This window comes from Perca flavescens, chromosome 18 (assembly GCF_004354835.1).
Source record: "Perca flavescens isolate YP-PL-M2 chromosome 18, PFLA_1.0, whole genome shotgun sequence".
Classification (NCBI taxonomy): Eukaryota; Metazoa; Chordata; class Actinopteri; order Perciformes; family Percidae; genus Perca; species Perca flavescens.
This window is the reverse complement of record NC_041348.1, coordinates 17950848-18022936: the sequence shown is the minus strand read 5'-3', so window position 1 is coordinate 18022936 and position 72089 is coordinate 17950848. Positions and strand designations below refer to the sequence as shown.

The window sequence follows — 72089 nt, the reverse complement described above, 5'->3', positions numbered from 1 at the left end:
GTTAGTCTAAAGTGTTCCTGCTTTTCCATTCAAGTTGTTACACTTGTTACGTCTAATGGCCATTGGACCCACATCTATAGGATATATATAGAGGTGGCCTTGGGTGTTTCTCTCAATCTTATCTGAATGGGTTGTGCTTTTTTAAAGAGAGATCTCTAGGGACACTTAGGACTGAAGTACAAACTCAGAGTCTCTGAACACTTCATACTAAATCTGACACTTTCCAAGTAGGTTTATAAGGGTTGTCCCCAGAGAGCTAATCACAAACACAACCATGCATGTGCGTTAAAGGAGCATTTACTCACGTGATTGGATCTCTTCTATGAGCAAGATCCTCTCAGAAGCACATCTTTCTTTCTGCATTTTCTGTGGAAAACAGACACTATTAACAGAAATGACCTCAGTGAACCGCAGTATGTGCCAGAAAACACTCCAAAAGGACGTGTTGTCTTTTATCAAATTCTTGCCAACCTTCTTGGCGAGGATCCGGGCCACCAGGCGGGACATCTCTGACGGGCACCAGTTCTCTCCGAATGCAGTCATTGCAGAGCACTCCAGCTTGTGCATGGCCCAGTCCCCTTTCTATACAACATACATCAATATTGTAACTGCACACAAAATAACAGCCCTGTAGTTTAAAGCCGATTCAATTGTAAACATATACGGTTGAGCCAACTATTTACAGTTTAGGTCGCACCATAACAAAAGGCCTAACAGTTGGCATTTATGGCCCCTGAGCTACACTGCCGGCTGAAACATTAAGCTGAAAGATGGGATGTGACTCCACACTGTTATTCTGAATGTTACACTCATCCCTTGGTATCCCCAGGGACTATTTTAGGTCATCTCTTACTCAGCTTTGCAGGCTCAGCTTTACATTATTAGAGTGACAGGAATTCAGCGATGACATTTGTGCATAAGCAAATATCATTCCTGAGTTAATCTGCTTGTGATTGTGCAACATACAGTAGATGTTGTGAAGGAAATACACAGTAATTGTTTGGAGCCCTGAACTACAATATATGGTCCATCATCTTACACAGGAATCATTACATTACAGAGTCATTCTGTCCCTCCCCCAACTGTTTACTACCTGGCATTTCACACCGCAGTAGAAGGCTTTCTTGCACTTTCCACATCTTGCCAAGCCCTCTTTCCTATAAATGACAAAAATACAGGGTCTATTATGGATAGCAAAGAGCATATGATTAAAACGTTCCTGAAAGATTCTCACACATCTGCGTATAATTTACTTTCCCAGACTTAACCAAACAACACTCAAACGTAAGACATCACAGCCCAGTGGATATCAACCTGCATCCAAAAGATTGGTGTGTAGATATCACACTTTAATGTTGTGAATGAATCTGTATGTGAGGATCGAGGTGCTTCAGTGTGTAAGTGTTTGTATGGACATTTAAACGTCCTGCTCCATGGTACTGAGACAAGAACCAGCAGTTGCTAGTGGCCTGTCGTAACTGATAGCAACAAAGAGGTTTAACTAACATTCTGTGGTATTAATAGAGCTGACCTTAAAACAGACCAGCTGTCTCTCTACCACTTTGAAAAATAAAGTGGTCCAAAAGTCCACCTATTTAATTGTTTAGACACTTTGGTGGGTAGTCAGACCAAGTCCAACAAACTGCTTGAACATGAACATGACAGGCTGGGAACACATTAGCTGATGTAAAGTGCAAGTGTAACCCAGAGTTTCACGCTGGTGATTGGTTCAACCATACAGAGACTGCAGTCTACACATAGTGGTCAATTAAAGTGAGCTTTATCAAACATCATTGATCCTCTATGATAAAACAATGGGTTGTCTATAACTGTATCTGCATAAGTCCTCTAGTCTCCTGGCTCCCTTTGCACTTTAGAAACACCGGCGTCTCCTGAAGCTGTGTTTTCTAACTTACAGTAAATTGAATTAAATGGCTGTCTCAGGATCTCAACTAGATTTGGATTGGGGCAAGGCTAAGGTCAGAGGTAGGGTTACATAGGTTTACAACAGAAAAAAGGAAATCATGCTTTTAAAAATTCTTCTTTTAGTCACCTGATAATTGAGGATCAGCACTGGTCAATATTAAAAATGTCACTGCACAAAATTTAAACTGTGCACATAATTAGACTTGTGAAACTTTTCAGTTAAAAGAAAGTTTAATAAAGCAGCACAGCAGCATAATTTATTGAAAGAGGACACATTACCTTCAGTGTAAATCATCAACAGTGAACCTTACAGAACCATTAGATTAGATTATATGAACACATGCAGCCAAGCACAATCAAGAGCTGAATGTACGAATAAACGTCATTTATGAGTAAACCACTGACATAGCTGTGTGTCATTTTGAAATTATCTCAGGAGAATACAGTATATGAATTTATGCATTTATGATTACCTGACTATGTGAGTACTACATCAACTGATTTAAATACATAATTAAATAGTATGTCTGCAAAATAGATGACCAGTGATATTGTAATATCTTGAGATATTGAAATACACTGTATGTAATCATGATGCTACTCAGGTCACAACATCTTTTGCACAGCTTCACAACTCAAATACTTTCACAGCTGGTCACAGAGGGTACATGTGGAACAGGAGATACATGAACCAGATAACCAAAATAGATTTTATTGAGCGGCATATTCATGACAAAGTGCCCAAAGTGCCTAAATGGGGTGTGTGTGTGTGTGTGTGCGTGTGTGTATGTGTGTGTGTGTGTGTGTGTGTGTGTGTGTGTGTGTGTGTGTGTGTGTGTGTGTGTGTGTGTGTGTGAATCATATGTAATGGTGTGTTGCAGGATATCCAGCCAAATGATGTCAAGTATCATCTCAAAGGTTGTGAAACAGAAAGATAAAACTCTTTATGAACTCTCAAGTACAGAAAATGAAATACGTTGTCTCAGCACACAGTGATAAAAATAACCCTTTACTTACCTGGTAAAGCAGAACTCGCAGTAGCAGCCTCTCTCTGATAATGACAGCACAAAAGAGTACGCCGGGCTGGAAAACAGCAACTCTCCAACTTTAAAGGGTCTGGTAACACGGAGACCTCTGCCTTTCCCAGGACTGTCAAACCTCTCAAGTCCCTCGATGCTGCCCATCATAGTGCCTCCTTCGGGTTGTCTTCCTCCAAAATGACCTTTTACTCACAACAAGGACCTGGGAGAAAAGTGGGATGTGACACCTCAGCTCCAAGAGTAGGGGCGTCACCCTTCTAATAATAGTTCATAGTAGCATCCAAAGGCAGAGAGCCCGGTTGTAGTTTTATACAAACTAAGAAAACATTGTAAAATTTTTTATTTTGACAGCCAAACTTTTTACTTTTGTTAAAGTACCCAATAATTGATTTAAGGAGCCATATACAGTTTCTCAATCTTTTCAGCCATGGACCCCCTTACAAGATAAATACCGGGGACCCCCTAATTCCCTTGGAATAATTAGACACAATACTAATTTATTACTTTTTTATGACATTGTTTATGACACACTAAACTATGACTTTTTATTCCATTTTTTATGACATACTTTACTATTACTTTTTATGATTTTTTATGACCTACTATACTATACCTTTTTATTACTTCTTTTGACATATTATAGGCTACTATGACTTTTTATGACTCTATGGCATACTATCAAGGTTATTAAAACCAAACGAAAATAAGCTGTCAAATTATTTTTAGTAAACAAACTAAATAAAAACTAAAACCTCCAAGAAAAACTGAAACTAAACTGAAACTATATTGCCAGGTTAAAAAACTGAACGTAAATCATTTCAGTTTTAGTTCTTTGAAACTTTTATGACATACGATACTATGACTTTTTATTACTTTTTAAGACATACTATACTATTACGTTTTTAATGACTTTTTATGACATACTATACTATGACTTTTTATGACATTTTTATAAGATATACTATGACGTTTTATGGTATACTGTACTATGATTTTTTTTTTTTTTTTTAAGTATGTTTATTAAGATTTTTATTAAGACAAAATACACTTAGAAGATGTATACAACTCAGTGAATAATAATATCAGCAGAAATAAAACAATGTGAACAATTATCAACATCATCCACCATTAATAATGACAATGTAAAAAAAAAAAAAAAAAAAAAAAGATAAATTAAAAAACCTAGAGCAACCTGGGCGTATGCAATTTCAGCAAAGAAGCACAAGCAAAAACTCAGCAGAGGGCAGAACAGACAGCACACAATGCCTTACATTACTGATCAGGGTCAGTGTTAAAGTGGGTAAGATGATCCAGAAATGGTTGCCATATATTATAAAACTTATCAAGGTTGCCTATAACACCATACCGCACTCTCTCCATGTGGAGTATTCCTGTGAGGTAAGTCAACCAGGTCTTGAATTGAGGAATAGTGTCTGATTTCCAGAGTCTTAGAATTATGCTTTTAGCAATATTCATTCCATAAATAACAGTACTTTGTACAGAGAGATTATGGTCTAACAAGGAAGCAGAATATCCAAATAAAGCAGATTCTGTACTATGATCTTTTTATGACTTTTTTTAGGGCATACGATACCATGAAATGTTTATAGTATGACACATTTATTTTTATCACTTTTTTCGACACACTATACTATGGCTTTTTTTGCATATCAATCCCAGGCTTCTCCACTATGTCTATACTATGTATTATTTGACATACTATACAATGGCTTTTTAATACTTTTTTTGACATACTATACTATGGATTTTAAACACTTTTTGGACTTACTATATTTTGACTGACAGCATAGTAGGTAAAAAAGCCATATTACAGTATATCAAAAAAGTAAAAAAAAAAAAAGCCTAAGTATAGTATGTCTAAAAAAGACATAGTATAGTATGTCTAAAAAAGTGATAAAAAAGTCATAGTAGAGTATGTCGAAAAACGTGATAAAAGTCATAGTATAGTATGTTGAAAAAAGTCATAAAAAAGTCATAGTATAATAAGTCGAAAACATTCATAAAAAAGCCAAAGTATAGTAAGTCGAAAAAAGTGATAAAAAGCAATAGTATAGTATGTCTAAAAAAGTCATAAAAAAAGTCATAGTATAGTATGTCGAAAAAAGTGATAAAAAGCTACAGTATAGTATGTCCAAAAAAGTCTTGGTGGTTGAATTGTAGTCCCATAACCACAAGGTTGGTTGATCAATATCAGGCTTCTCCCATCATATGTCAAAGTGTCTGTCGCTATAGCAAAGTATGACTTTTTCAAAATACCATAATGTTGCTGTTTTATCACTTTTTTCTACATACTATACTATGGCTTTTTTATGAATTTTTTCGACTTACTATACTATGACTTTTATCACGTTTTTCGACATACTCTATTACGACTTTTTTATGACTTTTTTTTACATACTATAATATGACTTTTTCGAGATACTATACTATGGATTTTTTATGACTTTTTTGGACATACTGTACTATGGCTTTTTTAACTTTTTGGACATACTATACTATGGATCTATATCACGTTTTTCAACATACTATACTATGAATTGTTTATCACTTATTTCGACATATAATATGGCTTTTTATGACTTTTTTGGACATACTAAACTATTGCTTTTTTGAATTCTTTTGACTTAGTGAACTACTATGAACTACTTTTTAATAATTTTTTTCAACATACTATACTATGGCTTTTTATGACTTTTTTGATATGCTGTAATATGGCTTTTTTACCTACTATGCTATTGCTTTTCATCTTTTTTTTACATACTATAATATGACTTTTTCGAGATACTATATTATGTTTTTTTATCACTTTTTTGACATACTATCCTTTTATTCTACTATGCTATAACTTTTCAACACGTTTTTGGTCATACTATACTATAACTAGCTATTACTTATTTCCACCTATCACACTGTTTGTGGCTTGGTGGTAGACTTGTAGTCCCATAACCACAAGGTTGGTCGATTAATCCCAGGCTTCTCCCATCATATGTCAAAGTTTCTGTCGCTATTAGCAAAGTATGACTTTTTCAAAATACCATAATGTTGATTTTTTATCACTTTTTTCTACATACTATACTATGACTTTTTTTTTTTTTTTTTTTTTTTTTGGACATAATATACTATGGCTTTTTATCATGTTTTTCGACATACAATACTATGAATTTTGTATGACTTTTTTCAACATACTATACTATGGCTTTTATATCACTTATTTCGACATACTATAATATGGCTTTTATCACGTTTTTCAACATACTATACTATGACTTTATTATGACTTTTTTAGACATACTATACTATGGCTTTTATCATGTTTTTCGACATGCTGTACTATGACTTTTTTTTCTTTTTAAGATTATTTTTTTTTGGGCTTTTTCCCTTTATTTGAAAGTGACAGTGGATATACAGGAAAGGTGGGAGAGAGATGGGGGATGACACTCAGCAAAGGGCCGCAGGTCGGACTCGAACCCGGACCGCTGCAGAAGACTCAGCCTACATGGGGCGCACATGCTTACTGGGTGTTTTTTGACATACTATACTATACATTTTTTATCACTTTTTCCGACATACTATACTATGGCTTTTATATCACTTATTTCTATATACCATAATATGGCTTTTTTATCACGTTTTTCGACCTACTATACTATGAACCTTTTATCACTTTTTTAGACATACTATACTATGACTTTTTTATCACTTCTTTAGACATGCTATACTATGGCTTATTTAGCACTTTTTTCGACACTTCACAGTGACTTTTTTAATCACTTCTTTCGACATACTATGCTATGGCTTTTATCATGTTTTTTTCGACATGCTATACTATGACTTTTTTATCACTTTTTTTTTCTTTTTAAGATTATTTTTTTGGGCTTTTTCCCTTTATTTGAAAGTGGCAGTGGATATACAGGAAAGGTGGGAGAGAGATGGGGGATGACACTCAGCAAAGGGCCGCAGGTCGGACTCGAACCCGGGCCGCTGCAGAAGACTCAGCCTACATGGGGCACATGCGCTTACTGGGTGTTTTTTGACATACTATACTATACATTTTTTATCACTTTTTTTCGACATACTATACTATGGATTTTATATTACTTATTTCAACATACTATAATATGGCTTTTTGTATGACTTTTTTGGACATACTATACTATGGCTTTTATATCACTTATTTCTATATACCATAATATGGCTTTTTAATCACGTTTTTTGACATACTATACTATGACTTTTTTTTATCACTTTTTTGGACATACTATACTATGGCTTTTATATCACTTCTTTAGACATGCTATGCTATGGCTTATTTATCACTTTTTTGACACACTTCACAGTGACTTTTTTAATCACTTCTTTCGACATACTATACTATGGCTTTTCATCACGTTTTTCAACATACTATAATATGACTTTATTATGACTTTTATAGACATACTATACTATGGCTTTTATCATGTTTTTCGACATGCTATACTATGACTTTTTTATCACTTTTTTTTCTTTTTAAGATTATTTTTTTGGGCTTTTTCCCTTTATTTGAAAGTGACAGTGGATATACAGGAAAGGTGGGAGAGAGATGGGGGATGACGCTCAGCAAAGGGCCGCAGGTTGGACTCGAACCCGGGCCGCTGCAGAAGACTCAGCTTACATGGTGCGCACATGCTTACTGTTTTTTAATTTAATGTGTTCCTCATGATTTTCATTGTTGTTTTTTTCAAAAAAACAAAATTCCTATTTTGGTTCTTGCAACACATTTCAAAAAAAGTTGGAACAGTAAAGCATTTACCACTTTGTAATGTTGCCATTCCTTTTCACAACACTTAAAAGACGTTTAGGGACTGAAGACACCAAGTGATGAAGTGTTTCAGGTGTAATTTTGTCCCATTCTTGCTGCAAACAAGTCTTAAGGTGGGCAACAGTACGGGTCTTCGTTGTCGCATTTTGCGCTTCAAAATGCGCCACACATTCTCTATTGGAGACAGGTCGGGACTGCAGGCAGGCCAGTCAAGTACCCGTATCCTCTTCCTCCGCAGCCAGGACTTTGTAATGTGTGCAGAATGTGGTTTTGCATTATCTTGTTGAAATATGCTTGGACGTCCCTGGAAAAGAGGTCTTCTTGAAGGCAGCATATTGTGCTCCAAAATCTCTTTGTGCTTTTCAGCATTAATGGTGCCATCACAGAAGTCCAAGTTACCTTTGCCAAGGGCACTGACACAACCCCATACAATGACAGACCCTGGCTTTTGGACTTGTTGCTGGTAACAGTCTGGGTGATCCTTTTCTTCTGTGGTCCGGAGCACACGGCGTCCATTTCTCCCAAAAAATACCTGAAATACTGATTCATCTGACCACAGTACACGTTTCCACTGTGTGATGGTCCATCCCAGATGCCTCCAAGCCCAGAGAAGTCGACGGCGCTTTTGGACACGGTTAACATAGGGGCTTCCTTTTGGCACAGTACAGTTTTAACTGGCATTTGTGGATGTAACTACGTATTGTGGTACTTGACAAAGGTTTGCCAAAGTTTTCCTTAGCCCATGTGGTGATATCACTTATAGATGAATGATGATTCTTGATGCCTAGCTGCCTGAGGGATCGGAGATCACGGTTGTTAAGCTTAGGCTTGCGCCCTTGTCCTTTACGCACTGAAATTCCTCCACATTCCTTGAATCTAAATGAATTATGTTATGCACTGTTGAAGGTGAAATAAGCAAATGTCTTCCTATCTTTCTTTGAGGAACATTGTTTTTAAACATTTCAATAATTTTCTCATGTATTTGTTGGAAAACTGGCGATCCTCAGCCCAGCTTTGCTCCTAAAGGACTAGACCTTTCTTGGATGCTGCTTTTGTACCAAATCATAATTACAATCACCTGTTGACATCACATGTTTCAAATGACATCATTATTTAACCAATTTACCTGATTACTAGCCCTAAATTGCTCCTGTCCCAACCTTTTTTGGAATGTGTTGCAGGTCTGAATGACAGGAAAGGATGTATATTTACAAATGAAATTAAGTTGACCAGACAAAACATGAAATATTTTGTGTTCACATTGTCTGCAATGAAATACAAGTCAAAGTACATTTAGAAATCACTACTTTCTTTTTTATTTGTGTTTTCCATACTGTCCCAACTTTTTCTGATTTGGGGTTGTAGAATGGTAGTCCCACAATCACAAGGTTGGTTGATCAATCCCAGGTTTCTCCAGTCACATGTCAAAGTGTCCTATAGTAAAGAATGATTTCTTCAACATACCATACTGTTAATTTTTTTCGACATACTATAATATGTCTTTTTTATCACTTTTTGTCGACATACTATACTATGGCTTTTTTATCACTTCTTTTGAAAAAACATACTTTGGTTCTACTATGCTATTGCTTTTCATCACTTTTTTTGGACATACTATACTATGACTTTTTATATATTTTTTCGACATACTGTACTATGGTTTTTTTATCACTTTTTTCGACACACTTCATGATGGCTTTTTTAATCACTTCTTTCAACATACTATACAATGGCTTTTCAGTCACGATTTTCGACATACTATACTATGATTTTTTCATCACTTTTTTTCCACATACTATAATATGACTTTTTCGACAAACTACACTATGGCTTATTTATCACTTTTTTCGACACACTGTACTGTGGCCTTTTATAAAAAATATTTGACATACTATACTATGACATTTTAATCACTTTTTTTTTACATACTATACTATGGCTTTTTTATCACTTCTTTCGACAAACCATACTTTGGTTTTACTGTACTATGACATTTTATCACTTTTTTCGACTATGGCTTTTTTATCACTTTTTTCTATTCTATACTAATTAGGGCTGTCAATCGATTAAAAAAAATTAACTAATTAATTGCACAATTTGCTGTAATTAATCGCGATTAATCGCTTTTTTAAATTGAGACTGAAGCTAATAATAATGGATATTTAAATGCTAAATCATTTAACTTTGCAAATATGAAGAAAAAACCAAACAAGGAAAGGTTCTGCTAAGTTCAGAATGTTTAATATCTTTCAGAACAACAGCAGCAACAATTTGGCTTAGTCCTGCTGAAGGCTGCTGGAAACGACTAGAAACTGTCTGACTTGAGAGCAGATTTTTGTCACCGTCCCCGGCTGCTGTCGCCTGCTCTCGTCTACTTTACAGGCGAGGCGCAGTTCATCTCCAACGAGCCGAGAGTTCAGTTGGCGGCAGGGCAGTCGGGACTCACCCGGAAATGGCGAGCGGAATGAGGTGACTAGTCTCTCAAAATCTGACAAAAATCTTCTAAACTGACCTTTGTTTAGCTGAAATGAAGACAGATTCAGCAACTGCACGGCCTATTTCTCCCTTAAAATGTTTTCAGAAACATGTTTCAGTGAACTATCTTAGTACAATATGAGATTGTATTCTGAACGGCCGCCATGACAGTCTGGCTCTCAATATCCAGAGAAAACAAACCCATGTGACGCGTTCGTCCAATCAACTGCCGGTTTTCATTACTTGGGCATACAGAGTAGCGCCGCCTGCTGTTATGGAGATGTATTACGTTTCTCAGCCGCCACATGAAGTAAACAAACACAGCTGCGTTAATTTCGTTAATTTTTTTTAACGAGTTAAATATTAAAAAATTAACGCATGACCGAAAGAACGAGATCCAGGGTACAAGCGGCTGAAATGGGTTTCCTCAGGAGGGTGGCTGGCGTCTCCCTTAGAGATAGGGTGAGAAGCTCAGTCATCCGTGAGGAGCTCGGAGTAGAGCCGCTGCTCCTTTGCGTCGAAAGGAGCCAGTTGAGGTGGTTCGGGCATCTGGTAAGGATGCCCCCTGGGCACCTCCCTAGGGAGGTGTTCCAGGCACGTCCAGCTGGGAGGAGGCCTCGGGGAAGACCCAGGACTAGGTGGAGGGATTATATCTCCAACCTGGCCTGGGAACGCCGATCCCCAGTCGGAGCTGGTTAATGTTGCTCGGGAAAGGGAAGTTTGGGGTCCCCTGCTGGAGCTGCTCCCCCCGCGACCCGACACCGGATAAGCGGACGAAGATGGATGGATGGATGGATGGATAACGCAAAAATTAACGCAAAAATTAACGCAAAAATTAACGCGTTAATTTTGACAATAATAATAAATGCAAACTTTTTTGGCATACTATACAATGCCTATGATTTTTCATGGCATGCTATACTATGACTTTTTATAACATTTTATGACATATACTATGAGTTTTTATGACTTTTATGACACACTATACTATGAGTTTTTTATGGCATACTTTACTATGACATTTTTATGACATACTATACTATGAATTTCTATGACTTTTTATGACATGATTTACTATGAATTTTTCATGACTTTATATAACATACTATACTATGACTTTTTATGACTTGTTATGGCTTACCATACTATGAGTTTGTTATGATTTTTTATGGCATACTATACTATGATTTTTTGTGACTTTTTATGACACACTCTACTATGGCTTTTTCATGACATTTTTATGGCATGCTTTACTATGACTTTTTATGGCATGCTTTACTATGACTTTTTATGACATTAATGACATACTATTCCATGAGTTTTTATGGCATACTATACTTTGACATTTTATGGCATACTTTACTATGACTTTTTTATTACATATTATGAATTTTTATGGCATACATCAAGGTTATTATAGTAAACTAAAACAACAATAAAATAAGTAGTAAAATGTTTAGTATACGGAAAATAATTGAAACTTATGATATACTATACTATTACATTTCATAACATTTTTATGACATATTATACTATGACTTTTTAATGGCATACTTTACTATGACATTTTTATTACATATTATGAATTTTTATGGCATACATCAAGGTTATTATAGTAAACTAAAACAACAATAAAATAAGTAGTAAAATGTTTAGTATACAGAAAATAATTGAAACTTATTATACTATGACTTTTTTCCGACTTTTTCTGACATTCTTATGACTTTTCATGGCATACTATACTATGATTTTGCACGAGACCGAATGATTTGTTTATTTTTGGACACATTTTTACACTTAAACGTCAGATATACACCTCAAACAAGTAATGTTTAGGTGGTTTTAACATACACATACACATTCACACACACATACACATACACATACACACACACACACACAGATACAGATACACATACACACACACACACACACACACACACACACACACACACACACACACACACACACAGATACAGACACACACACACACACACACACACATATACATATACACATACACATACACACACACACACACATACACATACACATACACATATACACACAAACATGGATATCCCACAGGTCATCTCCATAGTGTTGGTACTTTTTTTACTGCAGTTCAATAAGGCCATCTGGTGGTGAAGGCCAAGAATATCTTTGAAGTTGATGTCTATACTCTGTTGTATAATTTCATTCTCTGTGTTGTGAACACTGTGTTTGTAGATCAGTTCACTAAATACATTCATGAAGTTGAATGAAAAGTTCAACTGTAACGACACTGGCCTTGATTACATTATGTATTGTGTGTTGTTTATAATTGTCAGATACATAGAAAGCGGCTTCAAGTTCCTAGCTGGTGTCCACTTTCATTTTGTGCCATCATGTGGGTGATTATTGTAAGTGCACCCTTCAATGATTGAGAAGCCCATACATGATGCATCACAGTTCACTACACACCTTAGATACAGACCGATTATCTGACAACACTGAGTGACATCTAGTGGGACGACCAGCACTCCTGATTTTTTTACACAGAGGAAGAGAGGGAGAGCCCAGGTCAGGAACTTGATCTTGAGTAAATTGAAATATTTCATAAGCAACCATGCAAGTACACACACACACACACACACACACACACACACACACACACACACACACACACACACACACACACACACACACACACACACACACACACAGCACAATCCACTGTGAAGATTTGTCTGTGATCTGTATCTGAAGGCTTTATCCAACCTTGCCCTAGTTCCCCCCCGATTTATTATAATTTCATTTTTCCAGTCTTTCAATCTAAAGATTTGTTCCTCTTCATTTTTTAATAACGTGCAAGCAAGGGAGGCATGTCCCTGAGAGATTATGTCGTCGTCTTTGGCGTCTCGTCTTGATTACATCAGAGGAACCTGATTTGATTTAGAAGAAACCCCCATGTTCCAGTACGCGTTCTCGTTAGACCCCCCCCACTGTGCAGATTTCTTGTTTTGTCAGAGGGGATGATCTTGATGAATATGATCTGAAAGAGAGGGAGGAAGAGGGGGATTAGGTGAAAGGATTATAATTTCCAATGACGAGAAATAATAAGAAACAATAAATCCTAAGTAGATTTAGTTCTCAAGGAAACCCTGTTAGGGAAAATCAACAGAATAAGAGACAGAACAGAAAAGCGACGGGACAGATTTATTACTGTAAATAGATACAGTTGGCCTGGTCTGTTTGGTAAGAGAGACCTTAAGTCAAATTGAATGTATTTCACCGTAACATTTGTATTGGTTCAGAATAAGTTGTTTTAAACATTAGTTATTATAGAGTTAATCTAGAATTCATTCAACGCTCAAAGTTATTTTCTTGCAAAGTTTTACTGCTCTTTTTTACAGATTGCAGTAGAGCTGCAAAGATTAGTTGATTTATTTTTTTAACAAATACATTAATGGTTTCAGCTACTGTATCTTTCAAGCAAAAAAGCCTCTGTAGCTGCAGCTTTTCTCAAGTAAGGATTGGCTGCGTTTAAGACATTTTTTCAGGCTATAATAAACTGTAATTAGCATTTTCTTAAACATTGTAATAGACCAAACACACAACAAATAACAATATAACAATTAGATGCAAGCCTTGACTGTTGGTTGGACAAAAACACAATGTTTCACTATTTTCATAGACCAAATGATTAAGTAAGATTGTATGTTAGAATATGCTTTGTGTCTGCGCTCTCATCCAGGAAGCTTTCTCTGTTTTCTTCATAACATAAATGTGAAAATAAATGTGTAAATCTTCAAAAATGTTGAGTTGCTAAATAACACATTTGTGGAAAACTGCACCTGTGTACACCTTATGATGATTTGTAAAAAAAAAAGATAAAAGAATTGCTAGATAACTTGCAAATTAAATTTCATGTGTGAACAGTGAATGTACTCTAGTGGTGTTTCCCTGCTTTCTTCCCAGACCATGATGGGATAGGCTCCAGGCCCAAATTATCAGTCCTTGTAAACTCAACAGTGAAGAAATTCTTCAATTCAGTAAATGATGCTGTAAACCATAGCAGAGATGGCTAGCAGATGGAGGACCATCACATTCAACAGGGGGTGCCATACTGTACAGACTGGGCCATTAAAATATAAACAATAAAGTGCCATATTTCTAAGCTTTGTACTGATCAAGGTAGGTGGACTGTGTTATTGGTAATATTAGAAAATCAGTTTATCAATAAACTATTTGAAAGAAGACGCAGTGTTAAAAGGCTTACCAAGAATCTACACCTTTACTGTCTCATAATTTATCTACACTTTGTCAGAGCTCTCTTCACCCTGCACCTCTTCAAGGATTAAACTACATAAGCACTCTGGCTGTTTTTACACCCTTCGAAGACACTGAAGGTATAACTTATGTCCGTACTGTTGATGGATATATGCAGTACATTGTCACATTGGGAACCTCGTAAAACAGCAGCTGCTAATGCCTCAACTGCCACGAGGTCGTGGAGAGATTTGTGTGTGAAATCCAGTGCAGTTAAAGACCCTGTGCTACTTTCGGTCTTGCAGTAAAGGTGAACCACACTTCATCCCGTATACATATATATTATATCACATCATACCCATGACCTTGTCATCACAGGCCATTCCCAGGCTGCTGTGCTAACTGGGGGTCATCAGCAGGGCATTACTTGAGAGATGGACGGTGCTGTGTGTTTGCATACAGTGGAGAGAGTAGGCACAGAGTAATTGATCATTCTGGGCTGTGTTTTGGGAGAGGGGCTTGCCAAGACCCAATGTAATTGTTCCTTTATTCTCCTGTGGCCGAGCCCAAGCAATATACACATTCTTTCTGATGAACTCACTGACTGAGACAATGTCTGCCATCCGCCTTGTCCCTTGTCAGTCAGTCAGGCAGCCAAGCCTTAAGCCTTAACCCCTCTGTCTCCACTCCTGGCTGGGGGGGAATGCGACGCCTGCCTGCTCGCCTGCTCGGCCATCTTAGCCCCGTGGGCTTTACAGGCGCGGAGCCTCATCTCCCACTGTTTATCTATGTGTCTTTGCTTTGGCTCAGGCCCTACGCTGCAGACCACTCTGGGCTGAGTGGGGTCCACTGCCCTGTGTCACCCACCTAAGCTCTGCTTTCACTGGAGGGCTTAGCGCCTCACCCCTCGGCCGCTTTATGAGCAGACAGCTGGGCTAATCTATCTCCCTCTTTCTTTCTCCTTGGGTCTTGCCTCATCTCTTCTTTTGGCTCCTTTGCTCATCTGTTTGTAGTCTAGTTTGCTCTCATGCTTTTAGCACACTGCTGTTTCTGTTTCCGCAGTAAAGAAACACACACAAATACACACAAATACACACACACACACTTTTTTTAATTGTGTCTCTGTGCGACAGTTTTTACTGACGCAATAAGAAATTGAAAAGAGCTTGGTCCCTGGCTCATCAGGATACTGCAACTAAATCAACTTTACACAACTTGCAATTCATCTTGATCGAAGTGAGTTGGTTAAGACAAGATTAATAAGGCACAGTGACCATTTTCGCTGAAGCAAAGTTTTGTATGTGAGGTATGTTGTGTGTTCTGTATGTAACACATTATGCACCTGCGTGGCTGAAGCCCCAAGTACACATGAATCTTAGAGCGGCTTCTGTGAGATTTGTCCAATATTCTATAACCTCTGAATTTAGGGACTTGTACGACCTTGAACTAAACAGAATATATGCGTTATTTACATAAGGTGCAACATTATTTGCGCGAAAATGCCTTTGAGGCTTATCTTTGTCTTTCATGATAGTAAACTGAATGTCTTTGGGTTTGGGACTGTTTAAGATGTTGCCTTATAATTGTAATTGTAATTGTTTTGACTATTTTCTGGTATTTTGTAGACAAAAACATTAATCAAATAATTGGGAAAATTAAGAGCAGATTGAAAGAGACTCAACTTTATAAGCTTGTGAATAGGTCTGTGTTTTCAGGTGTTCTACTGTGCTGGCTGCTTGTGAGACATGTTATAAAGTGGTTTGTTTACAACATTAGTCAAAAGAGCAATACTGCCATTGTTCTTTGGCCAGTTTTGAAAAAAAACAGTCGTAAAACATTAAGGCTGTCAATTGTATTCAGTCATGATAGGATGTAATAGGATATAATTAATCTACAGTGAAATGACTATACTAAATAGCCTTATTATTGTTAAGGCTGACTGTTATGGACGATGCTGAACTCTCTAGATCAAAGACGTGAGACTTGAGTCATGATTTTGTAAACATGTCTGGGTTACGAGACTGACTTCACTTCACTCTGCATTCTTACGATCTTCAATTTGCATCCATTTTATCCTCCACCCTTTATCCTCCCCTCTTCCTCACACCATCTCCCCCTGTCCACCCTCCCTCTGTTCTCCATCTTTCTCTTCCTTCTCCTCCTTCTTCTCTTCTCTGTCCTCTTCAGCCGTCCGGCTAAACTTAGAAGTGACAACAGTTGCAGGGTGACACCAAGGGCTAAATAAGACCAGAACAATAGCTTCCCCCTCGTCTCCTCTTCTCACCCCCTCATCTCCCCCTTTAATAGACTACCATTGTTCTCTTTCCTCGCCGTTGCTCTTTCAGGGAGTTTGTTAGCTATGCTAATGAAGGTTGGGCTTGTGTGGGTTTAGCGAGTGGGGATTTGATGCTCTTTAACTGGGCACTTTTAGAAAGGAGAGGCGGTCATGAGTGTGGCTGGGCAGCTATTTACCAACAGTCAAATGTCACAGGCGTGTGGATGTGATACAGCAGTGGAGGAGATCTGTTACATTTCTCATGCACTTGCTTCAATTTGATATCTGTACACTGAAACTGTCATAACCAGAATAGTCAGCAAAATGCATAAAAGACAGTATTTTGCAAGAATATGTGACACTCTAATGCACAATGTACTGTATGTGTCAGCATGTCGGAGTCCTTGCAGAAAAAAAGGGGCAGAGTAAGACAAGATGCAGAGACTACAGTAAGTATAGTGCAGTGAGTCATCCAATCAGTCAGTAAGTCTGTAAATAGCTCGGCCGGTGGCTCCTTTGAGCTTTCCTCTAAGAGGAATTCTCTTTCTCCTTGGTGTATTAATAGTGCATGTGCATTGTTTCCTACAGCAGCACGGCTGTAATCAAAGGAAGTTGGCCTGCTAAGTATACAAGTATTTTCCTTTGTCCCTAAGTTTGGCAGGAATCTAAGAGTCAGATATGTGTGTGTGTGTGTGTGTGTGTGTGTGTGTGTGTGTGTGTGTGTGTGTGTGTGTGTGTGTGTGTGTGTGTGTCAACGTGGCTATACGAGCAAGTGTGTACATGCTCATGGGTATTATGTCAGGTTGTATGTTTATTTATGCATGTAATTGTATATGTATATGTATAGTGATACATCCTTTAATTGTTTGTGTGTCTGTGTGAGCGTATCTGTAATCCACTCATTGACAGTGTGACCTTTTATTTGAGAGGTCATGTGCAGTCATGTCAGGAGCATTGGCATGCTTTTTGGTGGAACACATGTTCATCTATTGTACAACCAGCCTACTGCTGTGGCACAATTAGGATTTGTCTTTTTTCATTTCAACAAAACTTTTGGTTATACTGCTTTGAGTGTCTTTAATGTGAAAAAAGTATTCTCTTAATATCATTATCATCTCTTCTATACTTTGAACAAGGACATTATAATCAGATTTGTCTGATTGCTTTATAAATGCTTTTGATGAAAATGAGATATTGGAGCCCACCTGAATAAAGTAATTATCTTTTATTTGAATGGAAACCATTCCATGTTAATACTCTCCTTGGCCCAATATTTTCATTGTAATTGATAGTGCCAGCCAAAATATGATTGGCTGACATTTTAAATGTCACAAGGAATGATTCAGTGGTATGTCAAAGCCTTGACCTGTCATTTCTCTGTTGTTGCCTCAAATACCTTTTAATTGGGGATTCAGACCTCAGAGACCTCAGGGGATGGGCTGCACTATACCTTTATCACACACACACACACACACACACACACACACACACACACACACACACACACACACACACACACACACACACACACACACACACACACACACACACACACACACACACACACACACACACACACACACACACACACACACACACACACACACACACACACACACACACACACACACACACACACACACAATATATATATAAGACCTAAGCCTAAGTGAAGCAGGTTAGTCGTCCGGTGACGAAGTGGTGGCGTTGAGGCATCATCGGTCACTTGGAGTCTGTCACTGACTCACCAAGGGCACAATGGAATTAGTGAGATTCTCTGCAATGTGACAGCTTGCTCTGGCTAAATGGTGTAATAATCTACCCCTCCTCTCACAAAACCTCCAGCAGCACACAAACACATACCCACACACATACCCCCTTCCACCACCACCAGCCCCCCACACACACACACACACACATACGCAACCTCCCCATACCAACTGGCAGAGATAACATTGTCTTAAGCTATAAAAAAAAGATTTTTTCCCCTCCCTCCATTGCGGTAATTATTGAATTAATGCAGATGGAGAGAGACATCTGCATGTTAAAGTGTTGGCCTCTCTCTTATGCACAGCAGATGTTCCCCTGTCATTTACTCAAATTACGCTGCTTAGATACACAGAGGGAGAGAGCAAGGGAGCGAGAGAGAGAAAGTTACTTGCCAAGGCAACATTATCTTCCTCAGAGTGTCAACTACCAAATTCTGTATCTGTCCTTCAAGTAATCCCTTACTTTCTTCCCTTGAGTTGTTTCTTAATGGCAGTTATACTGCTTTATTTGCTCTATCATTATCATCTAACAGTTTTATTATAAAGGCCAGGCAAATTAATTTGTACCTTTCAATTACAGAGGCAATCCGAAGTGCTTTACATGAGGCAAATAAACTCAGAACATTTAAAAGCATAACAAAGAGAAAAAGAAAAGGAATTAAAATAGAAAACGTTGAAATAAGATACAAGTAGACAGATAAAAGCCAATGAATGTGGTTTCAGCACAGTACGTCAAGTTGCTAAAAAAATTTATAAAGTAAAAAAACAAAAAAAATAATAGTGCAGAGAAAAAAAAAATTAGAGCGTTATTAAATGCTAAATATCTAAGGGACCTACTAAGTGACTTATTTCAGGCTTTGGTGTATTGTTAAGGTCCTAAAAAGGCTCTTGAGTTAATTCAGTCTAAATCAAACATAGGATCTCAGCCAACAAACCTTTTCAGTGTCCAAATAATAACGGCATGTAAGATCAAAAACGTCATATTAATAGAAATATTAACAAGCTGACCTCTCATTGATAGCTTAACCCAGCAGTTGACCTCTCGACCTTTACTGCTGGTGAGGACATGACAGTAAAGATGAGACTGAAGGGACAACATCCTCTTGAAGATTATCTGTCGATTATTTCAACCCAGGACGAGACATGGAGAGACACTGTGTGTAAGTGTGTCTCCATAAGTGTGTGTGTGTGTGTGTGTGTGTGTGTGTGTGTGTGTGTGTGTGTATCTGTGTGTGTCCCAGATGACAGATCGCCAGGGGACCTTCTCCTTGGGATTACAGTCCAGGTTGGTTCAGCCTCATCTCTCCGGATTACGTTGATAAAAACATTCTTGTATTATATTTTCTGTGCTTATTGTATTAATACTCTCAGGCAGTTCCCAGAAAAAGCTCCGTCCCACGCCTGCTTTAAGGTAATCTTCTTCCACTTGAGCTTTTAAAATGTTTTGGGGGGTTAGTTGTCTTTGTAATACCTTTTCTCTCCCACTCTTGAGTTTATATTTAACTCTCTTAACTGCTCTATCATATCGTTCCACACGGTAAATGATACATCTTTTAATAAATATGTGCATCTGGGTAGTGCAGGACTGGACTTGTTTAGTCAGTATACTCACCAAAGGTTTAAAAAGTTTTGAAGGCACAATCATGGCTGCCCTCGAGGTATGATTTACTCCACTGTGAGGAGAACATTAAATTGCTTTATATCCCAATGTGTCTCCAGGATGTCTTATTATTGTGCTCTAATGATAGGATTTAGCTGTGTCTATACACTTTTACGGTGATAATCTAAAATATTCTCACATGTGTATAGGTCTATTCTTCCTTTGACCAAAATAGCACGCCAGTGACTGCAGTTAGTTTGTGAAAGCTCGGGTCTGAGTATTTTCTCAATTAATTGATTTAAGTAAGTAGCCTAGCAGCAGCATTTTGAGTGGATTGCAGGCAGTGAAGGACAGATTTGTTGAGCGAGGAGAAGAGCGAGTTGCAATAGTCAATACGGAAGGAAATGAATGCATAGATGAGCATCTCCAGTTCTGACTGAGAGACCACAGTCCTTGATTTGCTAATGTTGCGTAAGTGGAAAAAACAAGATTTGGTCAGTGATTTGATGTGAGTTTCAAAAGATAGGGATTTGTCAAATGTCACCCCAAGGTTCCTTACTAGGCTGCGGTCCGGGACTAGGCCGGACCGCAGATGACAAAGGCCCAATGTTCTGCTTAATCAGAGGGATAGCGCTGTCTGGCGCTATAATTAAAACCTGTGTCTTATCTGGGTTCAGCTGCAAGAAGCTTTCAGCCATCCAGTTGTTTATGGCGTCTATGCAATGTAGGAGCCCTGTAAGTTTGGATGGATGAAGCTGAATGTCATCTGTGATCAATGATAAGAGATGTTAAAATTGCAAATGATCTGACCCAGAGTCAACATGTATAGAGTAAACAATATGGGGCCCAACACTGAACCCTGTGGAACACCACAAGACAGGGGCGATGATGTAGAGTAGTTAGTTAGTTCCTTGTTTTATCCAACCAACAGTACCAAACCCAAAGAGTTCAGTTTACTATCATTTATGACAAAAATAAATCAGTGTTTGGCATTTTTGATTAATTAACTAATCGTTTCAGCTCTTGTCAGGTAGGCCTCTCCTTTAGTGCACAAAAAATGATGCGTTTTGTTTTCTACACAGAAGTGTAGCTGCTTTCTGGGACTAAATAGTAAAATGCTGCTTTCCAGACTCTGAAGGGTGGAATATCGACTCTTGACTTGCATGCATTAGATACCCCTATTGGCTCATTAATAAAACCTATTTTGCTATAGAAAGAAAGTTGTACACCTAAAAAACAAACTTCAAGTTATCAGTTGATGTAATTTTCTTTGTTTATGCATCATATCTTTCAGCTTGTGGTGCTGAAAGCATTTTCACCCAAAGTTGGTAATATCAAAGTTAAAACTCTGCATATGATACTTCTGCTGGAACGCAGTTGAAGAATGGTCATAATAATGTCTAATTTTATTTGAAATCATTTTTAAATGAATCTCAGTTTTTTTTGCAAGTGACTGATATTTATTTGGTAATAGCTGCTGTACATCACTTTACATATCCAACTGTATGATACACAGAAATTATGTTGTTAAAGGCTGGAACAATTAGTAAATTAATCTATGTCAGTTGACAGAAATTAATTGGCAACTATTTTGATAACAGATTAATTTTTTAAGCTACTTATCGAGCACACATGCCAAAACATTTGCTGGCTACAGCTTGTCAAATGTGAGGATTTTTTTCAACATTGTAAGTTGACCATCTTATTGGATTTGCACTGTTGGTTAAAGAAAAAAAAAAAAGCATTTTAAAGATACCATTTTGGGCTCTGAGAAATTGTAATAGGCTATTTTTTTTTAATTTAAATAAAAAAAAAGTCTAAAAAAAATCAGCCCTAGGGGGTTAGGTTTGCAAGGTCTGCCAAGACTGGCAGACCTTGCAAACCTAACCCCCTACAACTTTGTGACCTGGTTGAGCACAAACAGCAAACTGTGCTCACCCTCACATGTCCTGATGCAACTTGTGCCTCATTTTACTAAGAAGCATTCTATGAATCAGCCCATCCACACACATACACACACACACACACACACACACGCTTCCCCTACCTCCTCTACAAAACCCAACAATCCAGTGAAATCCGTACAACTTCCTTCTGTTCTCGAACCAAAAGCCTTAAAGCCAACAGATGCTTTTCTCGTTATCATTGCCAGTTATCACTCTTAGCTCCCTCTGAAAAGACTTTACTTTCTGACCCAGATGTTAAGGAGTTCAATTTACCAGATGCACCAGAAGAGCTGACAGGGAGGCAGAGGATGAGTGAGCATTGAAAATACCCGCAGGCTCGAAAGATGAGACGTAATATGCCTTTTGTTTTGGCCTGGTGTTGTTTCTGAAGCGGCGTTAGTGCAGTAAGGAGCTCAGGGTCTAAAGAGGCTTTGGTATAGGGGGAAAGATGGGCCATATTACAGCGAGGCCAGAAGCCTGCTTGATTAATGGGCCAGGATAATCACCTCATCAAATCACTCTCACTTATTAAATCTTGTTTAATATCGTAATGAGGGCCCTCCTGAGCTGCTTTGGTAAATTCCCCCTCTCTCCCAGCTCTCCATCACTCTCACTTTCCCTCTTCTGCCTTTCTGCTTTAACAAGAAGACTGATGATGCCAAGTTCCTCTCTGTCCTCATCTTCCTCTCTCTGTTTCTTGCTTCCTTTTTCTTATTTCTGTCTCTTTTTCGTTTGTCCTTAACGTTAGGAAAAAGTGACAGTTGTATGTCTCCTCTTTCCTAAACCATCCTGAAAATTAGTTTGTAGACAACCCAGTGGCTCAACAGTATACATAATTTCTGAGGGTGGAATTACTTTATACCTATATCAGTCTATTTATTTATGATGGATGATGTGCTGGATTGTATCATCATAAATCACTGTGTGTGTGGGTCAGGACTTGCTTGAAGAGTGATACCACTTCCCAAGGCTTTGGTACACTGGAGTTTATGGAAACACTTCAGGTGAGGTAATATCCCTCCTGTCTCCTTCTGTATGATTTGTGATCTCTATCTGTAGTATCACGACATACCCAGCGTTACTTCCCCGTGTGTGCATGAGGTTTCTGGGATGGGCTTGCATCTCCTTCACTTGACCTCCAGGCTACTACACAATGTGCCTCAGAAGAAAACAACATGCCATTGTCTTATTTATGGTCTTCTATGTGTCACTCTGTACCATCTTGGTAGTACAGCCGTGGCTGCACGCTTCTTCCAAGAAAGGATACAAAAAATTCTCTTTTCCGCTTTTGTCCTGCACCGCTCTCTCTCTTTCTCTCTCTCCATTTGTATTGCACCTTATAATGTCAATAACCACCCTCATCCCAAAGTTGGACTCAATCCTTTGTCGTCTCTGAAGGCAGGCAGGAAACAACTGGCTCAAGGTGACCAGTTCAGGCTTGAGAGGGAGGTTAGGGCTGCATCTTCCTCATGAGTGCCTCCCATTTTTGCCTTTATTGTTGGGGAGCAGCTGTTGTGTACCTGGACCCCATGAGTGACGCCTATGCTGGATATCTTGGCAGCCAGGCTCCACAGGCTTTGGATACCAGAGTGAATCAATTCTTAAAGATGACTGTCTGCGTGTCACATGGAAAGGCCCAGAGTGAAGGGCTTAGGGGGCTCTGGAGCTGGAATGCTCTTTGATGGAGGGGCCGGAGAATGGGGAGGGAGGGGAGGAAAGGAAAATTCGGGGGAGGAGATGGTCCTATTGTTGTGCCAAGGAATGTCCTTGATGGAGATAGAGGGGTATTGTTCTTACGCCCATGAACTCTTTTAGACTTGGGGATGATGGAGCTGCGAGAGTGATGAACATCTTAGCATCTTTACTGTTCGTCAATGCCATGAGAAGCAAGCAGCTGTATGTTGTCAGATCCTCCTTTTTGCTGTTAACTATGTGTTGAAAGTTGCTCTAAGACACGGCATGTGCGAGCAGCTTAGCGTCGAGCAGCCATGTGAACGTGTTGAGGTTTGCCAATTATTGGGTGGCTGATGTAGCCCCTCTGTCAAAATACCTACAGAACCAAACTCATTCTCAGCAGAGAGAACCTGCCTAATATCCACTGAGAAACCTGAGAAAATGAAGCTCGTAAAGGATGACAAACACAGATTGGCAAGTAAAGCTAACCTCCCTTCCTCCCACATTCTCACTCTTTTTATTTTCCCTTCTTCTTACACCCCTTCGGAAAATGATACCCATCAGACCACCCCCTCCCTACCTCTCCACCTTGGAAAAAGCAGGTTTATTAATAGTTCAGGGCAGGGTGCTCGGGGCAAGCTGCACAAGAAGGTTAAGGATGAGGGGAGTTAGCAATCTGGGCTCAGCAACCAGAAGCCACAACAGCAGTAGTCGCAGTAGCAACTTCTTTTTTAGAGAAACAGCCTTGTGGTCATCCCATGTCCGTATCCATTTCATGACAAATGAAATACCAAAGGCCCTGGCCAGAAACAATGGCTTGTTTGGCTGGCAGGAGGCGGTATGGGAGGTGATAGTGGTGGGGGCTAAGACTGGCTTCCAGCCCCTGCAGCTGTCCCTCCTTGTCACTCCTTGTCTTAAGGCTCACTCCTGGCTCAATGCTCCATCCCATGGATCAAGGGGATGTGTGCAGCGCATGTGTATGTGTATGTGTGTGAATCCCGGGCCTCTGCGAGGTGATTCTCAGGACTGAGCAGCGTCTGAAAAACGGCCACAGACACAAAAGGCGAGTCGAACAGTGTTAAGACCCCTTCGGTATAGAGCAGACCTCAGGCATGAGGTCATCAGTCTTGGTTTAGCAGCCTTTGTCCTATAGCCTGATTGACAGGAGGGATGGCTATCAAAGACAGTTATGGGTTGGGTTACATGACATGGATGTCACTCAAGGTACAGCAGATCTCTAATAAAGAATTTTGTGATAAATTACTGAATTTAACCTTGAAATACAGAAAACCAAAACATGGTGCATACGGGATTAAAGCAAGCTGACACAAATGTAGATTACATACCAATACACAGTGACATCCAAGCTTGGTAATCGTTTCGCACCTCCACACTGTGGGCCTCACCTTAATATGAATAATAAAGTCTGTGAATCTTTTAATCTGTGTCGATAACAGGTGATAAAATAATATTCAATGAGTAAGCCTGTGTGTGTGTGTGTGTGTGTGTGCTGCAAAGGAGAAAGACAAATCTCTTCCCACCTCTCTCTCTCTCTCTCTCTCTCTCTCTCTCTCTCTCTCTCTCTCTCAATCTATCTATCTATCTATCTCTCTCCCTTATGTCTCAGAGATTAGCCTTTGCTCAAACACCTCCTGTTCATCTAAGTAATTAAAACATTAGAATTACTGGATTATAAACTGCTTTCGATTTAATCCAGCACTCGATGCTCCCACCATTTTGCCAAATGGGTCAATGGGAAATATAATGGGCCTCTCTGATTTCTGATTCAGGGATCTGGAAGAGGCAAAGGATGCCAATAATGTCTATTAAAAGAGAGAGTCTGTGTGTGTGTGTGTGTGTGTGTGTGTGTGTGTGTGTGTGTGAGAGAGAGAGAGAGAGAGCCCAGACCGGCTTTGCCCTGAGTGCCATCTGTCTTGGACCCACTAGACCCAGTTTAAACTGGAGGAAGCCAAACCAGTTCAGTCTCTATCTCTTCCCCCACACGCGCGCACGCACGCACGCGGACACACACACACACACACACACACACACACACACACACACACTTCCTGTGACCACTTTCTTTCTTCAAGTGGATCTAAAGTGGATCTGAGAGTTGTTTGGGGGTGAGTAAAATGTTAAAGGCACCTGCAGTTCTTTTATACTTCTTTGAGAAATTGACCAAGGACAGGCATCGCTACTGTGTGATTGTGGTTGTCTGTTTGTGCGTGTGTGTGTGTGTGTGTGTGTGTGTGTGTGTGTGTCTGTCTGTGTGTGCACTTCACAAGACCCTTTAACAGGTGTTTGCCCCCGGGGCCCCCAGAGCACCTTAAAGGCCTGCAATCAATGGGTGTCCTACTATCATTTATATAATTTATCCTGCCATTGTCTACCTTCGACACATGTTCTCACATGTGCACACATTCATAAATGTTCACTTTCATTTAGTTTCAAGGGAGGTTCCTCCCTCCTCACTTTGCCCCCTCCCTCACCTCTCTTGGCAGTGAAAATGAAGGTGTGCTGTGGGGATTCACCAGTGCTGTCTTCTCACCTATACTGTCTATACTTGTTTTGGTGTATCAGTATGTGCTTGGCAATATGTGAGTTAACACACTGTGCACTCGTGCAGCCTTTATGAGTGTGTGAATCGAGTCCTCTGCAGCATGTTCCTGCCTGTGTGTTTGTGTGTATGTTTTATGTGTGTGTTCATTATCAGTTTGTGTTGCTTGGAACAAGGGATCCAAGTTGACACAGTGACAGTTCCTCGCAGAGCGACAGAGGGGCCCTGCCATCCAACAACAGAGGCTTTGTCGCACTGCTCCTCTTGGCTTGTTATGGACTTCCTTCTCTCTCTCTTTCTCGCGCTTTCTTTCCCTTTTTTAGTGAGCCCATTTTCTTGTCTGAAGTCTTAATTTGGGGAGCTGGCCAGTGGGGAGAGGGAAGAGAGGCGAGGGGACCAAGGGAGGGAAGAACAGGGGGAGAGAGGAGAGGAGGCACGGAGTGGTGATGGCTGCAGACGGACGGCCCTTTGTTCCTCCTTTCCCAGGCTCCTCTCTTGAGCCTCTGAGGCTCCAGTTGCGTTGGAGCCTTCCAGAGAGAGAGAGAGAGAGAGAGAGAGAGAGAGAGAGAGAGAGAAAGAGAGAGAGAGAGAGATAAAGAAAGAGAGACAGGCTGGGAGGAAAAAGGGGGCACAATGATCTGTCCAACTGGAATCTTCCAATTCCACAAAACAAATGCACACACACACACACACACACACACACACACACACACACACACACACAAAAAGAAAGAACAAATAAATTAAAAGGTTAGGAAAAAAAAAAGCAAATGCAATGGATAAGGATACTACGAAGAAAACTTCAAAAACAGCACTCGGAAGAGTGCAAGCTGCACATTCTGACCACTAGGTGTCCCCATCACTGATGCCAAATGTGGGCAACCCAGAGTTAATCCCACACTGTGCCAGTGGCTCTGGAGCATGAGACCACTGTGTTGCTCCATCCACAACAGATGAAATCCAGTGTTTAATTACTAACACATGCCGAATGAATCCATCAATCTTTGTAATATGGAAATCTGTTTTCATGCTTTTTGATTGAAACTGGAATATGTTTTGTGTAAAAACCTTAATTCTAACCGCAATGATGAAATAAATGCACTGCTGAGCAAATAGAAAGAGATGCACCCATACATACAGATTGCAATCCTCTGTAAACAAAAGTCCTCTGATGGAAACTTCTAATATTCAGCTGTTTTAGTTTCAAGCCCACAGTCATTTTGCAGGTGTAGGTGTCAAAGTGGTTCAAACGGCGGATAGCTCATATTGGTCGTTGGTAGGAGGATCGCACAGAGAATAAATCGAAATGAGTCCTTGTGTTTCTTCATCACAAAGGTTCCCAAACATAATAAGTTACATCAGTGCATGTGTGTGGTGATATTTACCAAAGAAAATTCTGTTTGTTTTTGGGTTGGCGTAAATTCCCCACTGACAAACCGCAAAACACACTTTCCAGTAATGTGAAAGCTTATAGAAAACAATTTCAGTTGAAAAAACACAGTCTTAACAGCGAATGGAAAATGTTCTTGAACCTGAGCGTGTGATAGATAACAAGTGACCAGGGAGGGAGGGGGGGGGACTTGGAGAGGGACCTTGGGGACAACGTGTCAACGTTTTCTGTGCCGGAGCAAGGACAAACATTGGGCAAATATTGGGAAAGACTGGCAGCCTTTGAGATAGGGGGCCGTTGATCTAAGACTGAGGAGCTAAAGTCCACTATCTCCTGTCTGATATAGCAGCCAGGGTCTTGCTGACACACAGAGCCACAGAATAAACATGAATACCTGAAGACAATGAACTTTGAACCCTCAGCGGGAGAGGTGGAAAAAACAGGAAGTGGTGAAAGTGACTTCAGTGACTTCCTCCCTGCAGGCCAAGAATGAATCAGGTGGAATGATTGTAGCTACACGGGTCATTGTACATAAAAAGCACACACACACACACACACACACACACACACACACACACACACACACACACACACACACACACACACACACACACACACACATTGTTCAAGAGTGGGAAGCACAGATGTGGTGGGTGTGCATGTGTTTGCCCACATGCGTGTATGTGTGTGTGTGTGTGTGTGTGATGGAGAAAGCGAGAGAGTAAGTCTTCAGATGTAGCGACAGATGGTATTTGATTACAGAGCAGACGGTCGGTGTTGTACAAAGATGCTGTCTCAGCCCAACCTAAGGAGCTGTAGCCTCCGGTTAAGGCAAGCGGAGGGAGGCAGGCGGAGGACGAGAGGGAAAAGGAACAGGGGAGAGAGAGAAAAAAAAGAATAAAAGCAAGCAAGCAAGAAAGACACAAAAGAAGCAACTCCAAAAATGAGCATCAAAGCAAAAAGAGTGAAAAGCAGTCAGGCAAGAACAAAAGGAAGAAAAGGAACAGAGCAACGGGCTGGCGTGGTGGAAAGTACAACAGAGGTCATGATAAGAAAACAGCAAAATGACGCAGAGAGAAAACACACCGAGCCTTTTTAAAATACGCCTGTATTTTTCTTAAAAGACTCCCAAACTCAACAGCAAATACAATAACAGCAATTTGTGGGAGTCAGATCAAAAATGTTCTTTAGTATTTGAGTTTAAAATAAAACTAATTTAATTTGTTTTAGTATTTCTTAGAATATACATAATTTGAACGACCACACACATAAACATATACACAATGTATTGGTTAGAACTAGAGCTAATACAATTAGCTGATCAACAGATAATCTGCAACTATTCTCATGATATACTCCCAGCTTCTCAAATTGTGAGGATTTGATGCATTTCTTTTATCATATCTAATAGTACAGAACAATTTAAATACATCTCCTAGGGCTGTGGAAAATTATAACATTAGACATTTGTTTAAGGCATTTTCTTACATTTTACAGACAAAATTATTAATTGAAAAGATAATTGTCTGATTAATCGATAATGAAATTAATCGTTTGTTGCAGCTCTAGTTAAAACAAACTCAATTTTCAAGAGGTTTGTCTTTCCACTGTTTACTTAAACTTTTATCTTGGCATTTATTAACTTGTCTATATTTAGTCAGCTTATTTGTTGAAGGTTGAAGAGATGATTTCATTATGTGTCTGTGTGTCCCTGGCTATGGCGATTGTTGCGTTTAGCCCGATGAAGCGGCATCTGCAGTCATCTGTGGAGAAAACTAGGCTGGGAGGTTGGTGCTCTGCTGTCAAACCCCTCATTAGGGCATTGAATCACTCGGAGAGCCGAGCTGTGCTTTGCTCCAACAGGACAGAGTAACTGTACAGTAAATACAAACATTGTAGTCAGTGATGCTAAATAAGTTAAATGAAAAAATTTATGATCTCACACACACACACACACACACACACACACACACACACACACACACACACACACACACACACACACACACACACTTTGTGAGTGCATGTTGTAGACAGCGATGTAAATAAACCACAAACGGCACACGTTTTCTACTCTTTTTCATTTTTATTTCCATTTTTTATTCATTTTGCACAAGCTTGCATATATACTGCACATACATTCAGTTCATAGAGGGTGAAGGCACGAAAGGCAATTTGACTACTGGTTGTTTTTGGGCTGGGCCAAAGCAATACAGGGGAAAAAATCTCAAGAAAAAATACAAAACTGCTTCAAACTAGTTTCAGCGTTCTAGCCCACCCTCGGCCCTGTCCCGGAACAAAACATGAAAACCTTTTTTTCTTTAAAACTGTCCAGTTCCATTTAGCTGCCAAGATCTCCATTTTATCATTTCTCTCAATTGAATGAGCACGCTAGAATACTAATTTCTTAAATTCAATTTTAGGTAGATAAGGATTAAAATCTTTTAAATTGGTTCTACATAACGAAATGCAGTACAGCCTTCCCTGTTTGAAAAACAAAAGAAAACAACATCAAATAAATTAGGATAAATTAAACCAATAAATTACACAAAATCTGCAAGACAAATAGACACCAATAACAGAAAAAAGCAGCCATGTCAAGAGTTTTATTTTACAACTTGTGTGTAACCCTTCAGACTGTATTTGAAACATGGCTGTTCCAGTTGGAATTACTGCACTAGAATCGAATAATAATGTCATACAAAAAGCATCAACAAAACACTATTTACATAACATATTGCTAAGTTACACAAAGGCAGTATTTTATCACTGTAAGTCCACATCATTGATATTTACAAAAAAAAAGAGGAGCAATGTCATAACAAAAAAAAAAAAAAAGAATTACTACTGAAAGCATTAAGAAACAAAAACCCCTTTCAAACAGGTCAGAAAACAGATCAGAGGAAAATATCGCAACACACACACACACACACACACACACACACTGCCAACGCTTAATGAGAATCATTTACATGTCAGGATGCAACTCCCAGGGGTGGGGGAGGGGCCACAGTGTTGAGAATTGTGTCACTCACTGGTTCACAGCTTCTCATAATCGGTCTTTTCTCTCACACAGACACACACTCATATACATCTACACACACACACACACACACACACACACACACACACACACACACACACACAGAATGCAAAGCGTACATAAATTCAACAGAAGTCCAAACTTTTCCCAACTGTTTGAACCTGGTAAAAAAGGGTATAAATCATTTTTTTCTGTCTGCAGTCTCTTTTTAAACTGTACAGCATGATGTGCCCCCTCCATGACACTGGTCTCCTGATGACAATGAGTTCCTGTCTCTCTCCCGGGTCAAATCTAGAGCTAGGATGGCGGCAGTCTGCCCTTGTTTTTGGACGAGACCGGGTCCTGCCAACGGGCCACTCTGTGACATCATCATTACCCGACCGCTAGCCTAATGCATCGTTCTGTCAGCGGAAAATAAAGAAACGCATGCTGGTGCAACTTCAAGGGCACTGCCGACGGGAAACAGACTCCCGTTAAAGGCATGGCAGGGGAAAAAAAACAAGAAAAACCTCTCCTCTGTGGGTTTTTGGAAGAGTGGTTATGAGTCCGGTTGGAGAGAGCGTGTCATCTCTCTTTTCTTCATCCTTCTTTTTTTAAACCACTTTCACCCTTCTCTATGCACTCTGAGTGAGAATAGAAAAACTGTACAGTTATTCTTTGTTTCATCCTGACAGTATTTACAGTAGCAACAACATTTCATTCTCTGAAAACGGATTCCAAGTTTATTTTCTGATCTCGAGAGCACAGCCATTCAGCACGATACAAAAGGTAAAGAAACCAAAAGGAAAACTGGTCACAAAACCTGCAAAAAACCTAAAACTATTGCTCCTAATCTACCAACAACTCACTTATTCATATTACAGATTTAAACAAAGCTGTCACTATAAATACCCTCAAGATTTCATAAATGAAACAATTTTAACTGTGCCTTCCAAAGAACTTCCACTACTGTATATATTTTTTTCCCATATATTTATCTTTTACAATTCTTAAAAAAGGCTATATAAGTATTTCAATAATGTTATCCTTAAAATCAAACGACCCCAGAAAAGGAAAACTTGACAAAAATATTTTCAATGCGGTTTTAAGGTCTTGCTAATCCTTTTTGCACTTAAAGTCTTCATTATCCTGAATTAATCTTTTTAGGCGCAGGAACTCTTTAATTTTAGGGCGGGGTTGCAGGAAGGGGGAGGGTGCGGAGCGATAATAATCTGTGCATCAGATAAAAGTGTCCTTTCCTTTCTCCTTTGTTTGTGGCACTTTAGAGCCTTTGGCTGGTGCTTTGAGACTCTGAGACATACAGGGCCTAGCCCATCCTTCAGTGAGAAATGTGTCCGGCTCGCTCTCTCAGGGCTCCCGTATCTTAAGAAGAACACTGTTCGGGGAGGAGGAGATGGGGGAAATAATGAAGGGAGTAGCTCTCTGTCTTTCTCTGCCTCCTTTTGTCAGGCGCTTTGTCTCGCTTAGACAAGTCAGCAGGTTAAGCAACCTGCCCCTTTTGATCTTTTGTGACACACACACATACACACACACACACACACACACACACACACACACACACACACACACACACACACACACACACACACACACACACACACACTCACACACCATGAGATAATGTCGCCAAGGTGAGACCAACAGCCAGCTCGCACGCACTCTAGAAAGCATTCAAGGCCTCTCATTCCTTTAACTTACCTCATCAAAAGGGCAGCTTACAGTAACTGCTTTTTTTTTTTGTCTTAAAAGCCTGAGAGGGCGGATAAAATGAATAAAACAGTAGATATACATGTACAGTTCAAGTGGAAAATCTGGGATTGGAATCTCAGGTAAAAGTGAAAGGAATGCTGTTTAACAAACTGGGCACAGTGGCTTCAAGAGAATCACACTTTGGGTCTTAAAAGCTGCCAGTTTGGGACGGAGGGACAGAGCAGAGGGTTTCAGGTGCGTGTTGCTCCTCACTCTGTGCCTTTGTCCCCGCTCTTTGTAGTGCTGAGAGCTTCTCCATCTACCCCTGGGGTGTGTGCTCACCTCCGACCTCGTATTGTTGCATTGAGAGAGGAGCTAGATCACTCAAAGGCAGGTGAACATGGAGGGAAGGAGCAGTGTGTGCGCGTGTGTGTTGTTCCACTTGAAGCAGAATTAATAAAAGCTTGTGTTTCAGCTTATATTCCCCTCTCTCTTTGCCCTCCTTAAATTATCTTCCTCCTCCTGATGCTTCTATTCGTATGTATTCAATTTTCTATTGTTTCAGCGACACTGTACTTTAGATTGCCACAGTATTCTGATATATTCAAGTATCAACTGCTATTGAAATAACTTCATAATGTCATTTACACCTTGTACAGGCTAATCACAATAAAAGCCTGTAATATAAACAGGTGGACTTCATCTCACACATGAGCTATTTAGTGAACAGTGCTATAAAAAAGACAAAAAGACTATGCAGTTATTATTGTCTATGTTCACCAATCCGCCACAGAATTAGACAAATAAGATTTATTTGATAGCTGGACAAATGGCTCGTTTAGTGGGAGCAGTTTAGTTGTCAAAGCTGGAGTGGCTACGGAAAATTAGCCATTTAAAAACAGCAGATCACGCACCAAAAGGCCACACGTCTTCTGCATATTTCTATACTTCTGCACTGTTTACTTCATGTGTTTCTGCAGCCTTACTCTTTTTCCAGCATCGTTGCCGGACTGGTCCTCTGCAGGATAGGCTAGTCACTACAGGCATATAGAGAAGCCTACTCCGATGGCTCTCCATTAAAACCCCAAATCAAAACACTTTCCAGGCAAGTTGCCCCAAACTACCAAAAAAACAACAACAAAATATCCACAAAAGTCCACTTCAGAGATGGACAAAGACAGGAGTAAGAAGAAGGATGGGAAATGGGGGGCAACATATTTCAGAATCTAAACTCTTTGAATAATATTAATAGCAATAATTTATTTTTTTCTGCAACAGCATCAAGGGACAAACAAATCTCGAAGTGCCAATCTTCAGCAAGCAGTGATGACAAATAATAATAATCCTAAACAACAACAATAATAATAATAATAATCAAAATAATAATGTACACCCAATAAACACAATGCCCTACTTGCAGGGAAAACACACTTCAAAACATGGTAGAGCTCAGTAGCTATTGGAAACCAGTCCAAGTCCCACAGACTAGTACAGACCAGTACCACGAGTCCAGTCTTCGTCCAGTCAGTCAGTAACCTCACTAGGCCTTGTTTTTGTGTGCATGTGTGTGACTGTCCTGTTGGGGACATCTTCAGTAGCACAGTCTATTGGGAGCCCACTTTGCGGGGAACACAGTTCATTTGGACACCCACTGGATTGGAGGGACACCCCAGGGTGCCATGAGTAAAGTCTTTAGGGAACCCAGCCTATGTTCTTAGTAGTGTAAATGGGAACTGAGGAACGTCTTCCACACACTGTGGACTTTGTTAGTGTTGATCATAAAACAAGCCAAACGGATGAGGGTTCACACGGTCCAAAAAACACCCAATAAGGTTAGGGTCTCTTCAGTTCAGAATCATACAAAAACAAAACAAATAAAAACCATCTTGATAATTATCATATAAGAACAACAACAACACAATAGCTAGGTCATTTAGGAACTGCCACAGGCTTCAGATTGGGAATGCTACTTCATAACTTTCATACATTCAAAGAAAAAAAACAGGAAATCAAAAGAAAAGTTTTGGAAAAAAGAAAAAAACAACAAAAGAGAATATTTTGAAATTCTATGAAATCAGAGAAAATAAAAAAAAAGCGCAAAGCGTGGAGCGAGGAGGAGGAGGAGGAAAAGGAGGAGGAGAAATTTACTCGTGTAGAAGCTCTTGGAGACAGTTGGGGGACTTGAAAATCTCTGGGACTTCGCTGTCCAGTTTGCAGATGACCTTGTAGATCGCCTTCTTCCAGGACGGGTCCACGTCTTTGCCGGCCACAATGGCGTTGAAGAACTCCCTCAGTGTGATCTCTGCCACCTCCAGAAAGCGTTCAGGGACCTTCACAGACACAGGAAGGAAAGAAATGATTATTCATCTATGGAAGAATACTCTACGTACATCTATAGAAACAAAAGTCAGCGTTTGAATACATTACTCCTCTGTAAGGAGACCAAATCATTTAGAATTGACTCAACGCTTGAAAGTGATTTGTTTTACGGTAAATTGCAGAAAGTTTCATTGGGTTTCTAAAATGCGTGACTTCCAGCAATCACTTTTGCAGCAGTGTTTTCTTGCATTATTCCCAACACTGTTATCTCCTCCCTTGTAGAACATGTTCATATTTTTTACAGTGGATGTAAAATCATAAATCTCCTGTCTTTTGTGTATCTACTTCCTTAAAAGCCAATTGAGGTGTCAGCCTGAGAAAAGTCACTTCTTGTGAATTATCAGGTTTCTCACACCTCCCCCTTCCCTCAATGCAACATGGTCAGCGTGACATCTTTATGAGTCCCACTGTAAATCTGTGACCAAACAAGAGAGCGGAGCTGAGTGAAGAGCGGCAGAGAGTTGCTGGCGAAAGAGGAAGTACTAAATGCTTTGGGAGCGGGGAGACACGCCGCCTCTTTAGTGTCCCTGACAGCAGCGCTCACCGACACCATGGAGATGATTAGTCTGGCAAAGATCTGTCACACCTTCCCCTAGGCCAACACTCTGTCACACACACACACACACACACAGTCATGGAGGCGCAAGCACACACACTATCGCACACACCTCCTTGTGCCAAGGAGATGACACATCCTGTACTGTTACAGAGCTCTACATAATGCTCGCTGTACACACACAAGCTGTATTTAGATGAGTCTTATTCCTCAACTAAAAGCTCCAGGGCGACGCAGCCTTCAGGGGTCACCTGCTTGGATAATGCTGACTGTCTCCCTGCCCGCCTCCCTTGATGCTCGCACACACAAATTGTCACACACACACACACACACACACACACACACACACACACACACATACAGCAGCAGCAGCTTGCCCAAATGCCTGACAGTGCGCACTCCGCTCCACTCCTCTCATCCAGTGTCCTGCAGATACTCATCAGGAGTGTCAGGACACAGCAAGGTTAGTGGCCGCTGGAACACACACACACACACACACACACACACACACACACACACACACACACACACACACACACACACACACACGGGACAGCCACCCGCCCCCCCTCGGGGTGATGAATGGAGGCTAAGATGCCCGTGTGTCTGGTGTGTGAGCATATCTCTGTCCACTACTGCACTGAAAAGGTGAGTCGTGAATAAGGAGCTTGTGTGCGATAGTGTGTGTGTTTGACACAGAGAGGAAACACACAAGCTAACCCAATTCCCCAAATATTGAATTCCCCTCTGGTAGAAGTGGATATAATTCATTGTTTGGGCTGCTGTCGTCTCTGAAATGCTGGCACAATGACCCCGGTGCGAGGGCAACTGTCTGTATGCGTTGTAAGTGCCTGTGCGGGAATGCGCACCCTTTTCCCACAAGACCTCACTAACGGGCGAATGCAACGCTAGCGCCCTAGCTGTTAGATGCAGGGAGTGCTGCATTACTAAGAATATTCCTGCATGGAATTTCTCCTGACGTTTTGACTATAAAAGGACAGCAAAACGCTGACTGCAAGGAGAAAGCAATGTCAAGGAGAAAAGGGTATTGGTATTTCAGATCCTCTTGACTGAGAGAGCGAGAGAGTGAGAATGGGAGGGAGGGAGAGAGCGGTGGCAAGAGAAGGAGGGGCTGAGAAGAGTCTAAGGAGAGAGAGTCGAGCGACAGAACAGAGGGAGTTATTCCTGTCCCAGAAGCCTTTGTTTCGCGAGTACATGTGAATTGTGTATGTGAGCAAGCTGCCTACTGACCAGCAGTGAGCCCTAACTGTTCGCAACCCCCCCACCCCTTGTTCCACTCCATCCCCCCCTAACTCCCCCCTTCTTCATCTCTCTCTCTCTCTCTCTCTCTCTCTCTCTCTCTCGATAGGGTCAGCTGTTGGGCCTTTGTTCCAGAGGCATTGTGGGGGATTATCCACTGTGGCCGTTCATTCGCTCGGCTGTCCGGTAAATGGGGCCAATCGCGTGGCTTACAATCCTTCATACATTTTTCATAGGGCTTTTTAACAACTTCTCAGCAGAGCCCAAAATTAAAGGACAGATGTACAAAGAGGGGAGGAGGGGAGGAGGGAAGGAGCAAGCGAGGCAGGAAAAAAAGTAGAGAGAAATAGAGTAAGGGATGGAGGACTGTGTGCGTGTGGAATGATGACTTGAAAAGGCCAACAAGGTGACTGAGAGTTCATCTACACTATGCCAGCTAAATTTGAAAACACACCATTTTTTTATTTTGGTCCACATTATGCCAGTGTTTTTCTCATCTGAAAACAGAGCTTCAGAGCGGACAAATCCGAAAACGCCATCTTTTTAGCATTTTTTCAATGTGGAAATAAAAGCTTTTGGAAAATGATGACGTAAGCCTGCTTTAGTCATGTTCAGCGGCTGACAGATAACTGCCTGTCACCTCTAACTTTCTCTGTGATCACTCATTTTAAATGTTAATATAGACAATCACACGGTACAGGTGCATTTATGTTTATTTTACTTCACAATCATGACATAGTGATTTGACCAGTGTCTCTGTGCAGTAGCGCAGGAAACCCTGTTCGCCTCGTCAGCAGGGTGCTTTATAGTCTGGGATCAAAACACTGTTTTATGGTTTCTCAGGTAACTACTAATTAGAATAACTAAATTGCACGTTTGCATGTAATTAAATATAGTATAAGTGATGATGGAAAACAGGTCTGAGACTCAGAAGAAAAGAATAAAATGTCTGTCTGTCCCACTCTTTAGCAGATGTTGGCTGTGTTGCACAGTTTTACACAGTTTGCCTGAAAAAAGAGGAGGGACAAGAAGAGATTTAACCATTTTCCTGCTGTTCACATGTTTCAGATGAGATCTTTACGAAAACAACCTACAAAACACCACCAGTGTGACCTCCGAGGTTGACCTCTTCATGTGTCACACACAGACACAGACACACAGACACATACACAGACACACAGACACACACACACACACACACACACACACACACACACACACACACACACACACACAAACAAACACACACACACACACACACACACACACACAATTGATAAAGTCGTACGACCCTCTGAGAGAGGTGCAAGAAAGACAGAGAGGATTGGTGTGTGTGTGTGTGTGTGTGTGTGTGTGTGTGTGTGTGTGTGTGTGCGGGGGGTCCAAAAAAAACAAAAGCTTTCATGAAAAGGGATATTATTGTGGCTCTACCCCTGTGTAACACAATATGAATGGAGGAAGAGAAGAGGAGGGGAAAATGGAGAAAAGAATCAGCTATACTACACACACGCTTCCCTAACCTTTGCATCATGCTGTGTGTTGGTTAAATTCCAATCAGGGAGGAAGGATGAAAGAAAGAGAGAGAAATAAAGAAAGAAAGAGGGACTTCTCTGACAAGAGGCAGCGATGAGGCAGTTAATCACTCTCATTCACTGACTCCCTCGCTCTTCCCCACAACTCTCTCCCCCATTCTCTCCACCTCTCTCCATCTCGCTCTCTCGTGACAGGTTGCTTTGAGACAGAAGGATAAGCTCTTTTTCAGAGAGAGGGAATCGGATTTCCTGCTTTTTGATGAGATAATAAAATATGACAGAGGACAATAGGAGCCTGTGGACGGCTTGCTGGGAGCTATTCACTCCAGCAGCGGCCCCTGTCTTAAGACTGCTTAGACAAACGTTTAAAAAAGGTAGCCAGAGGCCCAAGCCCTCGAATAAAGGCTACTGTTACACACACTGTGCGCAAGTGTGTGTGTGTGTGTTTGTCTTTGCATGTGTTTTTCGGTAAAGCCTGAGAAATCTCTTCTCTCTCGATGACTCAGGGTTGAGCTGTTTGTTTGGCCAACGTGTTTCTCCCCTTTGCTTTTGGGAACTGTCAGGAGATGTATTGCACCTTCTATTTGCACAGCGCTGGCCAAACAAGACGAGACCCTGGAAGATAAGGCTGTGTGTGTAAGTGAGTGTGTGCGCTAGTGAGCTGTAGCCTTGAAGGATGAAATGCAGGGACACCACATAAGCCCCTGCTGCCAGCCAGGTTAATTCCTAACCCCAACTCAGCCTGGGAATACCAACACTTCCCATGCTTTTTGGTCATTGTGTGTGTGTGTGTGTGTGTTTGTTTGTGAGACCGGAATTTATAGATTTTGTAATGCACTCAATGCCATAGATGGGGTCGTCTGGCATTGATATATTTTTCTTTACAGTGTATCTTAAGAATATTGTCACTTCTGCTGACAGCGAAACATATGTTTCAAAACAAGAGTTGAAACTGAAGTTGAGCAGGCCTGTGACATTTCAGTGAGTCAAGCCAGAGCTTCCCGAACCTCTAACACACACACACTCACACTGCCCGTGCCTCACGTATCTGCTCTGATCAATAATCTACAAAGGCCTTGATAAGCCCTTGGCCCACACTGTCACTTGGGCAAACACAACCCATGTCCCCTTTCTTCCTTCTCCCCACTGTGCTTCTCCCCAACCCCCCCTCCTGCTGATAAGACTGTGCCATGGCTGAAGAGTCCAACCAACTAGCGAGGAATAGAACAGGCAGAGTCGCAGTGGATCCTTCGTTCGATCATTTCCTTCCCAACTGCTTAATTTCTTCATTTTCAAAAACTTTCACTTTTTCTAAATTCCTATCAGATTCTCAAATCTCTAATCCATGAAGTGTGCTCTTTTCTCTGTGCTTAGGCGACTACTGGGACGGGAAACGGGCCTCAAAGCTGAGCAAACACCAGCCACCCTCACTCCACTGATAGCCTTGAAAACATGGAGCCTTGAGGGGTTGTTGTGTGTACATGTATGTATGTGTGTGTGTGTGTGTGTGTCCTGCTGTCTGGTGTGTGTACGTATGTGAGCATGATCACTAGCGTCACATGGGCTCTTCTCAAGGTGCACCTCCACCGGGGAGTCAAGGATAGGACAGGGTCAAAGACACTGATGAAGTCACTCTCCTATCCCATCTTTCTTGCTCCTCCCTCCATCTTTACTTTGACCTCAACCCCCCCACCCCACCCGCCCCCCCCACCCCCCCACACACACACACACACACACACACACACACACACACACACACGCAGCAAATTCACATCATAGGGCCTCTCTTATGACATGTATTTCCTCCTCTCTTGCCATCCCCTCTCTTTGCCTTGCTTTATAGAAATTGGGTGTTGTGTTGAGGGTGCTAGCTTTATAGCAAACCAAGCAACAGACAGAAAATTAATTGCAAACAGCAGGGGAAGCCAGAAATCACAGTTCAAGCCCTTGTTTAGAGACTTAAAAATTCATCGTCTGAGCTTGTATGGCAGACACAGGCAGAGAGAAAGCGTTCCAAACGAAGGGGGGTCACAGAGCGCTGTATAGGGGCCTCTGGAGGTCAGGAAGTCAACCTGGCTCACAGAGACCGAGAGAGCAGGAGGCAGCAGGGAAAGAAAGGAGCAAGGGAGTCTGGAAGATAGGAACAGGACATCTGGAGAGGAGGAGAACAGAGGGAGGGAGAGGAAGAATAGAAGGGTGGGAGGAAGTAGGGTGTGTGTGGGCGGACAAACAATAAAGGATGGGGAGCAAGGAGCTGCAACGAAGGAGGGAGGATGGATAGAAGGAGAAAGAAAGGAAGGGCAAGTGAGGGAACAAGATGGCAGGAGAAGAAAGACAAATAATAAACTGCAGATTGGATGGAAGGAGGGAGAGTTTGGTATCAGCAGGGGAAATGGGAAGTGTGTGTGTGTGTGTGTGTGTGTGTGTGTGTGTGTGTGTGTGTGTGTGTGTGTGTGTGTGTGTGTCTGTGTGTGTTTGTGTGTTTGAATGGGGGGGTTGCTTTGACACATCTGCAGCTCTGATGCACGCCCTGGTCATTTTGGCATGAGTCCCTTTGCCACGGTTCATTAGTCTCACACACACACACACACACACACACACACACACACACACACACACACACACACACACACACACACACACACACACACACACACACACAAAAAATGGTCCAGAAATAATGACATAATCAGCAGCTGTGCCACAGAGCAGGCTGCCCCTCACAAGGTGACCAGGGACAGAAGGAGGGAGGAGAGGGGAGAAGAAGGGAGGAGGAGGAAGAGGGGGGAGAACTGGTGAAAAAAGCAGCGAGGAGAGAGAATCAAGTGTTGGACGAGCAAAGTGAGACGATATGTTTGTGTGAGCAGGTGAGAAAAGGAGAGGGGGGGGGATCATGTAGTTCTTCATATTTAAGTGATTTCTTGCTACCCCTGGTGTTCCCAGGCTTAACACACTCACAACAGCTCTGGTCATTTAATCAGTGCACAGAATAAAGTGGCTTATTCTCACATACACACATACATATGCGCACACACACACGCTGTGAAGAAAAGACCTGTCAGGCTATGTCAAACGGGGGCCCTCAATAGCCCCCGGCTATTCACTGAGAGGCAGATGATCACACTCTCTATTCTTTTCTTTCCCTAACTCTTCCCACTAAGAGAACTAAAAAGCCAAGAAAAGTCGCAAATTATGCTCATGGCACTGCAAAGTCCGGGGTAATATCCGAAGATCTGTACATTTTTTTGCCATAGAGACCATCAGAGGTGCAGTGAACGCACTAGTGTTGTTACCAGTCTTTCTTTAAAGGGTTGGTTCACTCCACCAAACACATTTCTCACTAAATTCTTGTGGTACCAGCCCTTTAGATTGATTTTATTTGCTCTAGTTTTACTACAGAACACTGTCAACTATTATCTACCAGTATCATCATCACCAGTATACTTTCTTTTTTTCTTTTTGGGTAAATCAACCTTTCAAGCTTATTAGCATCACAAAGTTATTACTTCTCCCAGTCCCAGACTTTAGTTTAGTAAAATTACAACACAAGTTTGGATGAGAATCTGCGTATAATATTTTCATGGTGAATGTCTCAGTCTGTATCTATGATCATCTATCAAATCTGTGATTCAGTTCACGTTGAACATGATAAATATGAACATAAGACGGCGCCTCCCCTCAACTCATCATTACTGTCTTAATTGTACCATCTCTGTAGAAACAGAAGCTGCTGTGTTTGCTGGCTCTGGTGGGAAAAGCAGGTGCAAAAGCACATATACGCTGCATGATTGCATACAAGGACAGCGTGTACTCTACTTATTATGTGTTGCTGTATGTGACAAATGTAATGTGCATGCATGGTAAATGCACATGTAAGGGAGTTTGGTGTATTTCAACCTTTTCTCAGTGAGAGCGATAGAGATTAGGGAAATGACAGTAGATACTGTAGATAGGGGGAGAGAGCGGGTTAGGGGTGGTGTGTGTGTTGTGTGTGTGTGTGTGTGTGTGTGTGTGTGTGTGTAGTTGACATAAACCCACTGGCAAATTGTATTGGTTGTATTTTTGGCAGCTCTGAACTTAAATCTATACCGCCAGCTTTTCATCTCTCTCCCTCTATCTTCTGCCTCTTTTTGTCTTCAATCGCTCTTTAAAGAGAACCCTAGAGCCTTTTACAGAAAACACCACACCTGTGTGCAAGTGTGTGTTTTTAGGTACGTATGTATGTTTATACATGTTTGTATCTGTTTCTGTGCCTGTGCATCCAGTGCAACGGCCGTGACCTTTTCACCTCAAATTCCCTGCGGTCGAACCCCGGTCAAAGACGTACCCCACACACACTGTGCCCTACGTGGTGATAAAACCAAAAAAACAACAGGAATGAAGGAGTGCAAGACAGGGAGGGGAAAAGCAGGAGAAAACAGACATTAGCCTCTCTGGGTGGAGAACAAATGGAGCCCCGAGAGGGACGTGAAGAGGAGGAACGAGGGAGTGAAGGGGGAAGGAGAGGTGAAGCACACAATGCTATGGGGCACGGCGGTTGGACAGACAGCATCTGCTCTCAGCTCTCTGTGGCTCTGGTAATGGATGGAGAGTTGGAGAGAAACCGAGAGAGCGGGAAGGAGGGAGAAGGAGAGACATCGGTAGGAAAAGCTGGAAAATAAGAGGGAGAAAGAGAGGATAATAGAGGGAAAAGGCAGAGGCCGCATGCGAGGGAGGAATAGAGATGGGTGAGGGAACAAGAGCGAAAAAGTCAAACTTTAGAAACTTTTCTTTTATTATTTTGTCACTTTGGATGAAAAAACAAGTGTGTGTCTGTGAAAGGGCGTTATCAATTCAAATGGAGGGATGACAGACGGATAGACAGACAAAAGAGGAAGAGGGACAAAAGGAGTGAGACTTCTTTCCAATAGGAGAAAGAGCAGCTGATAAGGGAGGACACACGATACCCGCGTGTGTGCGGACAAAGGCTTCTCACCGTTTTCGCTGCTACCTCCTTCTCACATGGAGATCATAAGGACTTCCTCTTTTAAATGCCGAGGTGTGTGTGTCCTCTGTGGGAGGAGTGGTCACTGACAGAGGAAACTTGGCCTAGTCTGTTTTATAGAAATCTGAGAGTTTCCCAGAGCCATCATAAAACTGCCTCTCTATCAGACCCCACCTCTCTCTCCCTCTCTCTAACCCATTACCAGGTCACACACATTCCTGTCTTATAAAAGATGATGTGTGTTGTCATTGGGGGTTCAAAGACAGACAGAGGGGGCTGTGGAGTAAAAAGAAAAGGACACTAAGCGAGAGTTTTCACTTGAATCCTCACATGAAAGCGCTGCTCGCTCAAAGTCAAGGCTTTGGGAGGCAGGGTGTGTTTCGGAAGACTTTGATGGCGATGGACAGAGCGAATGAGAAGTGGAGAAGAAAGAGAAGAAGAGAGGGGATCAGGAGGAGGGCTCAGAAAAGAGGAAAGTAGAGCCGGGGTCTAGGTAATTAACGGCAAGCTCTTTAATTACCGCTGGTGTTCATTGTGCCAGAAGGAATGTGACAATTATGCCATTAAAACTTCCTAATGGGGGGAAAAAGCAAGGGAGATGAAGGGGGGGATAACGGAAGACATGCAATAGAAGAGCATGAAAGAATGAAAGGAGAGAGGCAACAGAAGGAAGAGAGAACGACGAGAGGGAGTGAGGGAGGAGGGATATGAAAGGAAAAAGGGAAACAATCGCGACAAAAGAGGAGCTGGGAGGGAGATGGGAGCGTATTAGGCCTGCACAGTGACAGAGCAGATTAGCATCAAACAAGAAAGGCCACAGACGTGTGTGTGTGTGTGTGTGTGTGTGTGTGTGTGTGTGTGTGTGTGTGTGTGTGCGTGCGTGCGTGCGTGTGTGCGTGTGTGCGTGTGTGATCACTGAAACAGAGGATATATTCATTCCAAAGACGCCACCAAGGTGGATGGAACTTTGATGATGCAGAATCTGACAAAGGGAAAACTCTGTGTGTGTGTGTGTGTGTGTGTGTGTGTGTGTGTGTGTGTGTGTGTGTGTGTGTGTGCGCTTGCTGAATCTGCGTAGGCTCCTGTTTCAAGTGGTGGTGCAAGCAGGTAGGGGAGGAAGGTGAGGAGGAGGAGGAGGAGGAGGAGGAGGAGGTGGAGGAGAAAGGGGAGAGATCCACAGAAAAGGGCCTTGGGGGCATCCTGATACACATCCAGTACATTTCCATCTCCACATTACCTCTATGACTCACACAAACACACACACGGACACGCACACACACACACACACAACAGAACAACATAACAAATGTGTCCGTGCACATATATAACACACAAAAACACACCATTTCCACACCAACATAAAAAAACACACAACCCACGCACCGGCACTCACAATCACACATGGTCTCACTCACAAATAACACCCACACACACACACACACACCAAAAAGCTACACACAAACACTTACACGCAGAGTCTTCGTGCTCACCAAGGCGGTTGGTTTGTCAGGGGGGTTAGAATTTGCATGGCTGGGCAAATTTTCCTTGTGCTAAACTCTAATCAGCTCCTGTATCTCTCAGACACCTGCCCAGCAAAAAAAAAACCTTAATATGCAAAACACCTTCCCTCCCTCCTCTACTACTGCACCTCCTCGGCCAACAGAAGACTTATTCACCTGGCCTCTCACTCTTTTCCTCTCAGTCTGTCTTCTTGCAAATTTTCACATTTATGTATGCAAATAGGCTGTTCCCCTTAAGCCTGTTTTAACAGTAGCTTCCTGGTGCCATGAGAAGAATGATAGTTTTGTCTGAGATGTGACAGGGAATTTGTCTGAGGGAAAAGATGGCACGTTACAAGTGCTGCATTTTTTGTAGGGTGTCTTCCTAGAGGTTGTTTTGTCAATTGCTTTTCTGTGATCGGTTATGTGAGTCACGCAAACCTGTCTAAGAATCTTATGGATCCATTTCTCTGAAGTGAAACACAGTGTCAGTCAAAGATATATACTTGTGTCATCCAGTTTACATTTTGCCCAACTGCTCTGCAATACAACCCACATTTTTAAGCACAAAGTAAAACCTGCGCTGAATGAAAGTCAAACAAATATGTTTTGCTTATTGTTTCTTCTCTTCAGTGTTTGTCTGTGGAGAATGATGCATGTGTATGTTTGACACTAGAAGTCTGCTGAAGGGAGAAAGTTTCTCCGTGCTCACTAAAATGATCTGACTCAAACACATGTAAGTACAAGTTTGTCAAGTTGTGGTCCACAATGTAACTTAGGCAGGTGTGATGTGGAAACTCCAGTGCACATATGCTGATGGACTTTTCGGTAAAGCGGGAGACCACCTGTGTCCAGCAATAAACAATATTTGCATATTCATAGATTCTGGATTATTGATAGGTGTAATTTTAAGTAATTAAATTTTTTTTGTGGAAAAGAATTTGAGTATTTATATAAGTCTTAGAACATGTCTTTATCTTCTGTTCTGTCAAACAACACAGGGCCAATATCAAGTTTGTAAAGCTGCATTTTTGAAATATTATTTACTTCTCATTCCTGTTGTGGGTGTCAGGTGATTTACCATAAGCAGAACATAATTTGATATGAAAACAGAAACAAGACTCTAAAGGAAAATACACCCTGATTCCAGGATCAGGAAAAATAAAACCTAAATGGTAAGAACAAAAAAAATACAGTGTTGATACTGTGCTGTGCTTTTACCATTGGTGGTGTACAAATATGAATTTTGCTGCACCTATTGAAGGTCACTCTAAATGAGTGTAAATGCAGGGCTAGGTGAAGGGTCACTTTCTTCTTGATTTAAACGTATTTCCCTGTCACTAAACAAATAATTCAGTCATGATCAGTCACGAGCAGCTGAACAGAAGAAATAGTGTCATTTTTCTTTGTGCTTTGCTCTGATGGACTTTGGGCTTATTAAGACATCATATATACAAGTGCCTCTGCCTGCCAGAGTCTTTCAAAGCCTCCCTCAAGAGGGCTGAAGATGGATGTGGGGATGTGTGTGTGCAAGTGTGTGTTTGGGTGCACGCAGAGGAGCCCCAGTGGACAAATAACGGACAGAGAGAGATAGACGTAAACAGAGAGAAAGAGAGTGAAGCACTTTAAATGTGAGCGCTGCAAAACTCCCACTGCTCGCAAGGGCACTTCTCTCCTGCACGTCATCTCTCTTTCCCCCCCTCTCTCCTTCTACCCTTCTCATTCCCCTCGGTTCCCTTTCCCCCTTCCCTCCCTTCATCGCTTTCTCCTTTGTCTCCGAGCTCTCACCCTCTATCCCCTATCTATCCATCTCTCTCTTCCCCCTCTCCCCCTCTTTCTCTCCCCTTCCTCTCACTAAAACAGTAGGACGCTTAACCTTGATAACAGTGAGATTTTTTCCCCCCCTCAAAGTGACACAGACCCACACACACACACACACACACACACACACACACACACACACACACACACACACACACACACACACACACACACACACAGGAGAAGTGCTTTGCCAGCATGCCAGGCCGGTCCAAGGGACGGCTGTACCCTTCGAGGTGAACAGGACACTGGGAAATGCAGCAACAACAAAACACTCACACACATACACTCACTCTCTCAGACACACATAAACCCAGATCACTCCAGGTCCTTCTTAACACAAGCCTTTTAAAGGTCTATTGTCAGCCGACATTGAGAGAGCAAAGGCGATCCTGAAACACACACACATTTACACACGCACACACGCACACATGCGCGTGCGCACGCACACACACACACACACACACACACACACACACACACACACACACACACATGCACAGTGGCAAAAGGAGAAGTGTGAAAACATGAAACATATTGTGAAGTTGCCTGCTGAGAATTTATGATTATAATACACTGCAATACACATAAACATCTCACCACAGATAGGTAAATGAGGATGGGGAAGTAAAATGCAGCTTCTCAAAAAGAAACACACACACACACACACACACACACACACACACACACACACACACACACACACACACACACACACACACACTAAGATCCACTGAGGAAATTAACAGTGAGGAAGAAGTAAAACCAGCGGTAAGGTTTCTTCCTCATTGGATGAGAGTTCCTCACGTCTTTAGGGCTGAAACCTGTGATGCACGCTTTAGAAAAAAATATTTTTTTCATATTATTGCTGTCCTGTGAAAATCATGTAACTCCACATTTAGTAATTTTGAATATTCCCGGTAAACTGAAGGATTAAGTTGAAAGTGAAAAATGTTTTCACAGGACAGCGACGATATACATTATATAGTAGTACAGTATGCAGCAGGATGTATAAGAGACTTAAACTCAGCATTGAGAACAGTCACAGCGGTGTCAGAGAGGACACAGTGAGAGGGTGTCACACTACCCATCTGCATCACGAGGTATCAGGTGAAATTCATCGTTTTTCGATATGGACCGCATCAGTTCTCAGCTCCTCCTCTCACATACAATGATTATTTTTCTGCTAAACAGTTGAAAGTGTTGGTGTTTACCTCAAAGTCATTGGCCTTGTTGTAGTGCATGTTGAGGGCTCGGAAGAGCTCGCTGTCGCGGCTGACGCCCAACTCCTCGACTCCAGTGACTCCATCATTAATGGCCTGGCGGGCAAACTTCTCCATCTGGATGTAGTAGAACTCCCTGAAGTTGCTGAACCACTTAATCAGCTGGGAGGTGATGCAGCGATTAAACTGGAACGAGAGATGAGGAGGAGTTAGCACTGCTTAGGTTGTCAGTATTGTTGTAAAGAAGAGATATAAATGGGATCTGTAAATATTGTTCATGCAAGCAGTGTAGAGGAGAGCCTGTCATGTCAAAAGCTTATTAAGCCACTGGATTTGAGAAGACGTGTAAGGATGATGGTGTGTGTCATTTCACACCAGGGAGTTGAGATGTGAGGTGATAACTTAAAAGACCGTGAAGTAACCGAGAGAGAAAGATAAAAGACGAGAGCAAGAAACAGGTCGTGGAGGGAGGGAAGATAATAGAGACATTAAGTAAGACAGCGAGAACGGGTGGGGGGAATTGGGGGGGGTGAGAGTGTGTGTGGTTCATCCTCCCCACTGGGAGCAGACCTCCCCCCTATCATAACCCTGAGAGTGGAGAAAGAGGGGGGCCGAGACCGCAAACACATAATTGACCAGAAAAACGATTAAGTCATCATCTGAAGCGCCCTGGCCCGCAGGGGGCTCAAACATGTACTTAACCCCGTTCACCAATTACACCCTGATTCTCGTCCCCTCTCCGCACCTCTCAGACAGAAAAAAAGGAGAAAAAAAGAGCAAAATAAAAGAAATAGAAAGAGAGGGAAAGACAGAGACGATAAGCGCTGCAGAGAAGGCTGTGGCTATCTAATCTGTGCCGCTTGACTGGATTCAATAGGGCGAGGTAAACCTATTAAGAGCCTCGGCTGGTCCCGGCTCTTTTTCCGCCTGGTCTCAACAGTGAAAACACACTGTCTAAACATCCAAACTCCTAGATAAGGACCTCAGGGTAGCTGAGGGTAGCTGCCTAGCTCTTTTACCCTAAAATTACTCCACTGAAAGCTTGGATCAAACCCCTGACATCTTTCATTTCATTTTATTATTTATCTTGAACAATCAACAACTGTTTCCTCAGTGACTCCCAGAAATTAAAGCTCATAAATTCAAAATTATAGCCTGTGATACCTTGATACCCCACACCCTTCGTCCACACGCACGCACACACACAGGCCTTCACTCCTCCCTCCCCTCTGCTCTTGTTGTGGTGCTGGAAGAATGGGGGGACAAAACGCTACTAAATGCTGAGCGGACTGCTCGCTGGGGAGGCAGAGCGGTTTTGACATGGAGATTAGGCTCTGGCTATTGTTCGACAACACACAGACACGCACAAACATGCACACACACTCTTCACGATCGGGGATGGCAGTCAAACACACGCAAGTACATGAAGATGGGTGGGCAAGGCAACAGAACAGAAAGAAAGGCAGAACAGTTGGTGAATCAGGAGCCGCGAAAAAGCTGGACCAAGGTAGGATGGTGCTAAAGGAGAGGGGCCATGCCTTTCTGGAATGATCAGCAGATGACATAATGGCGGAATAGAAAAGAATAAGTCCGCTTGACATTGTTTGACAGGGGTTTGGGAGAATGTATGAAGGGGGGGGGGGGGGGGGGAGGAGGGGTTGTCCTAAAGTGCAGGGTGAGCATAAATGGGAAAATGAGGGAGAGAGGGAGGAGAAGAGGACGGGTGCAGGTCAGCGCCGTCGGACAATGGCGTATCGCTGGTGGAGTGGGGGATGGGGGAGGGGGGGGGCAGAGGGTCGGAACGTGAGCAGTCAGCAAGCTGGGGTCGTGACATCGCAGTGTCAAACAAACAAACTACTGACACTTACAAATACATCGGCTGCACGGGGCTATTCTTAAACACACACAATGTAGCAGACAGTCGGAGGTGACAGAGCATAAAAACACTATTTAATTCAAGTTTTCAGTGTAATATGAACATTTCCCCGTGTGTAAGATCAGAACAAGTCTGATTGGGTGTGAATCTGAGACATTTAGTGAATTGGCGTCGATCTATGCAAGCATATGTGTGTATATGCATCTGAGCGCGTGCAAGATTGAGCGCTACATACTGAGATTAAAGTCAGTGAAAGAGTTGCCATCGCTCATGCAGGAGACCTTTGGTGTCACTGCAGCCGAGTGACGGATAGATTTGTCATTTGGACAAGGATTACTTTATTATACAGACAGCTCAGGAGAAGATGTATTAGGTCCTGTGGCTCAATCACAACACAGAGCACACAAAAAATACTATATGTGCATGCAGATAAATACACTAAATTACATTATATCTGCATCAGCTGCACCCAACACACTCAAGGACTCAATTCTGGCAAGCCCCCCTGCAGCTTCCAGCAGTCTTGGATCATTAGGTTGCTGGTGGGGGACAGAGACCCCCTGATAGCAGCTAAAGATGAGTGTGTTCAGTGCAAAAGGGGGGAATTGGTTCAAAGGAGCACATCACTGCAGCTCCTTAATCAGAGCTGGCAGGGGTCAGCCAGCACAGACATGAGATGCAGTGAGAAAAATGTGTGTCAGTGTTTGAGCATATAAATGTGTGTATGTGTGTGTGTGTGTGTGTGTGTGTGTGTGTGTGTGTGTGTGTGTGTGTGGCTGAGAGGCAGATGAGAGAAAGACAGCGAGAGCATGTTTCTCACACTCACACTCAAGAGCCTGTGAAAGGTCAGCGCTTAGTGCTAACAGCACAAGATAGAAGGTGGCACACACACACACACACACACACACACACACACACACACACACACACACACACACACACACACACACACATATGTTCTGCTCAAGCAGAGGCACATACTTAAGTCCAGAATAGGAAAACACTCAAGTATCCTTGGTCTAAACTATATTAGTCGCCTGCCAAAAGTATTCAGGCACTTTGACCATCAGTCCCAAACTTCTGCACACACATCCGCTAATTTAATAATATGTAGAATGAAACTGGATTTTATAGTTCTGTCTTTTGGTTTAGGATGAAAATATTTAGCTGAAAAGCATTTGGATGAAAAGACAAAGTGTGTCTCTCGCCAACACTTTTCTCGGACATAGTGGTCAGCAATGGAGCAGAAAGCACACAGATGACCTCAGTGTGCTAAGCTACATTCAGAACAACCGGAGAGGAGAGCAGAAAGGCAGAGAAGCCTGTACGGGCCTCTCTCGCTCTCTCTTTCTCCCTCTCTCTCTCTCTCTCCTCTCTCTCTCGTAAGCCCCTTCACAGTCATCAGGGCTTTCCAACGTTTCCTGTTTTCGCAGGGGTGAATTGTGGGAGATAATCTCCGGCTGCCTATTGGCTGACTGCACACAAAAAGCGGCCCTGGAAAGCAGGCTTTTGTTACTGCGGCGACTCAAATCCAGCGGTTGGCTTTTCTTTCTCCCCGGCCCCGCCGAGGCACACATACCATGCAACACCATCAGCGAAAAAAAAAGAAAAGAGAAGGAATGACATATAGAAAAGGGAAAACCCTCCTGACCTCCACTACTCCACAGCACATGACTGGCCCAAATACTGAAGCTTGTCTCTAAAAGAGAAATAGATAAAGAAAGCAAGGTGTGTGTGTGTGTGTGTGTGTGTGTGTGTGTGTGTGTGTGTGTGTGTGTGTGTGTGTGTGTGTCAGCTTGTCTTTGCTAAAAAATGAGAAATTTATATTTACAATACATGAAGGTCCAAACAGCCTATAAATAAATACAGCTCACACTGGATCTCTTTACAAAGGCAAATACTTTAGCTGACTTTATTAATTGACTGAATATCTTTATTTAATCTGTGCATTAATCTGTTATAATGACTCTTAACCTTAATCAAAACGATATCTGCAATCATAATGAGACGTCTAAAAGCTAGTGGGATGATACTATAGGCTGTCATTAGCAACACTAACAATGGAATTTTGACGCATCTGTCAAAACATTTCATAAACACCAAAAGTCAAAAAAGTCACAATAGTCTTAAAAGGAGCTTAATCAAGGGGAACAACAGCTACAGCGTCCCCCAGTTGTCAGGGCAACCCACTTCCCACGTTCATTAGATTCTTGACAGTCAAGACCTGATTAGTCGAGACCTGATTAGCCTTTAAGACTTTTGTCGGAGGACTCGCTAAGTGGCTGTGCTGGCTGCATCTAATTAAATGGTCAATAGTCTCATTCCCATACATGTCTAACTTACAGCTTAAGTACAATGCCCTCTACTGAAAACAAAAACAAACTAATGCGACTCATAATCCCCTCAACTATCTTGACCTTGTTTAAGTATCTGATGAGGCCATTCATGAAGAGGCCACCAAGAAGAGGCCACCTCCCTGTGAGTGATTAGTCAGTGAAACTATGTGGTTCAAATCAATTGTTGCAGCAATTGTTAAATAGCAAATAACATAAATGTCAAATCAGTGGGATGCTTTTAATATTGAGGAGTTTTGTAACAAATCAGCATTTACAGGTGCCTACCCCATTTGCCAACATGTAACCCTCCTTTTCAACCAGACCAATGATGTGTTGAGAGATAGTCATGTGACCCACGAGTCATGGTTGGTGGCAACAGCATTCAAGAGGGGGCAGCTGGGAAAAAGGGGACCTTTATCTGCTGATTTGAATAAGATGGCCTGGATATGTCACAGTGTTTATTCCTCCGTATGGTCCGAGAGGGGGAGCACACACACAAAACAAAACAACAACACGAACAAACTCGGTCGCGCACTCTACAACGGCCATTGTGTTGTTGTTCTTGTTTTGTGTGCAGCTTACATATTGTGCTTTGTTTTCCAAATTTCCTTCATTAAACTCCCAGTAGAGCTAACGCTCATTCTTGCCATGTTCCCTAAACCGACTCTTTCTCTTCTCCCCTCCCTCTATCAAACCATCCTCTCTACACCTGCTCACATAACCACTCCTCCGTCTCTAGGCTCCATCCTCCTCTCTGCCCTCTCCACCCCTCCATTACTCATCTCGCTCTTTATCTTTAGAATACTCATAGGCTCTCCAGCTCCCTCATGTAAACCCATTCAACTTCCTCTTCTTTCATCTTTTGCATAAAACCATAACTTAGTGAGGGAAAGGGCCTCATTTCAAGACAGACAAACATACGCTGTTCACAGCAACTAAAGCTGGCACATCACAAATAATAAATCAAACGTCCCCTTTTAAAACAGGTGCGTTGACAAATGTACAAGTAAGAAATGTGGCAAAAGAGAAAACAAAGGCAACAAAGTGTTATTTATCTTGACACTTGTTACACAGATTAAAAGAAGTCACCATCTCAAAAAGATGACGGTACAAACAAATGAGTTTGAAGATAGCCAAACAGAAACATTAATGTGTAGTAAAATTAAAAATATATTTTGGCAAAGGTTGTAATCTAAAACAAGGGCTAAAGAGGAAGAATATGTTTGAACTCACCTTGACATCAGAGAAGAACATCTTGAGCATATTAGAGCTTGGGTAGCGGGTGTAGAAAAACATGAGCTTGGCCTTCTTCAGATGATTGGGAGAGAGACCCTCTTGGATCTGGAAATAGCTGCCATTAAGGAAATTAACAATTGTTTGGAGGGAAACACCTTATGGTAGATCAAGCAAATGTAGCAACTGATATGATCACAGATACAATATTTACATATACGTGCTAATAATTGACTGTAAGATTGGCAAGACATCATCATTTGGATGATGGGTAACCAAATTTCCTTTCAGGCATGCATGCAGGGCTTCTGGGGTGGGGTAGGGTGCTGTGTGTGTGTGTGTGTGTGTGTGTGTGTGTGTGTGAGGGGGGGGGGTGCTGAAGACAGTGCACCAAAGCAAAACCATTTGCTTGCAATTAGCATCGTCCGTATCAGGTGTGAGAGCGTCACGGTAAATAAAACGCTGTCCAGCACTACAGCCGATGCTTTTACATAAGGAGGCTCATTTCACAGTCAAAGTAAGCAAACGCCTTTGCCTACACCCTGTGCTAACCTCCACCCAAAAAAAGGAAGAAGAAAAATGGAGACATTTGCATATCACAGACAAAGACAGCAGTTAAGGCCAGTGACGGGCAAGAAGGCCTAATGGCTTGGCGACAACACATGCCAAGCCTGAATATGACTGTCTGATATTGGCTTCATATCAGTGACAAAACAAGGTCTAGGAGATAGTCCCAAACACTGGCCCGAGCAACATGAAAAACCTTCTCACACTCACATAGGCCATATTCAAATACATGTCAGAGGCCTTGTCTTCCTAATGGATCGCCTGGATTGAACAGAAGAGAGGATGGAGATGGGCTGGTGGGGGCACCTTGAGGGATAGTATGGTTCCAACCTTCAATTACATCCCCCTCCTCCTCCCTCTGCTCCACCCCTACCCCCCAGCTTCGCTGCCGCTGCCAAACCCTTGGAGGAGCAAAAGAAGGAGGAGGAGAAGGAGAAGAGGGGCTCTGAGGCTTTGGACTCAGCCAGTGATGGGGGGACTGAAACACATCTGCGCCACTGAACGGCCCAAGCCATTTCCATGGTGAATTAACGGCCGTATAATGCATCTGATAATATCAATCTGGAGCATAAGACATTGAAAAGGGAACAGGGAAGGGGGCGGGCTGCATGTTAAAACCTCAGGCTGTTTCAACAAGGGTTTTCATCAAGCAGAAGCAAGACAGGGCTTTAAATTACACAGAATATACAGCCCCAAGTTTTCATGAAGACTGTTTACACTCGAGTGGACAAAATACATTGCTTGACATTATTTATGATCTACAGGGGTGGCTGTGATCGTTAAAATCAGTCAAGTGTCCAGATGTAGATGTAACTATAGAGTGGGAAGAAGGCATCAGCTGCTAGATTGGATTGCCCTTGGCCTCAGGGTTACACAGCAAAGCCAGCAAATACTGAACCACACTGGGTTGGCTCCTTAAAAACCCTATCTACTTTGTCTCATTCAGCGTGAGAGAGGGAAAGACTGAGGGCTAGATTTATCAAGCCGTTTGCGCCTGTTTCCAGGCGCTATTTGGTCGCAAAGACGGACGTAACCGATGCGGGCTATTTACAAACAGGGCGCACTTGGGTAAAACCGCAGATTGTCTGCCACATGAGCGAGAAGAGACAAGTTGCGCTTTCAATTTGCGTTCGTGGGAGGGTCGTTGGGAAAGTGGGAGTTCCACCCAAAAAGGTGGGAGGATAAGCGCAAAGTGCGCCTAATTATATATTCCGTGGTATTTACAAAGACTGTCAGTAAGAGCGTGTCTCTATTCTGCGGGGGAAATTCTCCGCCTCTTAAAAGCCGCAATAGAGTTTCCTTGTAGACCTTTATGCCGCTGGTGAAATGGCAACAGTAATTTGAGCAAGACGAAGATATAGGCGAGGCTGAAAATGTTTTTAACACAAGAATCACACTTTGTCACTGAACACAACATCATTTAGCGTTACAGATCAAGCAGCCATGCAATATTAGAGTTACTGGAAGAAATCAAAGATGACATTGAATCACCCACTCAGCGTTCACATTCTATTCCAGCAGTTGTTAAACTCCTCGCTACATTACAAATATTGGCAGCAGGATCATTTCAAACAGTCATAGCATCAGCAGTGGGAATATCGCAGTCTGCACTCAGCCATATCATAGCACAAGTACCGCTTCGCCACAGCGCAATTTACGGTATAGTGGGCGGAGAAAGACGCTGATTGCCTGATGGGTGTCAGGCAGAGAATGTTTAATAAGCGGGAGAACTTCCACTCTCGGGAAAATTCCGGGTTGGTACAATGGGGCTAATAGGGAGTGAGATAGGGAGTGAACAGGCTCTCCATAGACAGGCTCTGGTGTCAGGGTTGATAAATACTACGCAAAATGTGGAAGCATAGCGTGCGCTATTACCGAACTCGCATAAACAGACGCAGCGCAAACTGCGCTAGTGTTAGTAAATCTAGCCCTGAGAGAGAGAGAGAGAGAGAGAGAGAGTTAGTTGTATACGTAGCAATGGTCTTGTGGGGGAAACCCTGGCAGACTGGTGTTACTCTGTCAGGCCTGGCCAAAAGAGCAGCACTTCACTCTCCACACCACACCATCTGCTCCAAGTGGAGGGGATACAATGGATCCTCAGACAGAGAGGGAGAGGGAGAGAGAAAAAGAGAGCTTTTTCTCAGTGAGGCACGGTAGGATGTGTTTGCTGTGAAAGCTGTGCACTTACACTTAGATTAATTAGTTTTTGCTTTTTCAATTAGGATTTGCATCGCGTACCTCTTATCACTCAAATAATTAAAAATGATTTTAAAACAAAGACATCAAGGTTTTACCTCTCCGGCCATAAACACAATATCACCTCCCTTCAGATGACAATTAAGAAGCTTCATATCTCCTGATGAGGCATTTTCATTTCTAATTCACTCACAGCTTGCAAATGTAATTGTGATTGGACTTAGGGGTGGCGTGAAAGGCTATTATTTTGTCATGATTGTGCACTCATACCAGCTGGCCCACTGTTCGCCTGCCACATCTGACAAGACATCATCATTCTCACGACACATCCCCAAAACCCAAAGTCATGAGAGGAAAATAGCTGCCCCACTTCCTAATTCCAGGTGTAAGGACAAGAATATTTGGAGTCGGACTGAGAACAAATGAGGAAATTGATAGCAGCCATCTGCTCCACAACGCTGCAGAGAGCTGGTGAACTTGAACACACCTCGCAAAATGTCTGACAAGCTCTCTGAGCTTCTGAGGCTCCGAGAAGAAAAAAAAGCTACAGAATAAAAAAAAGAATTCGACATCAATGGAATCAGCTATTAACAGAGGGAATACAAATTCAAATAAACTCTTAAATGTCATACTAATTAGAATATAAAATGTACAAGTCTATAACTTGTAAATGCCAAACTTTGTTTCTAAACCTGTGAATCCAAAAAATAAAAGATGAAAAAACAACACATGCCTATTCTTTCCATTTAGGGATGTACATCTGTTAATGCCCTGAATTTATAAATGCTACAATGAAAGCCACAGCATCTGGCATATGTGGTTATTGTTTGATTGTTTTCTACTTTCTCTCAGTCTCTGTATGTCTCTCTCTCCCTTGCCTTTTTTCATCCCTCCATCGGGAGCCCGTAGAAGCAAAGGATTATGGATCTCTGGAAAGCGTTCACCCTTGGGTAAGAAGACAAGACAAGGCGAGGTAATGAAAGATAAACAGCTCGCTGCAAACACCTGTTAACGTCCGCTTCAAAGAAAAGACAGGGAGGAGGGGGGTTTGCAGGGAGGCAAAACAAAAAAAAAGTATTTGGCTGCCAAGCAACAGCCGAAGGGCCCCCCGGGCTGTTGACAGATCTTTATGAAATGAAAAAAAGGGAAAAGAAACGACAATGATTGTGGGCTTTTTACAACAGCGATGGATGATAAGAGGAACACAAGAGAAAACACAAGCAATCATAAATATACATCTTTACCGAGTCCTCAGGCGAACCTTTTGTGACATGCACACACACATAAAGACACACACACACAAACATACTCAGAAAAGGCTAGGCAGTCAGGTACAGACAATGGCAAAAACAAAAGTGTTAAATATACATATTCACTTAACTAATAAAGCCCCAACAGGTAAAAAGCTGTTGGATTAATTTCTTAAGCATGTAATGAATGTTAATGACTTGAAGACAAAGCTTTCTAAGGACAAGCAGTGTGACACGAATCAAACTTTCATAAGGGTTAAGAGGTGTTGAATACTTTGGGACTAAGGAGGTATAGGGGAAACAGAGAAGGGACCGAATATATCTGTTTAAGCTATTAGTCCTGAGTCCCCAGGGGACTCAATTTGAACCTCCCATAGGGGATAGCCTCTTTATCCGTAGGGCAAGATTGGGGAACACTCGGGTTAAAGTATAAGGAAGGCTATATAACACCATTGTGTGCCAAGTTTTGGGACGCTATCTACCTCCTTGTTCTTTCAGGCCATTTTTATAAAAAGGAATTGGGGCAGTAAATGTCATGGGGACCTAATCTTCGTGAGTAAGTGATATATGACAAGAAAGCTTTTAAAGCACTTAAGGTTGAAGATGGAAGAAAAGGCTGTACGCTGTTGTGAGAAGGAAGAGGTATGAGTATAAAAATAAATACAACAATGCAGTACAATGGAGAAGAGAACAGCAGTGGGAGGAAAAGTGATTCATCAACAATTTCTCAGTTTCTTAGGCCAGTTTCAAACACGCTAAAAAAGATTAGATTTTTAACTCTTTGTGGTTCAGATGCAATGTTTCGCACCTGTCTCTACATGGAATTACCACCTGAAATCTGACTTATATCTGGCCTACACAGGCATGAGCTGGTCTGAACTGGACCACCTAGAGTTAAAACATTAGGGTCACTGTCTAATACCTTTCAACCCCCTCAAAACCCACACACTACCGAGATTTTCTTAAAGGATACATTGCTGCCTGAGTAGGGTGAGATGTCAGACATGTCCTGGAGGTCACTGCACTCAGACTTGATGAGGGACAGGGAGAGTCCCTCGGCTGTGCTGCCAGGGTGCGCTGGTGAACAAGAGCGATGGTGGTGCCCCATATGGTGACCTGATGCCATCTTGGTCCTCAGGCTGGTGGTCTCCCGGGACAGGTCCATGGAGTCTGGAGAGGAACGGTCCTTGCCTGGGTAGCCACCTGTGGGCCCGCCAAGGGGACTCTGGAACGGGTAGCCCATGAGAGGCAGTGGAAAGGGATGTCTAAAGGATGGGGGGCTGAAGCCCATGGAGGCAGAGAGTGAGGAGGGGTGAAGGACGGGGTGGTGGTGCCCACCATGGGCACCCACAGCTGAGGACTGGTGGTGGTGGTGGTGGTGGTGCTCACTGGGTGTCTTCCTCACGACTAAGGGTATCGCCTCTGTTTGGTCATTGGTGGGACCTGGCATCCCGGGCATGCTGGTGAACGAGTCAAGTGGATTAGGAATGATGACATCACCAAAGCACTGCAGCCTCTGGTTGGTGGTGTGGAAGTTGGGGTTGTCTCCATTGACAGTGGTGGGAAATCTTTCAGGAGGTATGGAAAGTGAGGGGAAGGCCTGCTGGGGTGTAGGGCGTGGAGGCTTGGCAAACACCTTCACCACTGTGTCCACCACCTGGGTCATGGCTGAATTGAGTTCCTGCTTCAGTGTCTCCGCCAGCTGTTTACCTTCAGCATGCATTGAGGAGCCTGGACCTCCCTGTCCTTTGCTCCTGCTGAGCCCCTCTCTTCTTGGCTTCTCTCTAGCTGCCAGCATGGCCTGCTCCTGAAGCAACGCCCGCGCCCTGTCCAGGAAATGGCCCGGGTCCAGGTCAGACATCTCATTGTCAGAGCGCAAGTCATCTCCACCCCGGTCATCACCGCCGGTGTCAGACCTGGCTGGGCTGTCCTCGGACATGTTTCCTATGTCATTGTGGAGGTCATTGTGGAGGTCATTGTGTTCTGAGTCGTCGGTTGAGTCATAAATCTGAAAGAACTTCTCCTGCAGCTGGCGTAGCTGTTTCTGCATGTCCTCCAGCTGCAGCTTCAGTTGCCGTCGCTCCTCCTGCTTTTGCTCCTTCCTCTGGCACACCAGCTGGGTGAAGCTCTGCTGTTGCTGCTGAGGCAGACGCTGCTTACGCTTGTTCTCTCTGCTGCTACTGCTGCACACCTCGCCTCCCCGTGGGCTGCTGGGGGCCTGCTGCTGAGACTGAGGGGGTGGGCAGTCTAGATCCATCTCCCGGTCTCGATCCATCTCATGCTCACGCTCATGACGGGAAGCAGCAGGTACCACCACACTGGGTGAGTGGCTCATACCACGTATAATGTTCTCTACACGGGCTCGCTTAGCACGCAGGTGTTCATCGTTGAGACGTTCAATGTCAAAGGTGGCAAGGCCAGGAGGACGACCAAAGGGTGACAAGCACTCTTGAGGGGTGCTATCATGGGAGGAGTTACTGCAGGCATCCTCCTGGGGAGCATCTGAACTTGCATTGGAGAGCCCTGATCCGGGGAAGCCAACATCCCCTCTATCACCCCTATCCCCTCTATCTCCCCTATCCCCTCTATCACCCCTGTCCCCTCTTTCTCCCCTCTCGGGTCCTCCATTTTTAGCCATGTTATTCTTGAGAAGCTGAGAGATAATGGTGGTGCCAGGGAAGGGCATCATGGTGTCCTCGTATGAGTTGGCCCTCTTCAGTAGCTTTCGGAGTACATTGGATTTGGACTCACTGTCGCTGGCTGACACAACGCCAGGTCCACCATGTGGCTGCACTACAGAGCACTCCATGGAGTCGGTGTCTGATCCGTGGTGAGAGTGGGAGCTCAGAGAGTTCATGGCACTGAAAATGGCTGCTTTGGCGCGGGCAATGTTATCAGTGGTTGTTGTTGTTGTGGCTGCTGCTGTGGAGGAGGCTGTGCTGCCCACGGTCCTCTTAACACCGATGTCCACACGTCTTCGTTTGGTCTGTCTGTTCAGGAGGGAGTCGCTGTCATGGTCCGGCATCACGTGCTGCTGCTATTGGGCCATATCCCGCAAACCCAGTCCTCTAGGATCAAAGCCTCGGAGTACCTGTGGGAAAAAAATGTACAGATGCATGACTAACCAAAGTGAAGAATATTTTCAGAATCTAAGTCACTCACTCACTCAGGCAGGACATGCCTGAGAACACTTCAATTTCAAAACTAAATCTAGGCTAAACAGAAAAGCCTGAAAGTTTTTTAAGACTGAAACAATCAAAATGTATCAGCCTCTAGAGAACTGCATTAGCCGGCATTATGGATATAAACTGAAGAGTTATGTCTCAAGCCAGCAGGCAATCCCTCGTAATATGTTTCTAAAAGGACGGACACATCCATGACTACATTTAGACAGTAAGGACCAGTGACAGAGGGGTAAAGGGAACAGGCAAGATGGGGTCAGAATTAGGCCTTGGCTCGACATTCCAGGGCAAAGTCCTACATTTTATCCTGTCCCCTGTTACACGCTGTGCGACACTGAACCAGTTCCCACGGAACACAAAGCTGCATAAAATTATGATAATTACTTTAAGTACTTGTCCTCATTTCCATTTTTGTGTGGTGTGAGCCAACATACGAGCTATTAACTCACAAAACAAAATAAAAAGATATAGGGTTAAGAGTATCTATAAAGAAAAATGTGGTGTACAAGGGAAGGCAATGCACAATATATATATACCCTTTCCTAAATTCTGTTACGTTAGTGAGTGATCATTTGGTCAATAAAACAAAATATTCTAATTTTAAACCATTTTTACACATTGTGTAATTTTAAAATGCAAGTCCTGTGTTCACATTAATCAATATGGTCATCATATCTTAAGCAATGTGGAGAGTGACACATAAAAGAAACAGAAAAAAGGGCTATTGATTTTGGTGCCAGCGTGAGCTCACTTCTGTGTTTTTTGTTTGTCTTTTCATCTGGCAGGGGCAGTTAATTCTGCTCAAATGAATAGGTCACAAGGGTCAACTCTGGCAAGGAGCAACTTAAAGCGCTCTCACAAAAACCCTAATGCCCCTCTGAAAGCAAAACGTTTTGTCAGTATAGGCCTGCATCAATACTGCTATCAGCGAGGGCAGTGTCTTAGACGCATCCAATCTTAAATGTAATGATATTATCGGAGACTATTTATTCTATTTGCCATCTTTAAAAAATATAAATATTTCGGAGGTTTGCATATTTATAAATTTGACGATATTTTCTTAACAGCATAAACGGCAAAAGTGGTGCAACAATTTACATTCTTCATTTTACACTCTTCAGGAAAACACAAGCCCTTATTAAGACTAGCAGTGGCTCAGTAGAAAATAATAAAATACAACAGATACAGTATTCTTTCTGAATTTAATTTTACAGCCTGCAAATACAGTGTTGCACCGATTTAGGCAGACTGAAAAGTAGCTATAAACATTTTAAATTTGAAATACAAAAAAGTCAAATGAATGATTCATATATATATGTTTAATTTTGTTATGATATTTTAAGACAAAAGCCATCGTTGAACCTCTAATTTGAAGGCTCAGTTTCAGTGAGGGCAAACAACAGGGAAAACTGAACTCCAGCGTGATTTAAAAACAATTCTCTGAACTGATTATTTGCTTGTTCTAACTAAAAGAAATTGTATTGTTTTTAAAATTATCAATGCATGTGAAAAGTAATTTAAAAAGAAAAGCTTCTTTCTTGTCACTAAGCCCCACACACACACACACACACAACTTTGCTGCTGCATGGCTTTGTTAGAGATGTGTGATGCACTACACAAGTGGCATGCATTGGCAGGGTTTTCACTCTGAAAAAACATTTTGTAAACTGTAAAAATCCAAATTTACTGGAAAACAGGCTCGGTTAAACGCTTCCCCCCTGAAATCTACCCTTTTGAATTGACACCAGTATTCTAAAATAAACCCGTTTAAATAAATGGCTTTGGCCCAAGTCTTGACAGCCACATCCAGCAGTTCAGACAAAAGGTGATACATCTCCAAGAAGAAAAACCTTGACTTGATCGCCTCAGGATCTTAACAATGAGCTTGAAATAGTCACCAGCACCTGTCTTTTCCGAGGGCGCACCTGTCTCCCATTGCCCATGCGCACTCTCTCTCTCTCTCTCTCTCTCTCTCTCTCTCTCTCTCTCTCTCTCTCTCTCTCTCGTAAAAAAACAACAGCCTTTCAACAATTTCATGCTATGAACTACACACATAGGCTATGAACAAGGAGCTGTAGATGTCCACTCCAACTTTAATAATAGATCTTCACCTCATCCTTTTAACATTTTTCTCCACTGGAAACCCTAAAACGAACCTTTAAACATGTTGGCTGATCAGAAACATAAAGTGAAAAATATTGAGTGAAGTTCAGGTTTGAAACTTGGTCCAGATACAAATAATATACAGTTGTTGTAAGTTTTAGAAGTTAAAGAACATTTACGATGCTAAAAGTGAGATCTAGTTGTTTCTTTGCACATTTGATGGACAGTGGATAAACTAAGATAACAAAACATAAGAGAGATAAGAGTTGCGTAGCCTACACTTACAACAACATACCGGCAGTGTTTTATCACAATCTTTCAGAAGAGAGACACCAAATTCACAAAAAAGGAGGACTGACAAGCTCCGTAACTGCCTTGATACGGATTTTGTATGAAGAAAAAGGAACGTAAGAGGTGTTAAGAGAGAATAAGATGTAGCCCACAGGACAAAGACAATAATAGATAACCTAACAGCAAATTCACGGTTTCCAACACGCACAGGAGATCAAATACAGCAAAATCTCAGTTTCCGTCTAAAACCAACTCTTGTTTTAAATCCAGTTTCAAAACTTCCGAAACTTACTTCGAAAAGTTGCAAATCAACTTGATCTCGGCTTTGATGAGGAAGGTTGGGCTACCGTCCGCAAATCATCCTCGCTACAACACGGGCTGCTCGCGCAACTCTCACCACACATCAAGATGAGGGGAACGAGCAACAACAGAGCAAAAATAATGTCGTATAGATATGATTAGCTGTGTTGATCACCAGAATACAATTCCCCGTTCATGATGTTTGATTTGTTGATTTGTTTATTTTTCTTTCCGCCCACCGTGCGCAGGCGAGGCAGAACGAGAACAAGAGAGGGAGGTATCCGAGGACAAGGTTACTTACCCTTTAGATGAAGAGGGGGACAACCTGAACTCCTACGGCAAAAAAAAATTTAGAATATACGCAGAGCACGGCGGATTGCTGGATGCTGGGATACAACAATTTCTCAGAGAAGGAAGAGCCGGAATAAAGTCAGCGGCGCGAGCGAAAGTAACAAAATAGGAAAAATATAGAAGATGAAAAGAGCTTTCGCGCTTCGGTCTCTCCCTCTATCCTCTGCTGTGACTACAAGAGTGAGAGACATAGAGAGAGTGCAAGAGAGAGAGAGAGAGAGAGAGCGAGAGAGAGAGAGACTGCCTGTGTGCGTCTCCGAGGCGCACTGGATGCAGAGGACTGGATGCTGAGCGCTCCTCCGCCACTAAGATTCACTTTAAGACGCGGCTGAAGGAAACAGGAAGACGTGCGCGTCATGAGCGGCGTGATGTAACTGTCGCAACCTACCAATAAGAAGCGTCCGTCCGGTCCGGAGAACAACGCACTGAACTTGACCAGAGAATGGGACTTGAGCATGCAAGTAAAGAGAGAGAGAGAGGAAAAAAAGGAAATACCACTCTTACTAATCTCTTTCTTTCCAAATCACCGACTGCGCGAGTAAGAATCGTTATACGCACTTTGACAATACACTTTAAGCCGCAATAAAACACATAGTCCACATCTTATTATGCTATTTATTTTCATATTCAAATCTTAGATGGGGAAAGGTTGTTTTTCTTTTACAATAAATGGTAAAGTGTCAGTTGATACCAAGAGATTTGAATACAATCAGAATAAATAGCCTACACGTTCACGACAATACTGCTATGACAATTCATGAAGGAAGATCATTTATTTGGCAACCAGTGAGATTTTCTATCCCTGTTATAGATTTATTCACTACATTTAAGAAAAAAAAGCATGAATTGTAGGATGAATGCATACATTAATTGCATTGTTAAGGCAGATACCGTTTTAATGCAAATGTTTTCAAACATCATCCAGACTTTCTTGTAGCATTTAAATTCAAAATTAACAGTCTATTTTAAAATCCAAATGACTTTTTCAACGCTTGTGTTAATGCATGTTTCGATTGTGTTTATGAGAGTCTATTAAAACGCATTAACATACCTTTAAGCCCAGTCAAGTTTAATGATTATCAACTTTGTAATTTGATCTTTTGATATGTTTACATAACGATGCATAGCGCGTTTATTTTTGAAACATCAGTATGAACATTATTTCAGCAACTGGTACACATTTAGACTGCAGCTTCTCACAGGGAAAAACAGTGGGTCACTCGGGTATTGTAGCTTCAAAGAGGCATGTAGAGATATTTTACGTGCAGAGTTTCTGATTGGTTGCAGCAAAGTTTGATTTTTGAACAAGCAAAGCAGCACAGACGCTGTGAGCTTTGCTTTGGAATTCAGATTATCCAGGGAAGCCAATATCTGAGGAGAGCTAAACGTCTCTTTGTAAAACGCTTAAGAGCCGAATATCATCATGAAATGACGCACTCGGATCCGCGGTCTGCCACTGAAATATCTCCGTGCATAAGACTGCACTGTCATCAAAAATGATTATTAAGTAAAACTGATAGTAAATGAAAGCAAACATTTACCTTTATGATTTAAAATCTAAAGCTTTTCAATGAATTATTAGATTCCTCTCCCTCTGAAACGTCCCCACCTGTAAGGTTGAACCCTGCGGACACTGACATCTGATCCTTTCCTCAGGGAAACCTGTTCGACGCTTCTGATTTATGAAACGATGGCTGCTCTTCTTCCTGCATTCCCACAAATTGGATATTTATAATTACAATGGAGTTTTTGCGCTCTACAAATATGTTAGCCTTCGACCTTTCCAACAGGTGTGTAGACAAATTGTTTAGTAATATTATTAGGACATTTGGGCCGTAAAATTAATCTTTACATAAAAGATTTATTTTTTATCGACTCTATTTTACTGGATAATACCAGTCACATCCATCTGCTCCAGCCTGAGTTTCTGCAATTAGAAAAAGCGTAAGCCTCGTATTTAGCACATTCAGGAAATTACCTATACATTTATTTCATAACGAACATATAAAAATAGTATTTATATTATTATTATTATTATTATTATTATTATTATTATTGGTGAAGTCAAGTTACAAGTATTCGTATCCGCTAAATTGCTGAAGCCAGTAACCTAAAGAAAAAAGTTGTTGATGCATTAGATTATGCACTATTATCAGATCAGTGGGTTTTTTGTTGTTGCATTTTCCCTGTTTTTTTTCCAGCTTTTCACTTTGAATGAATTTGTTGCACACATAATCTTCTTTTGTATCGTCTGAACAAACAAGTTCCTAAAGTACTTAACTACAAAATCTTATTTTCCATATTGCCCTGTGTCAGGTGCCAAAAAGGAAAGGCGAGTCTCTTTTCCATGTCGCAAGCAAGTGTTTTTAGGACGAACGAATTGCAACGAAGTCAGCAAAGTTTAGTGTCTGGAGTGTCTTTTCCAAAGCAGGTGTCCCGGCCCCATGCTCCCTCACTGGCCTGTGGCTGATTTGGCCTCGGCTCCCCTGGGTGCCGTCGGTGCGCACACAGGCTGGAAAAACAGGCCGGCACATTAAAGAAACGCGTGTTTGGAAAAGGAAGACTCGGGTGAGGTGTAGAGGAAACGTGTCGGTTAACACTGGCTGCTCTTATCGCGACCCATTCCAGGTGGATAAACCCGTGTATTTATTTAATTTCACTTTCCCCCCTTTTTTGGGTCGAGTGCTACACACCTCGATGCCCAAGACCGATAATGCGCTCTGGCATTGCGCACTGATGGCTACATTTATTGACATATTTATTAGAGTTGGGCCCCCAATGCAGAAGAATGTAGGCAGTGAAAACAATATTTCTCCCAGAGGTGTTATAAAGCTACTTTAAAAAAAAAAAAATCACATTCTGACCACAGTTAAGTGGTAGTAAGTGCGCGCACGCGGTAATGGTATACCGGACTGGAGAAGAGCCAGTGGCACATTTTTCCTCAGTATTAATTTGTATCAACGACGGGTCAACTGTCGTTCCATTGTTATTATTATTATTATTATTAGTACTATTATTATTATTATTATTATTGTTGTTATTATTATTACTACAGGGTCATTAGTATTTTCTCTCATTTTTGGAGCGAAATGAATGCAGGAAGTCAACAAACATAACCAAACGGACGTTTTCTGAATTTAAGTTTTTAAGAATTTAAGAAAAAATATTATTTGGTAGAAGAAGTAATCTCCGCAGCAGGGGATATAAAATGACCTTAATCAGATAATGACTTGGGGTGCTCCTACAACAGCTCCATTTCTTTTCACATTCTGAAATAGAGAATTTTAGAGAAATAAGAGAGTGAGAGAGAGAGAGAGAGAGAGAGAGAGAGAGAGAGAGAGAGAGAGAGAGAGAGAGAGAGAGAGAGAGAGAGAGAGAGAGAGAGAGAGAGAGAGAGAGAGAGCTATTTGAGCAGATAGAGATGGTAGCGCTAAAAGCTGTTTTGTTCCCAGAGGTCTCAGGGTCCCGGAATAAAAAGGTTTAGGAGACAGGACAGAGGAGAGGAGAGGAAAGGATAGGAGGATTTGTCCGAGTGTAATAAGTGAGTAGGCGTCTGACTCTTACAGCCTCTAAAGTCCTTGTTGGGCCTCATGTCCAGCACTTAATGTATTCAGCTTTCACCATCAAAGATGAGGATGCTGGAGGAAAATATGTATTCCACTTATTTCTGTTTGTCAAGGCAAAACCCATTTCAGAAAGGGAGTCTGACCTGAACATGATATAAGAGACATCTGCAGTAAAATAACACATAAGAAATTTACATAGATGTTATTATTAGTGATGTTAATTCTTGGCTGCTTGGGCTGTGATAGCTGGCACAGTGTGGCCCTGATGACCCACATCTCTCTTTCTAGGCTACAAGTAGTGATGATTATGGAGGCGAGTGTGTGTGTGTGAGAGAGAGAGGTTGCTGATCCTCTGTGGCCTGTTTTATACAAGCCATTCAATGAGACATATTGCATACCACACACACACACACACACACACACACACACACACACACACACACACACACACACACACACACACACACACACACACATATGCTTTATTTGCATGAATGAATATTGATCATTGATGCATAAGTAAATGTACACAATGTAAAGATAATATGACAATAAAAAGTACTAGACAAACCAGATACTGAGTAAAATAATGATGAACAATCAATAATAATAATATGCAAAATGGGAGACTTGTATGCCATATACACAATAATTTCTGTACTAATAATTAACATTTATAAATTCTCCATCTCTACTTTTCCTTATGGACACATGCTCTCACAATCTGAGTGATAAAATACAGTATTGCAACACTATTCTAGATCCTGTGTCCAACATGTGATAAAAAACCTGTTTACCCTAACATTAAATAAAGCTCCAGTCTGGCCTGTGTGGAAATAATAGGCAATTAAAAGAATGCTGCTCAGTGAGGTTGATGTGAATATGGCTGCAGTCAAACTCATTAAAACCACAGATAGACTTTAAACACTGCAGTTAGTCTTAGCCATATGTAAAGTCCTCGAAATTAGCTACATATGTGACATTTCTTTAGCATAAAATTATAAAATGAATCAGTAAATACTGCAAAGTCTGAGTTAATTTAACATGTCTTACTAACAACCTTGAAAGTATAAACATTTTTTAAATCACTGCCTAGGACAGGGGTTAGGCTAAGGTTAACAAGAATGAAGGGCGCACACACACACATGATCACGCACACACACACACACACACACACACACACACACACACACACACACACACAGAGAGAGAGAGCGCCTTGGAGGTGCTTGGGCAGACAGATATGTTGGGAAATCGCCTGGAACTGTATTAAGCTTGACGTCCTTAAAACAAACAATGGCACCATGAAATAAGGGCTTATGCGCTCAAAGTCAAAGAGCCCCCTCAGCAACTCTCCCTGTTTATCTCTCCCTCTGTCTGACACACACATGCACTCACACACTCTCTCTCTCTCTCTCTCTCTCTCACACACACACACACACACACACACTCTCTCTCTCTCTCACACACACACACACACACACAGATTCGCAGCTCCATTGGGAAGGGACCAACTTTGCTCCTATGAACTCTTACCTGTCAACATGGAGCAGAGGACTTTACTTGGTAAACACGAAAGGACTTTAGCTGTTTACTTCTGGTGGTAACTTAGCCTATATTATTCACTGCCGCAGTCACATCTGGTTCTGTGGGTGCTTTGTGTGAGAGGTTAACTTCACGACAAACTCCGTTCAATAATGTGACAATTTTAATGCAGCCGTTCTTGGGCTGCATATTTAGTTAAATATGATAATATAAATTATTTTTTGATGTGTGCTCCATCATTAGGCTATATACGACATACATACAGCTTGAGTGGATTAGTTTGACATGTGGGTCAACTTTTAGATTTTGCCCACACTGCTCGCTACCGCCCCATGGAGTAAGCTATTTTGATAGATGCTTGAGGGAATAACGTGTTAACAGTTATAAAAGTTGTATGTATTAATTCAAATTTTGTGTAATGTTTTGGTGCTTAATGAGTGCTAAATTTAAGAATGTTTTTCATTCATTCAAGTAATATCTTAGGTGTTTTTCTGTGATGTGTGGATTTCTTGTCCATAAACAAAGCAACAGGAATTTCCAATTTTTTTTCAATGGAGTGTGGCAGAAATCACTCTACCACATGCAGGGTGCAGGTCTCGGCGTTTTCTTTTTTAGATTTCCATAGCCATCATCCTCTAGTGCGACTACTGCTTAGAAAAAACAAAAACACTGACTGTGGCAGATAAGCAGCGGTCTGTTTTCGCTCCTCTGATCAGCGTAATTATATTTGTTGGCATGGCAGTAAGTGGTCCTCCCCGGGGGGTGTATTGTATTCGACTCACTCCATGTCATAAAATAAAATTACAAGGAAAGGAGAAGATATCCTACAATAACAGAGGCGAGTCGTAAAATCAAAGACTAGCAAAATACATTAGGGGTAGATGCAGGGGGGCAGGGGCCTTCAAATAAAACACAGGTTAATGATTTTTTAATAGCTTCTACGACTATATGGTTGGTTAACAGGCGCACACACACACACACACACACACACACACACACACATTCACTCTCTCACACATAAAGCCTTTTCTAGCTGGCTGAGGCAATTAAGAGTAATTAGTGATCAGTTACCTGTGCTTCAGCCTTTCTGCAGTTCCCCAAATACTATACAGAGAGGCGTCTATATGGTATGAAGTGACATGTACAGGACTTAAGCAGCTTCAAAGTGCCTCTCTCACCACACATTAGTCCCCAGTTATAAGTTTAGCTCTCTGCAATACTCTCCTCTCATGTTACAGCAGTGGACATTCACACGTCTTGTACCTGTTGACACCCTTTTGTCTGGTTTATGTATCTGTGTAATCTGTGTGTCTGAGTAACCTTTGACCCCCACTGTGGATGTTTGGCATGGCACCCAGCAGGCTCTCCACACTAGAGCGGCCTTTCGCTGGAGACCTCTCTTGACCTCTCACTGACCTTTCACACCAGACGAGGTTCGGCTGCCTCAGGGAAGGTCAGGAGGAGGGTAACGCTCGTAAAATTGGCCTGTAAACACACACACAAACACACAGACAAACACAAACTGGTTACCTGTTGGTTGAAAATGAAATCTCTGGCTCTATCAAACTGGAAATGAATCAATGTATTTTCAATGGTGGAAAACTAAGTACTGTACTTTTCTTCAGCATTTCCTATTTATATTTCATACCGGTTTAGACAGGCCTTTGGTTGACTGCTCTGTACCTGGTCTGCACTTTTAATATTATTGTGTAATACTGATTGGGTATCATGTTCTCACTCTGTATTATGTTGCTTGCGTTTGCCCCTGTAAAGCACTTTGTGACTTATGTCTGTGAAAAGCGCTTTATAAATACATTTTACTTACTTACTTTTTTATACCACTTTATATTACTTTATACTCATACGGTGCCACACTTTAGAGGAAAATATTGTACTTTTTTACTGCTCTACACTGTAAAATATTTATGGGAAATTTGCTTGTTGCAGCAGGAACAACAGAGATAAATACTGATAAGTATAGTAAGTAACATAAATACATAATTAGAGGTACATAAATTAAAATAAGAAGTAGAGATGGCCCGATACCATTTTTTGCTTCCTGATACCGATTCCGATACTTGAGTACCGATCCGATACCAGTGTGTCATATATTTTATTATGTTTACTAACTGTATACTACTATCCCTGTATGGATGTGATATGATTTCTATCTTTGTTGTCGGTCTGGCTCAGGTTAAACTCTTTGTGAAACATGAACAAACACAAATAATGAATGCCACAGAACTTTCTTTTATTATCCAGTTTGACAGTCAATTATAATGGAAAAAGAACATAAATAAACTACTTTAACGTAGATTTTCTTTAGAGCTTTATTGCGTGGTATTGGATCGGTGCATAAACTCCAGTACTTCCCGATACCGATACCAGCGCTTTAGGCAGTATCGGAGCCGATAACCGATACTGGCATCGGTATCGGACCATCTCTAATAAGAATAGAATAAAAATAGAAACTATACAGTACAAGAGCCTTTGAGACAAAATTACACAGTTACTGTAAGTGAGTTGTGCAAATAAAGTGACTGTGCGTGATTTATAGCAGCAGCAATAGCAAGTACATTTTAGTATTAATACCATTTGTACATTTAATTAATAAATAGAATGCAGGACTTTTAGTTTTACAGTGTAGTATTGCTACTTAAGTTAAGGACCTGAATAATTTTTTTATATTAGTGACACTTACCATACTATTTTGACATTGCTGTGCATTGCCTATAGGATCCATGTGTTTTTATATTGTGTAATGTGTGTGGTTAGCTGGTAATTAATCAGAGTAGCTTGACCATCTATCCTCTGTTGGGCCATGCATGAACATGCTCCAACCACAGGTTAAAAACCAACACGCAATAATGTGCTTGTGTACGCGTAAACAAGTGAATGTACACACACATGAACACATACGTGAGGCCATGTACACTCAAGTATGTATACTGTGTATATGCACAGGCCTACAATCATGCAAATCACTCCCGGCATTTTCAAAGACTTCCCCATGGACAGAAGCGTCTGCCAGCGCTGCTATAAATCACGTTGAGGCTGCTGCTGAGGGCAAGGCACACCTTGTCCACGTCGCCCCGACTCCTGGGCTGAATAAACCATAACATCCTGCCTCTCGTGCTGCCCGACGCCCTCTGAGCACGACCCTAGAGTAGACCCCCCTAATGCCCTCATCTCCCCTCCTCCCTTCCTCCATCTCATCTCTCACCCCATCCCTGCCATTGTTCCTCCTCCTCTTCTGCCTGACTTATCTATCTTTAGGATTTTTAGCTGCTACAGTGGATGCTTGGGCAGGGCTCTGCTTGTTTGGAACAACATAAAACCCCCTCCCCATCTTCACGTAACTCTTTTTTTCCATTCCAATGACTTCCTGCTTGAAAAGTGGGATGAGAGAAAGAAAAAGAAGAAAGAGAACAGCAAAACAGCAGGAAGCAAGCGTTTAACAGGAGGATGCCGACTCCCTCATCCTGTCGTGTGCCGCCTTGGTTCAGGTGCGCTGGGCCAATCGACTCCCTCCGCTCCATTTACCTCAGGGTGTGCCAAATTTGGCTGAGAAGGTGCACCTTT

At 41.9% G+C, this 72089-nt stretch overlaps 2 protein-coding genes across 3 annotated transcripts in view; both read right to left on the bottom strand.

The window, feature by feature from the left end:
• Nucleotides 1–3180, bottom strand: part of LOC114573713 (N-lysine methyltransferase SMYD2-A) — a 9719-nt gene extending 6539 nt beyond the window's left edge. The window contains exons 1-4 of the mRNA XM_028606020.1: nt 2944–3180; nt 1094–1157; nt 472–582; nt 306–366 (exon numbers count right to left, since the gene is read on the bottom strand). Coding sequence (XP_028461821.1) covers nt 306–366; nt 472–582; nt 1094–1157; nt 2944–3113 — 406 coding nt within the window. The 5' untranslated portion in view covers nt 3114–3180. The remainder of the gene's footprint in view (nt 1–305; nt 367–471; nt 583–1093; nt 1158–2943) is intronic.
• A 31378-nt stretch (nt 3181–34558) lies between these two features.
• On the bottom strand, nt 34559–69992 carry LOC114573499 (prospero homeobox protein 1). 2 transcript variants are annotated; one of them, XM_028605732.1, is made up of 5 exons: nt 69924–69992; nt 58143–60260; nt 53157–53264; nt 47703–47897; nt 34559–34787 (listed from the first exon to the last, which is right to left on the bottom strand). In XM_028605732.1, the coding sequence occupies exons 2-5, from the start codon at nt 60192–60194 to the stop codon at nt 34602–34604; spliced, it is 2541 nt and encodes an 846-aa protein (XP_028461533.1). In that variant the 5' UTR covers nt 60195–60260; nt 69924–69992; the 3' UTR covers nt 34559–34601. The 2 variants fall into 2 exon arrangements, with proteins under 2 accessions (XP_028461533.1, XP_028461534.1); XM_028605733.1 differs by lacking the exon at nt 69924–69992 and adding an exon at nt 63347–63365.
• Nucleotides 69993–72089: the final 2097 nt, after the last annotated feature.

Coding starts and splice junctions, on each gene's coding strand:
- LOC114573499 (XM_028605732.1), bottom strand. CDS start 60,194: ATGCCGGACCATGACAGCGACTCCCTCCTGAACAGACAGACCAAACGA. Junction 53,265..58,142: donor CACCCTACTCAGGCAGCAAT/GTATCCTTTAAG, acceptor AGCTATTTCCAG/ATCCAAGAGGGTCTCTCTCC. Junction 34,788..47,702: donor ACAAGGCCAATGACTTTGAG/GTAAACACCAAC, acceptor GTGTCTGTGAAG/GTCCCTGAACGCTTTCTGGA.